The 69,857-nt window shown below is 42.3% G+C and overlaps 2 protein-coding genes across 6 annotated transcripts in view; both read left to right on the plus strand.

Moving 5' to 3' along the window:
- The window catches only part of LOC125041857, a 15,719-nt gene extending 7,711 nt beyond the window's left edge, over positions 1–8,008 (plus strand). For all 4 annotated transcript variants that reach the window (XM_047637218.1, XM_047637221.1, XM_047637219.1 and 1 more), the window contains exons 4-6: positions 373–441; positions 3,692–3,941; positions 6,750–8,008. In XM_047637218.1, the coding sequence (XP_047493174.1) occupies positions 373–441; positions 3,692–3,941; positions 6,750–7,645 (1,215 nt within the window). In that variant the 3' untranslated portion in view covers positions 7,646–8,008. The remainder of the gene's footprint in view (positions 1–372; positions 442–3,691; positions 3,942–6,749) is intronic.
- Positions 8,009–17,498: 9,490 nt separating this feature from the next.
- On the plus strand, positions 17,499–52,638 carry LOC125041960 (cyclin-dependent kinase inhibitor 3-like). 2 transcript variants are annotated; one of them, XM_047637397.1, is made up of 6 exons: positions 17,499–17,593; positions 28,197–28,272; positions 42,608–42,708; positions 43,172–43,394; positions 46,676–46,811; positions 51,185–52,638. In XM_047637397.1, exons 2-6 carry the CDS (start codon positions 28,205–28,207, stop codon positions 51,263–51,265), a joined length of 609 nt encoding a protein of 202 aa, XP_047493353.1. In that variant the 5' UTR covers positions 17,499–17,593; positions 28,197–28,204; the 3' UTR covers positions 51,266–52,638. The 2 variants fall into 2 exon arrangements, with proteins under 2 accessions (XP_047493353.1, XP_047493354.1); XM_047637398.1 differs by lacking the exon at positions 46,676–46,811.
- The last annotated feature ends 17,219 nt before the right edge of the window (positions 52,639–69,857 follow it).

A 69,857-nucleotide genomic window follows, 5' to 3' on the forward strand; every position in this document is an offset into this window, starting at 1 on the left:
AATTGTTTAAGGTTTGACCTGTTCAGATTAAGGTTTTAAGTTTTAATTTGTGTTCCACTGTTTGTATTCTGTTTTTGGTGAACTGTGAATCTATGTTGGGGAACTGGGGAACTGTGAATCTGTTTCCTGCTTGGAATAGGAAAGGATTTCTAGGATTTGGAGGGGGGGGGGGGAGATAACTAGTTGCACCTTCACTGATATGCTTTTAAATCACATGCATCCCCTATGTGATACACAATTTCATTATTTTCTAAAGAACATTTTTTGCAGTTTGCAGAGATCTTTTGTGTACAAGATGTTAGAGTTGGGATGAAAATGATAGCTTTACTGAGTATTAGTTCATTGATTTAAAACAAAAAAATCAATTTCAAGGGATCCAGTGCAACAGAATCTTCTGTACTAAAACTACAAGAGAAAGCTGCTCCAGTTCCTGTACCTCAGGTAAAAATTTTGTTGTTGTTGTTGTTACTTTCAAGGGGTATGCTGTTGATCTCCAGCTACATTAACTTCATTTTCACTCTTAAAAAAAAAAAAAAATCAGATTTTACTCATATATCATTTTTTGTAATGTTTTTGCAATGACCTTTGCATTATATATATATATATATATATATATATATATATATTAATAATATTAATTTTTTCTCACATTTCTGTGCATTCCTGTTGAGTATTTTATTCATAGAAATTGTAGTAAACTGTCCATTCTTTCCAACGAGACCTCTTTCAAGGAATTTGGGCTGATAACAACTGTTATTTTGATTTATAGTATTGAAAACAACTTTTTGAGAAATGAGGTCCTTTACCCTGACTTAACCCATTTGCCCCATGTGGCAATAATATATGCCATGCCCACTGTAATACACATTTATTTATTGTATTTACACATAGATGGCTCTACATGTTCTTAATCACCAAATAGCCAGTTATTAGAAACTACCTATCTCACCTGTTTACCCTTTTCTTTCACTTTAAGAAAGGGTCTTTTGTATCATTTCATTGTCTAAAATATTTTAATGACAAATTAATAATCATAACATCAATAACAATAATAACAGTATCGATAGCAATGGTATTAATTTTCCTGCCAATTCAAGAAATGGGGAAATCGGATCGGTAATTAGGGCCTACTGATAGACTCCTTGCCGGCTGAGCACATGTGGAGCCATCTGTATGTAACAAAATTCATCAAAAACTACAGGGGATAGATCATAAATCCGGGGTGAATGGGTTAAAAGTCAAGATCAAAACTTTATCAAAACTCTAAATTTATATTATAATATAAGCCAAATATGTAAGCATGTTTTCTGTTGCATTCTAAGTACTAATTAGGCATTTGTTCCCACCTTATAAAGGTAAGCCTACCATTCACTCGAGGGTGAGGGTATCAGAGACTTTAAATGTCTACTAAATAAAGTTGTGAGTAAACTACTCTTTTTGAACCCAGCACAGTGTTCTAAAATGGTCTGATGGGTAGGGAAATTCATGTGAAATTCCTTGTAACAATTGGTGGGGAGTGGCGAGGAATGGCATGGAGATGCAGGCAATTGCTCTCTTGTGAGAGGTGGCTCTTGGCAAGTAGTGGGAGCTTCCTCCACCCTCTCTTCTCTCTCCTTCACTTTTCTGGGAAGTCCTGATTGTGGTAGCCCTTCTTACATTCTTCAGTCTGTGTAGGTATAGTTTTCTATTTCAACCCATGTTGAAAAAGAAATTGTAAAAAAACCTTGTACAGGTAATTAAACTCAGAAAAACAATGCATGATTCATCAATTTCTGAGCCTTATGTGGCACTGAGTATATGCTACTCTGTTGGCAAAGGTATCTGTTGCCCTCGTCCCCTACCAGACATATGAGAATATAATATAAAACCGTATTTAGTGTATACTTCATGAAAATATATGCTAGGTAAATACTAATCCTCAATGGCAGTATTTCATAGTGTATAATGTTAACAGAAAAAAAGTCACTGCTCTGTGTGTTGCATGGTTTATAATTTAATTATACTTCTTTACTTTAAAATACAAACCCTCCAGTATGTCTTTCCCCCCAACTATAAAAGAGGCATTATTTTTCAAGTTTCATGTACGTAAATTTTGGTTGTCAGCCATTGAAGAATGTGCATATTTCACTGTTATATCAATGAATGATAACGGGGATACCTTGCCAATGAATATATAAACAAAACACATACCGAATGTATAGGTATATATTTTTAATCATATAAAGGATTTCTGTTTAATAAAAAGAATAGTGAAATATTTGTAAATATTATATATCATTTGTGCATCATTGCACAAACTTGTAACAAATTTACATTGCCAATTAAAAAGTAATGGTTCTTACTAAGGGAGTCTCATGGAGACAATACACTGGATATTTATATGAATAAATGCTCTAAAATTAAAATACTTGCAACACTTGTGGAACCTATTTGATGGCTGGGTACACATCAGCTGACAGCAATTTACAATTTTTTTCATATGCCTTGAAGGCATATTTACATTTTCATTTCTTTTCTTTTTTCTATTCATGATCTATTATAAATGGAACTCATTTAGCAGGTAGATATATAGAAACAGTGGCACCATTTTAGCATTCTGTTGCTTCAGTAACTCATTAAAATACATTACCAGTGTTGTAGAAAGCAGAGTGAAAGTAAAAATAGAAATATCTACACACATTACTAACCGGGAAAAACACTTTTATCACTCCTCAGTGCACTATCTCGAGACGATAGTTTATTGCACATTCTCTGAAATTAGTCTATTACCGATTGACCAGTTTTAATGGGACTTACATCATTTTAACCCAATCAATACGTATGGCAAGAATACGTGTCATGCCCACTGTAATACAAGTTTATTTATTGTATTACACATAGATGGTTCTACCAGTGCTTAGTCACCAAGGAGTTCGTTATTAGTCCTACCTATCTTACCTGTTTACCCTTTTCCTCGACTTTTGGAAAGGTTCTTTTGCATTATTTTATTGTCTTAAATGTTACTAAGATTTTAATTTAAATTTAATAATCATAACATCAATAACAATAACAGTATTAATTTCAATTGTATTAAAAGAAAAACAAATTTTCCTGTCAATTCAAAGACTAGGGAAATCAGGATTGGTAATTAGGGACTGATACACTCCTTTCCAGATGAGCACATGTGGAGCAATCTGTATGTAACAAAATTCACAAAAAATTACTGGGGACAGAACAGAAAACTGTGGTGGTTGGGTTAAAGAGCAAACACATTGAATTTTTTCAAATGATTAAGAATTTTCATGATATATAGAAAAATAGTCTTGACTAAATATATTAAAATTTAATCTCACTACTAAAAAGAAATCTTAACATCCATTCCATTGCAAAGTTTCCAGACTACATATGGTTTCTCTGGTAATGTTTTCATGGACCATAGTCATTTGGTTACATCTGTTTTATGTATTTTTGTTTTTCTGCAAACTTGTTTTTTTTGCGTGTGTTTTTCTGTAAATCATTGAGTTATGAATCTGAGATGTAGCAAGTGATATATTTGTAAAAGTAGAGATATGTCATGTATTGGTTTTATCCAGTAAATAAAGAAGTCAGCTATTTCCACAAACAGCCCCCTTAAACTTTGGGTTAATTTATCTTCCTTTTTGTATAGTAGAAGTAAGTTCTATTCCAATGATGATATTTTATTATATTTCAGGAAGTGGTGTGTTCGCAAAATTCTGCAAATGATTTTACCAGTGGCCCATGGCAGCAGATGTTAAATGACTTAGAATTAGACCAGAATAATCCCAAGTGCCCACTTGAAGTCTTCAACATTAAATGGGTTCTTCGAAGAGCAAGCTTGAGGGGCCAGGCTGCAGTGAGAAAAGTGCCCTTTTTAGCAGTTATGCTACGGAATCTAGATGTGACTCATGTTGATGCCCAAGCTTTGCTGAAAGACAAAACAGGTAGGTTCTTCATATTTTAATCTTCCAGTGTTATTTTTGTTGTTATTGTTGCTGTTATTAATATTATTATTATTATCATCATTATTGTTATTGTTATCATTATTATTATTATTATTATTGTTATTATCAGCATCATCATCATCAGCATCAGCATCACAATTTTACCTCACTTAAAACTATTCTCGCTTCCACATGTCTCCGTCCTTCTACTACCTCCACCTCTACAAACATCTTAAATACTCATTGTAGCCCAGCCAAATGGAACTGATTTTTCGTGAACCCCCCACCGCTCCTTACTCTGACAACACTCTCCTCTTCCAGTGTTACCTCCAAAACCAAGTAGGCAAAGTTTCCTTCTTTCAGCCACCCCAATCATTCCCGTCTTCTCACAGTTACATCCGAAACCCAAGCTAAAGCATTATCAACCCTGATAGACTTCACCAGAAAATCCATTCATGCCTAACCTCATCCTTGTGCCAGAACTGTCTCCATCTCCCTAACAAACTGCCCTGTCTGTGACAAAAATTGGTCAGATTTTGAAGAAGGCCTACACAATTGCCTCAGGGACTATGATGCAGTATCAAAATAATGCTATACCATTCCCCCCAGAGGCCACTGTAAAATTCCTACCAACATTGCTAAGATAACTTTCTGTTACATGACCTCCCAATAAATGTTTTTATTTGCAGAGAAGCCCTCCCAGTACAACCATATCAACCTCCCCCCTCCAGTATCAGTATTGTTGGTGTCTAGAGCATCCTGCCAAGCACTGCCATTCCACAGGGCAATGTCCTCTATGAGCCTAACCTGGTCATTATCAATCAAACTGCTCTGCACAGTCACACACATGTCAAATTAAATGCATTTTATAGGGGCTGCCCCACCTACAAGTTTTAGTCTGAGGTGGCAACTTGGCCTCACTCTGCATAAAACCAGACAGGAAGCATTTCAATGAGATTTTTATCATACTCCCTACACCAATAATGTAAATTTTCCCCTCCTTCTCTTTCTCTTACCACACACTCACCTCCACCTACCTCTGCCTCAGCTGCTCATATACCAGTCTCCTCCCCCCCCCCTCATAAGAAAACCTTTATATCTCAAAAATCTGCAACCAACTCCATTGCAGAAAATATATTTAAAACCATCTGCTCAAGTCCCAAATTGACACAGAAACCCCTCATCCACCCCCCCAATTTCACAACTCCCACCCCCTCCACACTCAGAGTGTTCTGCTCTGACACGTATTGTTATCACTCTTAGATTAACTTCATAATAGTTGTCCTACATTGGAATATTCATAGTTTCTGTTCTAACAGACCTGACCTTTGTCATATCCTTTCTTCCTATAACCCATCCATTATCTGCCCCCAAGAAACTTTTCTTATATCCTCCTATACCAATTCCCATACCATTTTGTCTCTTCCTCACACACTCCCTTTATGTCTTGCCTATATTTATCCACCTTATGTTATACCTCCCATTCAAACCAGTCCCTTGTACATATATTTGCATCTTTCTTCACAGCTGGATCACAGTCTACTACAAACACACACAAACACACACACACAGACGCACGCACGCACGCACGCACGCACGCACGCACGCACACACAAAACACACAAAACACACAACACACCACAACGCAACGCACGCACACAGCACAACGCACGCACACAATGCAACGCACGCACACAACACAAGGCACGCACACAACACAACACAACACACGCACACAACTCAACACATGCACACAACACAACAGACGCACACAACGCAACGCACGCACACAACACAACGCACACACACTACACAACGCACGCACACAACACAATGCACGCACACAACGCACGCACACAACACAACGCACGCACACAACGCAACAAAACACAACGCAACGCAACGCACGCACACAACACAACGCACGCACACAACACACGCACATAACACAACGCACGCACACAACACAAGGCACGCACACAACACAACGCACGCACTCAACACAACAGACGCACACAACGCAACGCACGCACACAACACAACGCACGTACACAACACAACAGACACCAAACGCAACGCACGCACACAGCACGCACACAATGCAACGCACGCACACAATGCAACGCACGCACACAATGCAACGCACGCACACAACACAACGCGCACACACAACACAACGCGCACACACAACACAACGCGCACACACAACACAACACAACGCACGCACGCACGCACACAACACAACGCACGCACACAACACAACGCACGCACACAACACAACACAAGTACACAACACAACGCACGCACACAACACAACACAACACAAGCACACAACACAACACACCCACAGAACACAACACAATACACACAGATCTTGATTTATTTTTATGAATTTTAAAACTACAATTATTTTGCTCTAGGGTATTTATTGTAGATGTCTTTAACATTTGTGAGTTTAAACAATACACTAGCAATTAACCTGATTTTCCAAATGCAAGAACTAATGTTACATGTCCATGTATCATATATTTATGTTTCTAGAAACATTTTAATTGTAACTCCTGTTTGATAGTATATTAAAAGAATTAATCATGACCTTTTTTATTTGCCAGTTTTAGTAGCATGCAAAATGTTTTACTGAACTTTATGGAACAGTTTAGTGGAAGAAGTATTGCAGAAAATGTACTGGTTCATACTAATTTGTCAGTTTGTTAACCTTACCAAAACTTAGGACATAATAAAATGTGTATTTGTTGTACATGCATTATCTGTAAAAGTGAAGTGAAATTTTTAACCTGTATTTTCCAGGTGAAATGAATGCCACAATTGCAAGTTCAGTGATGGAGGAGTATGGAGCTGTGCTACAAACCGGGTCTGTTCTGCTTCTGCGTGGGGTGACTGTTCTGTCTCCTGTTGGTGTAAGAACCACTTCAAGAGAACACCTACGGAAGCACTATCTCAATATTACCCTCAATACTGTTGTTACCATCTATACTCCAGATGATTCTGGAAATGTTGTCAGAACACTGATTAGTGAAGTAGACAAGAATGAGTTATATAATGAAGCAGCTGCTCCCAAAACTGCAGCCTGTTCAAGAGCAATTGTGGAGGAGGAAGAGGATGAAATAATGGATATGTCATTGAATAATAATCAATCCCTTTTTTCCATGAATGATTCTTTTGCTAGAAATTTGCTCCACCCCAATCAAGTGTCCTTAAATCAAAAACAGTTGCCAAATTATAGGTCTCCAAAAGTAGGTGGCAACAGCTCAGTTCAGAATTACAGTCCAAGAGTGCAGAGCAAGAATAATTTAACACTTACTGCCAGTGCAAATGGTCCGAAGTTGCAGTCTGGAGTCAGTTCGGTCCTGCCTGGCATTACAAATTCTCCCCAATCAAGGGGATTTCAATTCAGTCAGCCAAGAGTATCAGCTCCAATCATGAGCAGAAATTATACTGCTAGATCTGAAAGACCACAGCTAAGAGCACAACAACCTCAAAACACTAGTTCATCACAGAGCAAACCATTCTTTTCCTTTCGGCCAACAGGACAGCAGGATGCAACCACAGCATCTGGCAGAACAAGCAGTGGTCCCTGTGATTTTTTTCTTAATAGCAATATGCAGATACAGGAAACTGAAGAAAAGGAAGTTAGAGATCTGCTCAACAGTGTTGATGCTGAATCATTGTTTGGAGATTTTTGATCATATAGTATAAGGAGTTACTTGGTACTAGTATCTATTTTTTTGTCTAATTGTAAATTTTATATGTATTTTTTTTTTTTTTTTTTTTTTTTTTTTTTGTGAGTGTGTGCGTGTGTGCGTGTGTGCATCAGGAAATTATATAAAGGTACCTATTATGAATATGATGTTATTGCCAATTTTCTTGATATCTGATAAACAGGTAAACATTGGGTTAAATATTTTTGTATTTTTTATATTGAATATATGGATTACTGTGAGAAATTATATTTCATATGAATAATGTATATAGTTATTAGTATCTTTGACTATTGTAAGGTGTATGTGACAGCAAAATAGAAATATATAGAATGATTCCAAAGGGGATTCTGGAAGTTATTATCACAAATTGTGTCTTTATAGGAGAAGAGATTAATCAGGTTATAGAAGTTCAAGGTGAATGGTAAAATAGTATAACCAAAATTATATAATTAATGAAAAAAACAACAACAGTATACTAAATTATTGTGTATTTGTAGCATTATTTGCTCTGGTTATATTATATATATATATATATATATATACATTGATATATATTGATATATATATATATATTGATATATATATATATATATATTGATATATATATATTGATATATATATATATATATATATATATATATATATTGATATATATATATATTGATATATATATATATATATATATTGATATATATTGATTTATATATCAGTATATATATATGTATGTTTAAACATATATACATATATACATATATATTAATTTGTTATTATATAAAATATATAATTATATATATTTATATATAATATATATATGTGTATATATAATGTATATAATGTATATAATGTATATAATGTATATAATGTATATATATATATATATATATATATATATATGATATGTATATATATATAATATAGTATATATTTATTTATTTATTAATTATTATATAAAATATAAAATTATATACATTTATACCTACCCAATCCCTAGCCCGTTATTGTCATGGAGGGGCTTAGGAGGCGGAGACTGAGACCCAATGATGGGGACATACCCAACCTTGGGACTTCCTAAGATGTGAGAGCTGCGCTGAAAGGATGAAAGGCTGACTTTGTGCCAGTTCTGAACGGCCTGAGGGTGCCATGGGCATGGTATTCCCCTGCTTTATACCTAGCCCTTAGCTGGACTGTTTTTTCTCCCCAACATACTCCAGGCTTACCATGGCTAATAATGAAGATGTAATTCCCCTTTTAAGGGCAATAAGGCTTGCCCCTTCATCAAATAGCCCCAATAATTTAAACGCTGCCGATTCCCCGACCCCAGGCTCTCCTTTGACCACAGCTCCGAACACTACAACAACTACCCCCTCCTCAATGCCTACTAGTACAGTATCCACCCTAATCAACACTCAACCCCCAGGAGACATTTCTACTCTCCCAACATGCTCAACTTCAACACCTCTACCCCCACAACCTTCATCAACTACCCCATCCTCCCTTATTACTACCTTACAGCCTTATTGCCCACCTCCCCATAACGCTACCCCCCTCAACACTACTCCCTCCTCCACATGCCCCCGCCCTTCTACTACCCCCACCTCTACAAGAATCTTAAATACTCTATTTAGCCCAGCCAAATGGGACTAATTTTTCGTGATCCCTCCCACAGCTCCTTACTCTGACAACACCCTCCTCTTCCAGCAATGTCTCAAAAAACAAGTAGGCAAAGTCTCTTTCCGTAGCCGACCCGACCGCTTCCGTCTCGTCACAGTAACATCTGAAAACCAAGCTATAGCATTAGCAAATCTAACTGATCTATATGGCAATCCCATCCCTACAGAACCCCATCCAACCCTCAATACTTGCACCGAAACTGTTTCTATCTCCCCAGCAAATTGCCTAATCTATGACAAAGATTGGTCAGATTGTGGAGAAGACTTACTCGCCTGTCTCACGGACTATGAAGCGACATCAGTACAATGCTGCTCCATTCCTCCCAGAGGGCCCCCCCAATCCCTTGCCTGTTGTTGTCATGGGGGGGCTTAGGAGGAGGAGACTGGGACCCAATGCTGGGGAACTCCTCAACCTTGGGACTCAGCCTTCGACTCAACAAATTTTGCATGGTCTTTTTTTTTCCCCTACTTTTTCCTTTCTGTCCCTTCACCAACCCCTTCTACTATCCACTTCCTAAGGTGTGAGAGCTGTGCTGAAAGGATGAAAGGCTGACTTTGTGCCAGTCCTGAACGGCCTGAGGGAGCCATGGGCACGGTATTCCCCTGCTTTAGTTGTCTAGCCCTTACCCCTCGAGGGACCCTGAGGAGTGGACTGTTTCTCTCCCCAACATACTCCAGGCTTACCATGGCCAACAATGAAGATTTTATACCATTATTAGATAGCACATTTATTTTGCTTTTAACCATTAACCATACCATTATTAAAGGCAATGAGGCTTGCCTCTTCATCAAATAGCTCCACCAATTCAAACTCGCCCGATTCCCTGACCCCAGGCTCTCCTTTGACCACGGCTCTGAACACTACAACTAATACCCCCTCCTCAATGCCTACTAGTACAGTATCCACCCTAATCAACACCCCAGGAGACATTTCTACTCTCCCAACATGCTCAACTTCAACAACTATACCCCCACAACCTTCTTTATCAACTACCCCATCCTCCCTTATTACTACCTTACAACATTATTGTCCACCTCCCCATAACACTACTCCCTCTTCCACATGCCCCAACTACCCCATCCTCCCTTATTACTACCGTACAACCTTATTGTCCACCTCCCCATAACACTACCTCCCTCAACACTACTCCCTCTTCCACATGCCCCCGTCCTTCTACTACCCCAATCTCTACAAAATTCTTAAATAATCTATAGCCCAGCCAAATGGGACCGATTTTTCGTGATCCCTCCCACAACTTCTCACGCTTTCTGCTTTGACAACCTGTTTTCATTCCTCAAATGCATATACATCCTTCACTTGCTCTAACCCCTATACATTACCTTACCCGACCTAAACCCATTTACTCGTCAATTCCTTTGCCCAACTTTGACAACTAATCACTAACTCAACCACCCTTCACCACCATTTACTATAGTGCTACATGACCTTAGATGTCTAGCACATTTATTTGATTTTAACCATTAACCATTAACCTCCCAGAGGTCATCGTAAGAAACCCACTAACATTGCCAAAATTACTTTCCGTAGACATGACCTTCCCTTTAATGTTTACATAGGTGGGGAATCCCTACCTGTCCGACCATACCAACCTCCTCCTCGTCAGTGTCAAAATTGTTGGCGTTTAGGACACCCAGCCAAACACTGCCGTTTCACAGCCAGATGCCCACTATGTGCCTAACCTGGCAATACTCGATCAAACTGCTCTGCATAATCACGCACATGTGCCAACTGTGGTGGCCCCCATAATGTATTTTATAGAGGCTGCCCCACCTACAAATTTGAGTCTGAGGTAGCAACTCTCAGATTCAGACTTGGACTCACTCTACGTGAAGCCAGACAGGAAGCACGTCGACAAGGTTTTTCTCTTACTCCCTACTCCAGTATGTCGCTCACTCTGCCAATCCCCCTACCTCCCAAGCTCCTATACCCTCTCCATCTAACTTCCCCTCTTCTACCTCTTACCTTCCCCAGTCAAATTCTTTTGCCATCCTAAACCCAGACACTCCAATCTCTACTACAGCCCCAACACTTCCCCACTTCCTCCCCGCACTACCCGCAACAGACAAAATAAACGTTCCACCCCCTCTTCCCCTACCCCACAATCACCTCCACCTTCCTTTGCCCCTACTTTTCAGACATCAGTCTTCTCTCCCCCTCCCCCCCACAAGAAAACCTTTATCTCACAAAACTCCCCAACCAACTCCACTACAACTCTTGAAGATATTCAATACTACATAATCGAATCCCAAACTGACACTCATCCACCTTCAAATTCTACAACTCCCGCTCCCTCCACACTCAAAGTGACTGCCGATATCCATCCTCCTCCTACTCATATTCCCCCTACACCCTATCCTACCCCATCCCAACAAAACCCATCCCCCCCGACCCCAGCCCAGCCTACATTAACCCTCCCACCATCCCCTCTATCCCCCGCCTCCACCCTCCCATTCCTTATCCCACCCTCAAGCTTCTTCCCCTTCAAATTCTCCAACACGCACTGCAATCTTTACCACGAAATCAACGAAAGTATAACTATCCTTCATTGGAATATTCGCGGTTTCCACTCTCACAGACCCGACCTTCGTCATATCCTTTCTTCTTATAACCCATCCATTATATGCCTTCAAGATACTTTTCTTACACATCCTCCAATACCAATCCCCTATTACCATTTTGTCTCTTCCCCACACTCCCTCTATGTCTCGTCCATACTTATCAACCAGAAAACACCTGATGTCATACCCCCCTTTCAAACCACTGTCCCTTGCACAGTTATTCGTATCTTTTGTTCGCCGCTGGATCACAGTGATTTCAGTCTACTTTCAGTCTACCCCCTTCCCACCCTATTGACTTACTTGCTTTTGAAAATCTAATTTCCCAACTTCAACCACCTTTCCTCATAGTAGGTGATTTTAACTGCCGCCACACTCTTTGGGGTGATTCTATCTCCAACTCCCGTGGCCGAGCTCTAGAGCGCTTCCTGACCTTGTTATTCTAAATTCAGATCGCCCCACACACTTTGATACACGCACGCAGTCTTTTTCATGCATTGACCTCTCTCTATGCTCCCCTTCTCTTCATTTAGATTTCCACTGGTCAGTTCTAGACCATTTTCCCAAGAGTGTCCACTTTCCAGTTCTCCTTTCTCCTACTTACTATGTACCACTTCCTAACTCCCCACGCTGGTGATTTGATAGAGCCGACTGGCGTACTTTCACTTCACTCTCTGCTCCCCCCAAATCCCTTGCCCGTTGTTGTCGTGGGGGGGCTTAGGAGGCGGAGACTGGGACCCAATGCTGGGGAACTCCCCAACCTTGGGACTCAGCCCTCGACTCAACAAATTTTGTATGGCCTTTTTTCCCCCTCCTACTTTTTCCTTTCTGTCCCTTCACCAACCCCTTCTACTATCCACTTCCTAAGGTGTGAGAGCCGTGCTGAAAGGATGAAAGGCTGACTTTGTGCCAGTCCTGAACGGCCTGAGGGAGCCATGGGCACGGTATTCCCCTGCTTTATGTCTAGCCCTTACCTCTCAAGCGACCCTGAGGGGTGGACCGTTTCTCTCCCCAACATACTCCAGGCTTATCATGGCCAACAATGAATAACCATTAACCATACCATTATTAGAGGCAATGAGGCTTGCCTCTTCATCAAATAGCTCCACCAATTCAAACTCGCCCGATTCCCTGACCCCAGGCTCTCCTTTGACCACGGCTCTGAACACTACAACTAATACCCCCTCCTCAATGCCGACTAGTACAGTATCCACCCTAATCAACACCCCAGGAGACATTTCTACTCCCAACATGTTCAACTTCAACAACTATACCCCCACAACCTTCTTCATCAACTACCCCATCCTCCCTTATACTACCTTACAACCTTATTGTCCACCTCCCCATAACACTACTTCCCTCAACACTACTCCCTCTTCCACATGTCCCCGTCCTTCTACTACCCCCATCTCTACAAAATTCTTAAATAATCTTTTTGCTCTAACCCCTATACATTACCTTACCCAACCTTAACCCATTTACTCGTCAATTCCTTTGCCCAACTTTGACAACTAATCACTAACTCAACCACCCTTCACTACCATTTACTATAGTGCTACATGACCTTAGATGTCTAGCACATTTATTTTGCTTTTAACCATTAACCATTGACCATTCACTCTGCTATTCACATCCCTCCATCCTCCCTCTCATCCATTTCAGAAATGATACAATGTTTCACAACTACAGTTCTAAGAGCTGCCCATACAGCTATTCCTCGAACCTCAAGACCTTATACCTCCAAATATGCCCCATGGTGGAATTCTGATTGCACTAAAGCACTTCGCTTAAAAGGTGCAGCCTGGAACAGTTACCGCTACAAACGAGGTACCCCAAATCAACTATCAGCTCTTATCTCCTTTAAAAGAGCATCTGCCTGTCTTCGTCGTACAATCCGGAACAGTAAAACAAATAGCTGGCAAAACTATGTTTCCTCAATTACATCCTCTACATCTATCTCAAATGTTTGGCGCCGGATCCATAAACTATCAGGCAAACATCCCCCCCATCCAACCCCCGTCCTCCATATTCGAGATACCCTCATCTCTGATCCTCTCCAAGTTGCTAATGAACTGGGTGACCATTTCAGCTAGGTCAGTAGTGGTTCTCACCTTTCTCCACACTTCTCTTCTATTAAGACCATCAGGGAACGTTCGCCCCATTATCTTCACCCTATCCTCTGCTGAATCCTATAATGCTCCCTTTTCTTCTCTGAACTCAGTGCTGCCCTAAAATCGGGCCGCAACTCTCATGAAGGCCCTGACGGTTTATTTATTTTATTGACAATGGACCAAACCTCTGATATTTTGGTATTGATGTTAATTGTAGAGACAAAGCTCCGCCTGGAGTCTCTTTTTGCTTGTCATATTACTCTACGAGCCCTAGCTCTTGCTTGTTTGTAGTTGCAAACGTTCTCGTTATTGATTTTATTTTTGGAAAGCCTGTAGGCCTTATTGCGTCGGCACAGCGCCCTGAGGCAATCTTGTGTCCACCATGGAACTCTATGCTTAACGCTATCTGTCGAAGTTTTAGGAATGGATAGCAATGCTGCTTCTAAAATCGAATTCTGAATATTGTTTACTTTATCATCTATGATTTCTCCATCAAGTTTGAGCTTGACGCTTCTTGTGAAAGCGACCCAGTCTACTCTTTTTATGTTAAATTTGGGTGCTGCAGGCGTTCTCACTGTGTCGCATTAATATTCAATAAAAATAGGAAGATGGTCGCTTCCCAACGAGTCGTCATTGGTGTGCCACAGGCACTTGGCTGCTATTGATGAAGAGACCAGTGATATATCAATAAAGCTTAAATTACTGGCATTATTGTCCACCCACGTCGGACTACCATCGTTCAGATGGACCAGATCAGACTCATGAATCAAGGTGCAACCCGGACTGTGATTCGGTATCAGTCTCCTTAGGATGTTTATGCTGGGTCGATGCAGCCGTTTGATCGACCAATTTAGTCTATTGATAAACTTTAATGTTTAGTTCTTTAACGGTTTGTTGAGTTCAGCAATTTCTTTATCCTTAGCTGCAAGCTGTTGACTAACATTACTTGCACTAGGGGAGATGTTAGTTACTGCTGCAACATAATAGAAGTATCGGGTGTGTGTCAAACTTTCCACTTTCCTTTTAGCTTCAGTATAACTTAATTTCAACTTCATTTTTCTTATTTACTCCTGCGTTCAGCTAAAGGTAAAGGTCTACTTCACCTGCTGGAAGAGGCTCCCCGCAACCCGTCCATGAGAGGTCTCCCGAAGGTACACAAGGCAGGCAAATCGATGAGAACGATCACCTCTGGTATTGGCAGCACTCCCCATCGTTTGGCTAAGTATTTGGCTAAACCCCTCTCCGGCGCTATGGGAGTCATCAGTGATTCCCACCTGAAGAACTCTGGGAACCTCATCAGACGTCTTTAGAGTTCCGGGTGTTAAAATAAAAAGCTTGCCAGTTTTGATGTAAAATCCCTCTTCACCATAATGTACCCACAGACGGAGCAGTCCAAGCAGTCGAGAGGGTCACCAGCTCCATGGCAGATACAGAACTTCCACTGCCGAGACATCACTTCGTTAGCCTGGTGAAGTTATGCGTGGACTTCGGCTACTTTGAATTTGCTGGGGAAGAATACCAGCAGATAAGTGGTCTTGTCATGCCCCCCCCCCCCCCCCCCCTGAGTGCAGTCATGGCCTGCCTGTTCATGGAGACGCTGGAGAGGGATAATTACAAGGATATAATCGACAGGCATTCAACTTGACTTCGATACGTAGATGATGTCCTCGTCATTGTCCCCAGAAGGTCGTGCTTACAACATATACTGACGCGACTTAACTCCGTCCACGAGAAAATCCAGTTCACCGTGGAGGAGGAAAAGGACAGGAAGCCTACCAATAAAGATGATTATATCCATTACTACTCCGCCCACAGCAACAAAACAAAATCTGGCGTTGTAATCGGCTTCTTCCTCTGAGCACTGAGGATCTGCAGCCCGTATTTCCTGAGGATGAGGTTGCCTATATAATTAATTCCTTTATGAATCATAAATAACCCAGAGGCTTCCTACTAAACCTCAGAAAGTAGGCGGAGAGTATACTCACGAAACCAAACCCTGCACCTTCTTCTAATGATTTTCTCGTATTACCGCCGTGTAACATTTCCCAGACGATCAGCCTCCGGGCTAGTACAGTGGGAACATGCCGGCCTCTCAACCGAGGGGTCGGCGGTTCGCGCCCCGCCCAGGCGCGAGAAGTTGCAATTGTCGCCTGGAGTTTACTGCTGTGGCAGGGCACCACGGCGGGTAAGGACAAAAGCCGAGTCAGCACCAGCTGAAACACGTTAGCGAGTCGACGTTAGTCGACACAGGCCGGGCTCCTCACATTCCCATAGCCGGGGCGAAGCTCAGCTTCGCATATCGGACTTATCCTTATCCAGACGATCAGCAGATACTTTGGCAATAATGTGAGAATCGCCAGCACATCCGGGAAAAAAAGATACAAGACATTTCGAGCAGCTCGAAAGCAACCCTAACAGTGCTGTATATCGCATACCCTGCAGCAGTTACGATACAGCATACTATGGTGAAACAGGACGTGGTTTCACACCAGGATCAGCGAACATCGAGCTGACATCCGTCACCATAGGACTTCCAACACCATAGTGTAACATATAGATGAAGCTGGACATCTACCCAATTGGAAGGTAGAATAGTCCATGGAGGACTAAACAAGCAGAAAAGGATGCTGACATCGCGATGGAGAATAACATTAACGCAGCGTTGGGTAGATTCAAACTATCCAAGGTCACGGCAGCAATTATACGGACAACGAATGGGAGGTCACAGTCGTCAGGTGGTGCGTCAGCTCATGTCTGATATATATATATATATATATATATATATATATATATATATATATATTACTCTGTATTTCCCTTGATGTATGTATTTCTGACAAAGATAAAATCGAAACCGGTCAAATACATCTCTTGTATTGTGAAGATATTCATTCTCATTCATACTTTTTCTACATTTGTCAACATGAATGCGGTTCATATATAAATATATATATGTACATATGTTATATACATATGTATCTATATATCATATATATATATATTTACAAATATTACACACACACACATATATATGTATATACATATAATATATATTTATATATATATATATATTATATGTATATATAATATATATGTATATATGTATATATTATATTATATATATGATATATATGTATATATATAATATATACACATATATATCATACTATATATTTTCATAAACATACAAATATACATATATATACACATCTATATATCTATCTATATATATTATATGTATATACATATATATATATATATATATATATATATATATATATATATATATATATATATATATATATTAGAGAGAGAGAGAGAGAGAGAGAGAGAGAGAGAGAGAGAGAGAGAGAGAGAGAGAGAGAGAGAGAGAGAGAGAGAGAGAGAGAGAGAGAGAGAGAGAGAGAGAGAGAGAGAAATATCGCTGTGCCATCGATGGCTTTCCTGCACCACTTTTGTACCTCCGATAAACTAATGCAAACAAACACTCAGATTCTCCTCGGATTTGCAGAGATTGTTGACACTTGGGTCATTAGTCTCTTTTTTTTTCTTAACTTATTTTTGCAGTAACTGTAAGTATTATTATGGTTATTTAAGTGCTACCTGGGAGTACTTACGTAGAATAGACTTATTAGAAACAGAATATATATACATATATATCTATATCTATATCTATATCTATATCTTTATATACACACACACACACACACACACACACACACACACACATATATACAGACACAGACACAGACACAGACACAGACACACACACACACACACACACACACACACACACACACACACACACACACACACACACACACACACACACACACACACACACACACACACACACACACACACACACACACACATATCCATATATATTTATATATGTATATCTATATCTCTTTATATATATAAAGAGATATATATATATATTTATATATATAAATATATATATAAATATATAAATATATATATATATATATGTATATGTATCTCTCTGCCTTTGTCTCTGTCTCTCTCTCTCTATATATGGTGTGTATAAATATGGTGTGAGTATATATATGCTATATTTATATATGTAGTGTGTGTATACATATGGTGTGTATATATATGTATTTATATCTATATATCTATATATATATATAAGATATGTATAATATATATTATATAATATATATTATATAATATATATTATATTATATATACTATATAATATATATATGATATATATGTATATGTATATATATAATATATATATACACACACACACATATATATATATATATATATATATATATATATATGTATATATATATATATATATATGTTTAATATCCCAGGATACTCTTCTTATTGTGCTTCAAGTTTCTCATATTATGTCTGTTAATTGTCGTCTTACAAGGAAATTCATTGGCAAAGCTTTTTATTTCTCAACATATTCTTTTTAAATTAAATGGTCTTTAATTAGATTTATGGTAATTTAATTTATATTTCTTTGTCTAAGAAACTATATTGATTTCATGGTATAGTTCAAATTTCACATAGCCATATGAAACAATTAAACATTGCCTCTAATGGACAGAATGACAAAATTTAAGTTTACATTCATGGCATTTCCTTGGGAATCGATACTTTGGCATACTTCTAAATAATGATGCATTAAGATATATATACTTTATATATATATCTTAAGATGGTGCAAACCTAAAGACACAGTCCTAAACAGAGGGAAAAACTACACTCATAGATACTTAAAAGAATATTGGCAGAAATTAAGAAACTATTTTGCATCAATTGCCATGCGACTGTGTCCATTATGATGATGCAGGTGTCCTGGGATGGAGCTCCCAATAGGGAAAAACAGCAATTGAGTGGGGATGAGGAAGGATTTTGATTTATATGAATTTCATATGATATCTAGTGGGTATGTAGTGTATAGTGTATGGTAATGTGACTTTCATGATTTGTAGTATATATCTTAGATAATTTTCATCAGTGACACTCCTAATGCACACTGAATGAAAATGTTACAATAACTTACAATAATCCATTCAACCTTCATTCTTTATTGGAAAACAGCCCGCTAATCTATTTTTGTTTAAAATGATAAGCATATGTTTAAAAGCCATTCAGTTTGTCTGTAGACAATAACCAATCAGAATTACCCTAAGCAAGTATAATTTTATATTGTTTCTTGTTTAGGGCTTCATAAATTTTAGGTTTATGAGTAAAGAACGAACCACTCCAAACTCTTTCCTGATGGAATATATTTGGATGATGTATGTTGTCCATTTTGTTGTGGTGTTTGATAGGTCCAGAGGAAACTGTGACTGCTGTGCACAAAATGCATTAGGGGGCGGGGGGGAGGGGGGATTGTAACAAAATTACGTGAATATTTTAAGTGAGAAGTCAGATATGTTTTTACACTTTGGCTCTCTGCTCATCCAAAACCCCAGTTGTCTATGGATCTCCAAATTTGTTGTGTGTGATTGCCTATTAGGAAAGCAAAGTCTTAAACAGAAAATAAACATCAAATTCACTCTAAGCATTAAACTATATGAGAAATTCTGAATCTCGATAGTGAAAGTCATGTTGTCTTTAATGATTTAATAAAAAACAAACCATTGGAATTTTTAAGACATAGTTGTTCTAACATTTTAGGCATATTTCTCATTTTAGACATCAATTATATACTCTGCATGTTTGAGGTTTCTGTTAGATATAAACATAATTAGGGCTTTATGTCATTTATAATCTTTTATCCACTATATTAGTCTTGTTAATATTCTTTCAAAATGTTTGCCAGGTCAGGGAATTCTAAGAATAAATTTATGCAAATTTACTTTCACAAATTTTTTGCAAAGTTTAAATATTGGGTTTATTACTACTTCAGCTTAGTGGGCCATTTATGAACACCCAAAAGTGAGTTCAGTTTTGTTAGTATTGATTCTGAGAAGTCATATTGTGCATTTTATAAAGTTCGCAGGTAATTCGTCTGGCCTTTAGGTTTTGGTATCCTATGTACTGTATTTTTTATTGCAGATTTTAATTATGTTTCTTTCATCTTTATTGAAGGTTTTGTAGTATCTGTCTTCCTGATTCTGTCGGCAGTTTTCTAGCTTCTTTTTGATAATGTTTTCTTGAATCTCTCTGTCAGTAGCTTTAGCATTTTGATGTTTGTTATTGGAAGCATTTTTTTACTATGGGACATTCTATTATTCATATATATATATATATATAGATATATATATATTTGTGTATATACATATTTATATATATATTATATATTTATATATGTATATATATTATATATTATATATGTATATATATTATATATTTATATATGTATATGTATATTCATATAAGTAGATATATGTATATGTATATTTATATTCATACTATACATATATATATATATATATATATATATATATTTATATATATATATATATATATTTTTTTTTTATTATGTGTGCATATATGTATATATATGCATATATAAATATATGCATATATATATTATCTATTATATCTATCTATATATATATATATATATATATATATATATATATTATATGTACATATATTATAATATATATATATTATATATTATAGATAGATAGATATTATATATATAAACTGCTCAAAACAATTAGGGGAACACTTGTATTTCATTTCAGAACTCAATTCGAATGTACAAATGTTACAATTTTGTACTGAAACTAAATTCCCAATGTACCCTGAACAACAGAGCGTCAAACTGGTCAAGAAGAACAAAAGTTAACCCTTGGAGGACCGAATTACGAAATGATGTTGAAAAACAAAGTGACTGTAGAGAGAAATGACAATGGAAGAAATTATGAATTTGCAGCACAGCACATTGCACAGCCACTTTGGCAGTGGGTATGCCCTCCACGAGCCTGTATGCACTCTCGACAACGTCGTGGCATGCTCCTGATGAGGCGGCGGATGGTGTCCTGGGGATCTCCTGCCAGACCTGAATCAGTACATTGGTAAGCTCCTGGACAGTCTCTGGTGCGGCGGGACGCTTCCAAATACGCCGTTGCATAATGTCCTAGAGGTGCTCAATGGGGTTCAGGTCCGGAGAACGTGAGGGCCAGTCCACAGCATTGATGCCCTCTTCCTCCAAAAACTGGCGGCTCACTCTGGCCACATGAGGTCGGGCACTGTCATGTACCAGAAGAAATCTGGGGCCCACTGCACCGGCGTAAGGTCGAACAATGGGTCTGAGGATTTCATCTCTATACGTAACAGCTGTCAGGGTACCTTGATTAAGCACATGAAGGTCTATGCGACCCTCCAGAGATATGCCTCCTCATACCATAACCGACTCACCACCGAATGAGTCATGCTGAACGATGTTGGATGCCGCATATCGCTCTCCACGTCGTCTCCAGACTCGGTCACGTCTATCACATGCACTTAAAATGAACCTGCTTTCATCCGTGAACAATGCTGGGCGCCAGTGGCGAACTTGCCAATTCTGGTGTCCATGCTGAAGGCCAGTCGGGCTGCACGGTGCTGGGCGGTGAGAATCGGCCCAACCAACGGCCGCTTGGCCCTCATGCCATCCTCGTGGAGTCTGTTTCTGGTCAGAAATGCGTACTCCAATGGCCCGCTGAGTCTCCGCATCACAGATATACGGATAAATCTGTCCTGTTGTTGGGTGGTGGCCCTTATTCGGCCTTGTCCAGGCCTCCTGGAGTACTGGCCGGTCTCTCCAAAGCGACTCCACGCACGGGAGACGACACTGGGAGACGCATTATGCTTGCAATAGAGTCAAAATGATCAGAAAATCCTCAACCAAGAAGGAAATAATATTCGCCAGGAGCACAAAATCGGCGTGGCTACCACTAGCTAACTCACTCCAGATTTGGGGGTTGACTCGCTTTTGACAATCCTGTCTAGACCTTGTTTATTGCAAATGGGTCAAAGGCAGTGAAATTGATTCACAGGTCGCTAAGGTTGCAAACTAGCTGGGTGGAAAACTCCAATGCGCAAATATATGTCTGTGATGTCCCAAAAATAAAGTGTTCCCCTAATTGTTTTGAGTAGTGTATTATATATATTATATATATTATATATATTATATATATTATATGTAATATATATATTATATATATTATATATATTGTATATATTATATATATCATATATATTATATATATTATATATATTATATATATTATATATATTATATATACATATATATATTATATATATTATATATATTATATATATTATATATATTATATATACATATTGTATATATTATATATATCATATATATTATATACATTATATATATTATATATATTATATATTATATATATGTTATATATTATATATATTATATATATATGTTATATATGTTACATATATTATATATATATTATATATATTATATATATTGTACATATTATATATTATATATATTATATATATTACATATATTATATATTATATATATTTTATGTTATATATTATATATAATGTATAAATATTATATATAATGTATAAATATTATATATATATTATGTATATGTCATATATATTATACATATCATATATATTATATATAAATTGTATATATTATATATATTATATATATTATATATGTTATGTATATTATATATATGATATATTATATATATATTATATATATATTATATATATATTATATAATATATATATCATAAATATTACATATATATTATATATATTATATATATAAAATATATATGTATTATATATATTATATATATTATATATATTATGTATATCATATATATATATATTTATACTATAAATATTATATATATATTATATATATAATATATATCATATATATATCATATATATATGTTATATATATATCATATATATCATATGTATATTATATATATCATATATATCATATATATCATATGTATATTATATATATCATATATATCATATATATTATATATTATATGTATATATATTACAGACACACACACACACACACACACACACACACACACACACACACACACACACACACACACACACACACACACACACACACACACACACACACACGCGCGCGCGCGCGCGCGCGCACGCGCATATGCACACGCTGGGGGCGAACCTATGGCACGGGGCTTGCATACGGCCTTGACTGCCATCTGATAGCCTGGCTCTATTCCCACTGACCAGTTGAGGGGCATGGTCATCCTTCTCTGGAAGGGGAAAGGGGATCAATTGGACTGTAGCAACTACCGTGGCATCATACTGCTCAGTATACCAGGCAAGGTTTTCGCTCTTAAGGTACCAGAGACCGGAGCAGTCTGGATTCACTCTTGGCAAGCCTACAATAGACCGTATCCTAGCATTGTGGAATGTTGTCATGAGATCGGTCGTGAGCTGCTCGCAACCTTCATCAACTTCAAGAAGGCGTTTGACTCGGTGTATCGAGAATCGCTATGGGAGGTCCTGAGACTTAAGGCTAATATCAAGCCTATATACTGGTACTGTAAAGTGGGAGCCTGTCGAACTTCTTCCCCCAAACATGCAAGCAGGAGTGAGGCAAGTCTGTGTCCTTGCACCAACACTCCAACACCTACTATCTACTACTAGCTACTATCCAAAGTCAACGTGCCGACTTATAGCGCGGGAGTTCGGTACATCAAGCCGAATCACCGCCTCGGAGCGCTTTGGCGGGCCGCTGCGACGTACAGCCGCACGTCACATTTCGAGCGGTTTGTTATGACGTCCAGAGACGTGACCCGTCGTGAAGGGGATATATATATTCATATACATATTTATGTGTATATATACACACATACACACATATGTGTATATATACATTAATATATATATATATTTATATGTGTATATTTTAGTCTATATATATTTACATATTTATATATGTATATATATACATATACATATTCATATATATGTATATATACGTATACATATTCATATATATATGTATATATATACATATACATATTCATATATATATGTATATATATACATATACATATTCATATATACATGTATATATACATATACATATTCATATATGTATGTATATATACATATACATATTTATATATGGCTATATATACATATACATGTCCAAGGCAAAGGGCAAAAAGTGTTAAGCTGGCGTGGGACAACCACTCTCAGTATCCTAGACCTCGAGTGGTACAGGACATCGTCGCTCATCTCGAATTCATCCAATGGAGGTAACAGTTTGGATTTGGCCAAGGTTCCTCCTTAAGATCCCCAATCACCTCAGCCGAAGATGTATTTTTCAATTACTTTTAACATAGTATTGCAAGATCAATCTTGTTCAAAGACACAGATTCGACTTCTGCTGAAGATGCACTTGACTCCATATCGGGAGCTTTATGGCAGGAACACAGATGGTAGTGGATGCAGTAGTCATACGTTTGCGGTTTGAGGCCCCATCTAGACATGCGGGGCATTTGGTGCATCGCTGGAATGGGATGTTTTTACTACATGACTAGTCGTAATCTCTTTGGGGAAGTACTGAATGGGTGTGTGCCCACGGTTATGGCTGGATGCTGTTAGTGATGTGGTGAGGCTCTCCAGTCGACAATGAACTGGGCAGACCCTGTGTTGCTTCTACTTGGCTGATGTGTGCTCTGGATCCCGAAGCTTAAGTGTTTGGGAGCTGTGTAAGCAAACCATGAGTTGTGTAGGTTGTGGGTTGTGGCTACTACACCTTTTTTTATGTTTATCACAATCATTTTTTTTTTCAGACATCCTTAGCTATATTATGATACCAGATAGAGGATTTAAAACTTATTGAAAACTTCAAACATTAAAATAAACATTGAAATTATAGAGATCAGAGAATAACATAGTTGCAGAATTTCTTGAGAACATATTGAATGGCACGGCGAATTACACGCCAGAGGAAGCGACTGTAGCGGCACTGAAGTCAGAGGATCTGACCGCCCTTGCAAGTCCGCTTGTGCAACTGGTGGGTGCGGGATGTGCACCCGAACGACCAGTTGGCGTGGGATGCCCGCCCAAGGGTATCGGTCCACCGGAGGAGCTGCCTGCCGTGGACGCGCCGGAGGAGCTGCCTGCCGAGGTCATGCCGGATGAGCTACCTGCCGTGGACATGCCGGAGGAGCTGCCTGTCGAGGACATGCCGGAGGAGCTGCCTGCCGAAGACGCACCGGAGGACCTGTCTGCTAGGGACGCGCCGGAGGAACAGCTGGTGGGTGCAGGATGTGCGCCCGAACGACCAGCTAGCTTGGGATACCCGCCCAAGGATCCGGTGGGCATCGGTTTGCCCGAGAAGCTGCCTGCCGAGGACGAGCCGGAGGAGCTGCCTGCCGAGGACATGCCGGAGGAGCTACCTGCCGAGGACATGCCGGAGGAGCTGCCTACCGAGGACATGCCGGAGGAGCTGCCTGCCGAAGACGCGCCGGAGGACCTGTCTGCTAGGGACGCGCCGGAGGAACAGCTGGTGGGTGCAGGATGTGCATCCGAACGACCAGCTAGCTTGGGATACCCGCCCAAGGATCTGGTTGGTACCGGTCTGCCTGAGAAGCTGCCTGCCGAGGACGTACCAGAGGAGCTGCCTGCAGAAGACGCACCGGAGGATGCGCACCCGAACGACCAGTTGGCGTGGAGGAGCTACCTGTCCAGGACGTGCCAGAGGAGCATCTGTGCAAAGGCACCCTGGAGGAGCTGCCCCCCGAGGACGCACCGGAGGTGCTGCCTGCCGAGGACTCGTCGGAGGAGCTGCCGTCCGAGGATACCGTGGAGGAGCTGCCGTCCGAGGAGAAGCCGGAGGAGCTGCCGGGAGTAGAGGGAAAGCTGGAGGAGCGATGGTGCAGCCAGTCTGATAGAAGGCAGAATCGCGATCGCCGGAAGAGTGTGGCTGACGGAAGGGCAGGCCCTGGGGACACATCACATCACCGCTAGATTGAGGACCTCGGAGCCTCGGTGTAGACATCTCGCAGTTGTGGTTCTCGCAAAATAATCTTCATTTCTTGGAAGATTATTTTGAAGAGAGAAGGGAGATATGTCACAACTGCGAGATTGCTCTGGACCGTCGGCGGTGTTTACCTCACTCTGGGCGGCGGGCTTAGGCCTCTCGTGATTGGCTTGTTCACCGTGGTGGGGAACGAGGGTATCGGCCTAAACATCGGCGGGACACATAAAAGGAGCACCAGTCCAAAATTCAGCAGTTCCTTCCGCCATGTGACCTCGCCTGCTCCGCTGGATCCTCCTGTTTGTTTGTATTATATCCTCTGTTTATAGTGTAATTATTGCCCTTTAGCATTAAAATCTTATGTATGTTTCCTCTGGTGTGTTTCCGTTGACCTGACCGCTCTGATTCCTTAAAACGTACCCTGACACGTTTGTACCTTTTGATAATAATGCCAGTGAAAAGGACAATATGAAATATAATGAAGATATTTATAATTATGTTGTTTCATTGTTTCTATCATAACTGCATAAACGGTCTCTATGATAACAAATAATAATGTCAAGAGAGTACAGTTAAAATATATTAAAGTCAATAACAATGTTAATGAAATAATGACACAATTTCAAATACAAGTAATATTATTATTAATAATTATAGTAATAATAGTAATAATGATACTGCTGCTACTTCTACCAATAATATCAGTAACAGCTACATTATCAATAATACCAATAATGTTGATGAATATCAATAGTTATTTACGGATTGGTCAAACTGCCCAGTGTAGTGGCTCTCGTGATGTATTTTGTAGGAGCTGCCATGCAATTTTGGGTCTGAGGCAGCGGTCTTCAGATTTAAGCTTTACCCATCGCATCAGGCAATATAAACGTGCCACCCATTTACTGCATCCTTTTATACATGTACCTCCTCCTCTCCCCCTCATAAGAAAACCTTCGTTCTCAGACCTCCCCAACCAACCTTTCAGAAACACTTGATGACCATCTAATCATAAATAATTTTGTTTTACCGTGATAGTAGTTCAATTCATATTGTTACTGCTATTATAGAAGGTAGATGCACATAATTATTATAAATTAAGATCGTTAAATTGAAGTGCAGCCTTAAGGTTTTACGGAAAAAAGACTGCTGTGTAGTTACTGGAAAGTAAAGTAAAAGACGCAAGCTGCATAATAGTTTTTGCTTTGCATGCCATGACACAGTTGAGTTGTATAATACACTAATTATACACTTTTTTATCAATAGGTATTTACCTTTATTAGCCCGCAAGATGAAAATTGGCACCCCTGCCCCAGACCATTACGACTCTGACATAGAATATTCAAAAGGAACGTTAATATCCAAGAAAATTGGCGGAGAATAGAAAAGAAAAAAACAAGAAAATTTAGCCAGGGATAACGCCACATACGCGCATGTAGTGCCCCTCTGTACGAGCGAGTAGAACACCGCGGTTGAACTGCTCTCAACTGAAGTGAATTTCTTTGTAAAGAGACGAGGCAGTCTGCACGTGCGGAAGGAACGTTTGGGAAGCGGGAGGCAGTCTGAACACGTTTTGAGATAGCTCTTTTGGAAATATAATATATACTTAAAACAAATGTTTGCTGGTATCAAACAGGAAACTAAGCTATTTTCCGCGTAATTCCTTTAAGATATATTGTTTCTTTAGAAACCATTGTCCTTTTTTTTACCTTATTCCTATAAAAAAAAAACTATCCATACGGATAAACCTGCAAGTATATGGAGTCATACTGTGCAGGAACGTGTAATTTCTAATATGCCAATTTCATACAAAACTGAGCATTTATTTGAAGGAAATGACAATAAAAAAAACATGATTTTAGGAAATTTATGCGATGTGGTAAAATAACCATCCAGAAATTGATGTCGTGGACATTCTTGGAGACCAAAAACTCAAAATTCCCCTACTTAACTATTTGAAGGGGCGGTGGTTCCTTTAATTTTCTCCCGCTTATTTCTATTCTGTATAATGGCAGAAACTCAGGTTTATAGATTTTTTGTTGTTGTTATTGATGTATCATTGCCTATTTTAACATTTTGTCACAAAGCAAAGCAAACGGATATACAGATTGTATATCCGTTTTCACTTTAATACCCAGTCTTTAGCACTTTTCCATATTCTTAGTCAAAACTTATCTTTCCAGGTTATAAAATGTTTGACTCATCAGACTCTGAAGAAGAGACGAATGTGGTTCCCGTACAGACATTAAAAATTGACTGGTATGTAACTTTTCCCCTAAATATAATGCTTAAACAGTAATAAAGTGCCTGCCAGAATATATTTCAGTTTTATATGGTATATATATCATGTTTATATATGTATTCATAACTAATCCACACACGCACACGCACTCGCACACACACTCGCACTCGCACACGCACTCACACTCGCACTCGCAATCGCACTCGCACTCGCACTCGCACTCGCACTCGCACACGCACACGCACACGCACACGCACACGCACACGCACACGCACACGCACACGCACACACACACATACACACACACACACACACACACACACACACACACACACACACACACACACACACACACACACAGAACACAAACACTCACAGAACCACGCATGCACACGCACGCACGCACGCCCCCCCCCCCCCCCCCCACACACGCACGCACCTACTCATACGCACACGAATTTACACACTTCACAAAATTCACAGACACAGAAGCGCGCGCGCACTCATATAATACACAGACAACCGCACGTACACACACACACGGACTAATAAGCAGACGAATACACACACACTCGCACTCAAAACACACAGACACACACACAAGCGCGCGCGCGCACGCACTGACACTGTTTATTCAACACACACGCACACATATAATACACAGACGCACGCACACACACACACACACACACACACACACACACACACACACACACACACACACACACACACACACACACACACACACACACACACGTGCGCGCACACACGCACGCACGCACGCACGCACTCATAAGCACACAAATGCACACACACTCAAAACACACGGACACACAGAAGCGCGCGCGCGCACATATCACACACACACACACACACACACACACACACACACACACTATACTGTGTACAGAAGCATGTATACGCGTGGCTTCCACGTGGCCGGGCTGCCACGCCCACCGCGGCTCACCCACGCGGTCCCAGGTGGCGCCCCCACGCCACTCACCAGTACTTAAGGCCCAGGATGACCCAGGTCAGAGAGAGTACCTGCCCCGCGTCTGTCCGATCAAGTCCGCCCCCCCCCCTGGGCTGACCGCACACCCAGCATTAATCCTTACCAAGACTTGTTCGTGTGTTCTGTATCTGTTTTCACGATACCTGTGCTTACGCACACTTCTCAATTTAGAGCCTTTACGACCATGTCTTGAGAACCTGTTATGAGTACATATTTGGGCCTTTTTCCTTTCTTTTATCTTCCCTCTAAATGTGTTAAGCCGTATGTGCAGTTACACTCACGCTAGTTTTGTTAGGTTGACAGCAAATGGTACGCTCTTCATTCTTATGACCTCAGATCACTGTGATGAATATCGTTCATTTATTAAGTATTTATTAAATTTTTCTCGTGATTAGAAAGCTATATTGTTTCAATTGCAACGAATTTAGCGCGTTCATGATTTTTACTGTTTTCATGAACATCATATCATTATTTGTTTTCTCACTGACCATTTCCCGTCTTGACCTGACCTCCGAGTGAAAGTCATTAGTCACATCCGCTTGGGACAGCTGTGTGATCTGACCCCACTTTCACTCTGAGTGATTGACACGGTGAAATGAATGTGAGAACTGCTAATATTTCCTAAATTATAGGGATATCGCATAGCAACCGTTACATGTTCATTGGTGACACGTTCTACCGGCGCTAGAACGGAGCTTATTATAGCGCCAGGGATCTTCCCTATATCATAGCGTCAGAGTACCTATCCTGGGGTTGCGTTTAGGCCTAATAGACCCGCGCTCCGACGTAATGATAATTATTCATACGCTCGGTAACTTTTTGAGCCGGTGTGACCCTCAATGACCTCCGTAAATTATAGGGCTAGGGTTTAAGCTAGAATTGAGATTCACTTATTAATCACATCCTGCTCAACCCCTTGACGTCGCTGGCATGTTTGTGATTAATCCCATCGAGTTGTGATTCATGATAAATAGCCTTAGGGCATTGCATGAGCACCCATCACAGACTCGCAGCTAGAGTGGGTTATTAATATTTTCCCAGATCATTTCGCTGGGAAAATTGAAGTCTGCATGCCAGTTGGACTGATTTTTACCTCGGGAGATTTGCTGACCCCGAGAAGATTCGCTTGGGAATGTTTATCACGTCACCATTCATTAGTGCGTCACTCTGTCGCATATCATTAAATGTTGAATTCAATGTGGTAGTTGAACAAATTTTGTATTACTTCTTTAGCTAGTTTATTGCATTTATGTAAAATGAACGTTAATTTCCATGTTTGGCATCCATGTCAGGTCTGTGTGAGGTCACTTTCACTCTCATTAACTGTCACACACACACACACACACACACACACACACACACACACACACACACACACACACACACACACACACACACACACACACACACACACACACACGCACACGCTCACGCACTCCCGCGATTTTGTCAGTCGTGATGTGTGAATTATTATTTACATATATTTCCTTTCTGTGTTACGACAATGGTTCAAGTAAACCTTTGCGGGTTGCCATTTGTCGATTTTCTTACCTTATCTATCAGAGACGGTTGACAGTTCAAGCTAGGTCCATGCGGATCGCTGGTACCGTCTCTCTCTCCTATTTTCTTCTTTAACTTTGTGAAATAAAACATAAAAGGAGAAATAAAAGACGAAAATAACGAAAAGTCAACCATAAAACTGCAAATTATATAAATAATCGGCTAGTGGCGCTTAACACCCCCTCTTCTCTGTTGTCTCTCTTTTCTCTTAGTATCTTGGCCCTTATATGTAAAATCTGGTTCACGATATCTGTCATGGCACCGAAGGAGGCCCTGCTGCAGAAACGGTCACCTTCGGACGCTGTGGAAAACGTCACCAGAAACCAAGAAAGATTAGGATAATTATGCCCGTAGATCCAGTGAAGGACCAGGAACTCGCCGGAGCAGGTACCAGTCGCCCCATGATGCTGACCTGCCTGGACGCCGCAGATCCACTCAACCTCAAGGAGCTCGTCACCCGAAGAGGACGCTTCCTGCCGGACGCCCATGGTCCTGACGAGGAATACAAGGACGTCGGTACGAGCACGCAGCCGAGGAGGACCTGGATGAGATCTGTGGGAACGTGCTTTGGGCGAGTAAGCCGCCGAGTTAGGCCTGGTCGAGGACTACGAGGACGAGTCCGAAGTCAAGGAGGACCTGTGCGAAACCTTCGAGGACGTGTGGATGTCGAGGACGGACGGATTTACCAGGGACCAAGACGAAGTGGCGACAGGGACGAGCAGCCACGAAGATGCACACGCGAGAACGAAGTGATTACAAGTCAAGAACCAGCCAGGCTGGGTAACCCTTGAGGCAAATATAAGGTGCCTCGAGGGCAAGGCGTTAGTAGGTGGCCGAGCAATATACAGTGTACAGAAGCACGTATACGCGTGGCTTCCACGTGGCCGGGCTGCCACGCTGGCATGCCCACCGCGGCTCACCCACGCGGTCCCAGGTGGCGCCCCCACGCCACTCACCAGTACTTAAGGCCCAGGATGACCCAGGTCAGAGAGAGTCACTACAGAGAGTTCCTGCCTAGAGCCTGCGGGGTCAAGGCCGAGCTCACTCACTCACTCACTCACTCACTCACTCACTCACTCACTCACTCACTCACTCACTCACTCACTCACTCACTCACTCACACACACACACACGCACGTACGCACACACGCACGCACGCACACACGCACGCACGCACGCACGCACGCACGCACGCACGCACGCACGCACACACACACACACACACACACACACACACACACACACACACACACACACACACGCACACACGCACACACGCACACACACACACACACACACACACGCACACACGCACACACGCACACACAGTACACGCACGCACGCATATACATACTTCACCAACAGCAATCACTCCCCAACGAGATAAACCACCAGACATGTAAGAGATGAACCGCATGGGGCGTTATCTACTACATAACTGGTCTATATTTCCTTGTGGAGTGATAGAGTGCGTGTGAGTGTACACTGTTAAGGCTGGTTACTGTTGATGAAGTGGATATCTACATGGTAGCTGGAGAAGCTCCCCAGTTAGTGAAGAACTGTGCAGTTCTGTGTTGCTGCTGCTTGGCTGAGTGCTTTGGAGTATGATCCATTGATCTCGGTTCAGTTCAGTTCAGATTTGCGAAAGCCAACTTCGTCCCAGTCTTACATATATGTGGCACTTGTGTTAACTATTTATAGCTGTCTCAACAGCCGGATTGCCAGCAGGCGCTTCAGCCGGCTGTGGTGGGTGGTCCCTATCCCAGAAATTGAATATGCTCACTCCTCTGCAGATAGCATAGAAGTGTAGCCTAGTCTGATTCTGTGAAGAATAACGTATGCATCTCTGTTAATTGTTTCGGAGAGTGCCAGTGGCTCAAAGCCTGTGGTATCTGAGAACTATCTGGCCTAGGGGTAGGTTCTCGCTTCCTCTGTGTAGCTGCAGAAGAGTGGCCTTAAGATTTTTCGACTTGGGTTAATGATCATGGGATTTGGAGGCATACCCCTGCCAATTTCAACTAATCTGTCAACAAACTCATCTCCTCTGATGCCCATCAGAGGAGATGATTGTTCTACCCTTTGTAATAATCCTCTGTGCTATGGTAAGCAGAGTGGTCAGGGGGTAGATGTCGTTGGGCATGCTGTGCGGTAGACTGTCAATGGCTCCCCTGGATCTGTATGTATAACCATGTGTCCTTCCCTCAGGGACACATGGGTTGGGCTCCCATGATCTACTTGGAGCGACGAGGCATTCTGGATATTGTGCTTTGCTTTTTGTTGCAAAGCTGGCACTTGCAGTGTAGCTTACAGGATCGACTGATCCATCCATGAAGTAGGTTCTTCTACCTGGAGAAGTGATGGCTACAATGAGCCTCATGGCTTCTGCCTTCAGTCCAGGCATGATTCTTTCTCCTTGACAAACTTATAACAGACAACTCGAGGTCAAGGTCTGTGCCCATGGCGGGGGGTCAATATAGTTAGGGTGGGGGGAGTCCATACCCTTGACAAGTTGTTGCTCTTTGAGCTGATAGTGTATAAATACCTTGGCTGTATCTGACAGTGGCGCAATTTACATGCAAAGAGCATGTAAATTAGTTCTAAGTGTTTGAGTATTTTTTATCTGATGTTTGTGTTCGGGGATGCATGGATGACCTCGGAAAGCAACTGTGCTGCCTTTAGATCAATTAGGTCCAAGCGAAGAAGTTTAGCCTCCATGTAGAGTTTTAGGACTATTGTCTACCTTGGGACATCCATAATAATCCTGGCAGTTTCATATTGGAGTGTCTCCAATTTTTCTCTGAGTCTTGGCTTGGTAGCAATCAGGGGGACAGAAGCTTAGTCCACGTTGAGACTGACAGCATGTACATAGAATGATTTTTGTAGTTTGTGTCCTGCTCCTATGTGTCTTTCGCTCATTACTCTCATGACAGAATCTTGCATTAGTTTGATCAACCATTTGCTGGATCTCCTTTTGGAAGGAGAAGTTCTGGTCAACCCATACCCTGAGGTACTGGAAGACCTGAACCCACTCTTGGTCCATTCCCTGGACATGCATTCTTGTACCATGAACATTAAGTCTCAGAGCCATGGCCTTTAATTAGACTACAGAGCTCCTTAGTCGTGTCCTACAACACTTCTCAAGCACATGATCCAGACAGCGCTGGGCTCTTCTTAGGCAGTGTTGACTAGTGGAGATTATTCCCTTCTGGGTCAGGGTCACTTGAACAGCAAGAGGACTTGCCGTGATAGTGCGACAGTGCTTGGGGTAGAGTGGAAGTTTCCCAGGATATGTTGATGAGTAACAGGAATGCAAGCTCACCTTCCAGCCCTTGGTGGGAAATGATGGGGTAGATCCCATCAGAGCCTGGGCCTGAACCAGAACTGTTTTTGCATGTTCTTAGTTTCCTCTGGGTGAAGAACTCCCTGTCACTCATGAGAGCAAGTCTGCCTGCTTGTCGGCATTCTTGGTTTGCCGTCAGTCCTGCTGACAGACTGGTGCTGGTGCTACTTGTTCCTGCAAAAATCTTGAACACCAGCCTGTCTGCCTCTGAGGGTAGTTTTTTTAGTTTAGTTTTTGATTCCATTTATTGCAATGGATATTCTTGGTGTGACATACTGTCTGTTTCATTTTGCTTCTAAACTATCCCCTGTGTGGAAGGAATGGCCGGGGTTACCATCCACTGGCGGCGAGGGAATCGAATGCAGGTCAGCAAGATTGCTAGACGAGAACGCTACCGCTGCACCACACAGCACACATAGTGGTATGTGCACCTAGGGGCTTAGCTGGTGGTGGCTCTCCTAACCCATTGTGGCAGCTTTGGAATGGTCTGTGAGGCTTCCTGATTAATGGCATTGATAATTCTGGCCTCAAACATGTTCATGTCTACACTTTGTGAGGGTTCATTGTTTCTAAGGCAGCAGGCCAAGGCTTGCCAGTTGGCTTGTCTGTTTTCCATCAAGGATTATGCTGTGGCATTGGGGCTGGACCAGCATCCAAGAGGGTGGTAACTTTGCAATCTCGGGGAATGACTCAAGGACTGGTTCAGACCCATTGCCAAAGGGGAAAGGTGGGAGAGGGTTGATCCAGCCTGCAAGATAAAAGTTGGAGGATAGATGACAAGGAAGCAGAAAGGTGGATAAAGGTCAGCAAGGGTTCGCAGACTTTTCACCCATTGCAATGGTGGTGCCGACGGTTAACATCGAGACTGCGAAGGTTAAAATATGAGTGTGATCACTATCAGAATATATATTCCCTGCCTGTGTCGATCAGAATTTTCTCTCTGTCGGCGGCAGGAGGAGATATGCTCTGGTGCTTACATCATGTTTTGATTAACTTCACTGGTCATGACACCTCCTCCCTGGCTCATGCGTTGGCACTCCTTGCAACGGGATTAATCGGAGCATTGGTGCTGAGATCCACACGAAGAGATGATGCCAGTGTCTCTCTCTCTCTCTCTCAGTGATAGTGGTTAAATAGCTCGACTATTTCTATAGAAGAGAACAACACAGTAAAGGGAACACACGACATGGGACAGCCTCCAGCCCTAGTTCTACATAAATCAATGGGTCACACCGACTCAAATAAAAGTTGCTTATCGAATGAATAACCTTTTTTACCTGTACCTACTATTGTAACGTTGGAGCGTAGGTGATTTAGGTGATTTACGCAACTCTTCATTATATCAGGCATCCCTGTGCAGTATGATATGGGGAAGATTCTAGCGCTACATTCAAATAATAGATTATGCAAAAATCGCGTTATAAGCTCCGTTCCAACGCCGATAGAACACGTCACCAATGAGCAATGTAACAAAGTTAGGCATAGTGTAAACGATTACGACAACCAGTTAACGGGAACAACGAGCTGTCTCTTAAGCCATCTGACGTCCGACCGGAAGTAAGGGAAAATGAGGTCAGGTCGAGACCAGAAACGCGCTAGTAGAAATGCTATGATATTCGTGTAGAATTATGAACGCGTTAAATTCGTTGAAACAATATAAATCCCTAAAAACGAGAGAAATTAATTATCTGATGAACGATATTCTTGTTTGTTGACAAATACCGTGGTCATACAGTAATGTGATCTAAGGTCAGAAAATGTGACCTGAGGTTAGAAGAAAAGAGTGAAAACGCTTAACACTTTTCCCCAACAAAACCAACGCAAGAGCGACTGCACATACGGCTTAACACATTTATGGGAGATGAAGGGAGGAAAAAGAAATGAAGAGGCCCAAAATGTGTACTCAAATGGTTTTGAAGACATGGTCGTATCGTGGAAGCGTTGGTCGAGCGGATTTCGGAGACTGCTTCCATCCTGCTACCAGATGTAAGAGTTTGTAGGTGGACACCAATGGTAGTTACTGTACGTACGACTTACAACACATATAAGTGACCACACACTATGTGTTGGGACAAGCGCTGAGCGCGGTGTCGCGTGTCCATCCAGCCAGCTCTGGGAGCGAACTGAAGGGTCAGACGAGGTCAGATGTAATCGTCATCTAGTTCCTCACTGAGGCAGTGGTTCTTAACTGACTGAAAGACTCGTGGTCTTCTGTTCTAATGGCTTACACAAATTGTGTTTATGCAAACACATACACACACACACACACACACACACACACACACACACACACACACACACACACACACACACACACACACACATACACACATACACGCACACGCACACGCACACGTGCACGCACACGCACGCGCACGCACACGCACGCGCACGCGCACGCACACGCACGCGCACGCGCACGCGCACGCACCCACACACACACACACACACACACACACACACACACACACACACACACACACACACACACACACACAGTATCAACACGTGAATCGGTTAAAAATGGTCCACTAAAGTCATTATAATTCATTTATAATTTTTTTTAATACTTAATGCACACTACCCTCTTCACTTCCTTATGTGTATGTGGCAGTGATAGCACCAGGGTTAGAAGGCTTTCTGTGGACATCTTTGCTCACAAGTCTGTAAGTGCTGCATCGAGATTGTGAATGGAGATGGTGCCTTTGCTTTGTAAATCATGTTTGATTATACAACACTAATTTTCTATAGGATCAATATCTGTGGTGCTCCTTGGCTACCGTTGATTACTTAACTTCACATATAGAGAGCTAATTTGTTACAGTTCTTGCCTTATAGACGGATGTACAATCTGGTTGATAAACAAATGCTCCTGCTTAATCAAAAGACTTCGAGAAGTAATACTTTAAGAGTATAAAATAGATATTTTAATTTACCCACATATTTGCTATTAATACAATTAACCCATTGCCCTCCTAGAGAAAGCGTCCCATATCATTAACTTGCCGGGTGTTTTGGCAGTTCCACAAGTGGGGGGCACTTCCCTTAAGGCAGTATAGATCCCCTCTGTCACGAGTGACCAATGATCCACTGCTCCTTACCCTAATTGAGTTATTGCACGGTAAAGTCGATCCTACGCTTCTGTCCATGGGTGAGAATAGGATTCCTCCATATAACCACCATAGCTCAAATCGTGAAAGCTTTGACTCCGAAGAGAGCCGTCTCTAAACAGCCTTCTCTTTACTTTCAAAAGGTGGGCTATGATGCGAGAATTTTTCTCCACTTCCTACTTGACAAGAGTTAGCCTCTCAGGGTAAGGGACGGCACCTAGCGACCCACCGATGAACTGACCACCAACTAACGGGTTAATTCTGCACTATCCTGATGGCAACTATTATAAAGATGGTATCACGTGAAAATTCTTATTTCAAGGCGTAGGACTGAAACATTAAATGAAAACTTAGGTGGATATCAGAAAAAAGACAAAAAAAAGAAAGAAAAAAAGACGGGACTCGCACAAAAAACGCAAGAAATCACAATATAAAATGGACAGACGATCAACAATATACCCTATTTTTTTCACCCTCAAATGGGTGTCTTACATTTAGCGAAAATTAGGATGGGTAAATATACTGTTCCTTTTCTAAACTTTAATTAGAAGGCCCCTGCATTTCAGTCCCAAAGCACATAAAGTACACTTATATAACTGAATTATTATGGTTATTTCCTCTTCATAGTAAGGTTCACATCTATATGATGGACTTCAAAACGTTCGCGGAAAAAGGACAGTATGGAAAAACGGTTTCAGTTCTGATGTTTATTTTTCAACATATGCTCCTTTAAGTTTAATGCACTTCAGCAAACGCTGATACCAGCGATGCGATATTACCTACATTTAAGGGTTCATGTTTAAACACGTTATAACACGGTACAAGAATGTTCAGGTGTATTGAAATCAAAATCCTCCCATATGATTTTTAATTATGGACTTTTTCATGAACTTTTTGAAGCCCCCTTGTATATGAATTTGTGGGCACGATCATCTAACACACCCGCTACTTCTTCCATGAGAAACTACTGTCTTGCACTGGTCACTAGCACTTGATCTTTCTGTAGGCCTTAATGTAGCCACACTATCACCCTTATGTCAACACATCTTCAGTTCCACGTCCCTGACACAACACTGTAACCACAAGCTTTCTGTCTGCTCCAGTCCTCTTGGTCTGCTCACTCTCGTCCCAGGAGCGTCTGCTGGATCCTCTGCTCTGTGTTTACCAGAGCTATGACGGGGTCTCTAGCACTGCTCAAGCAGGCATATCAGCAGGGACTTTCCTTAGTGACCACATTATCACCCTCTCCTTTTCTTTTCTTTGTCACTCTTCCTCTTTCTCCAACTCTGTCTAGGCTACACTAATTCTTCCTTCAGCCTCGCTGGGGTCATCCCACCCAACCCTTACACCTTCATTTCAACCAACTGCACCAAAATACGAGCTCAAAAGCTCAGGCCAAAGCTGCCACGAGTTCAGCCCCTCGTCTCCCCTCTTTTTTTCCCTTTGTCCTCCCATAGTGTTCTTGTTATTTGGGATTACGCTATGTGAATGGTTCATGCGTGTAGCACTGCATTCTTGTCAAATTTGGATTATGTGAATGGTTTGTGCATGTAGTATTGCCTCCCTCCTTAGATGGAACAGTCTCTGTTCCTTCCATCGGAACCATCACAGTCTCACGAGGGTTAGGTTCCTCTTCCTTCACACTTTCTTTCAGCAAGTAATACTTAATCGTAGTTGAATTGTCAGGGTCTTGCACTTTCCCTTTGCTCTTGATTAGCCACTTTTGTCGCTCCTTCCACCAGCCCAATAACACCTCTCAATCCTAATTTCCTTCTTTAGCCACTTTTCTCCAGCATTTATGTCCTGTAGTGTTTCTTGCTCTGTCTCTGCCAGCTATGACCAATTTGGCAGAGCATTCTTCTCTATCTCTCTCAGCATGCATGCATCCTCAAATAGGGCTTGTGTGTCCTTTTATAATTGTGCAACTTTCCCAGTATGAACATCTCTTAGTCCCTTAACCAAACACTCCTATACTTGGCCCCACCATCTGCGAGAATGAGTGCCTATATAACATGGCTCTGCCCTACGTAACTCCTCCAAGTCTTTCTCTAACACATATTCCTTGAACCTTGTGGGGGGTTTGTGGGCTTGAGGCTGTCTTGGTGACACTGTAGTAATGGGCACTTCGAATTTGGGTAATCTTTTCCTCAATGCAGGGGCTTTATGGGGAGTTGTGGAGTGGATTAGGTCTCGTTCGCGACTGATGATCTTTCTCTCCACTTGCTGCCTTCACCTGCACGCTCTTATTATTTAGTGTATCTGGTTCTTCCGTCATCCAACTTGGTGGCCCATAAACTTTATCCTCTTCCACCTGTAGTGTTACTTTCTCCATGAGGCTCTCTTCTATCATGCCCCCATGTGTACTCTCCAGGTCCATGATATTTGATCAACCAAACAGAATGCATCAGCTTGCTCTTGCTCTCCCCCCTTGGTGGATCTGTATGTTCACCTCATTCAGGTCCTTCCCAGTCACTCTGTAACTTGGGTGAGAGCCCTTTTTTCTTTCTTGAGTTATGCAGCCAAACCCTGTCTCCTAACTGGAAGGATTCATCCCTTAGCTTTCGCTTTGTGTTCCCACAGCCATTTTTGTCTCACTAGGTTGGGACACTAACTCCACTTCTTCACACTCACCCAGCAGCATACCAGCTTTCAGGATCATTACTAGCACCATTACCTTACTGTCTGCTCCTGACACTAAACTCCTTCCCACAGTTACTCCTACAGGAGTGTAAACACTCAAATGGTTCAACCAAGCCATAATTTCCCACCAATTTCTGAGTTAGCATACAGGTTACACCTACCTCTTGACCTGGTTCAACTCTTACATCCTGTGAAAAAGCATGTATACCTAGGGGAACAAAAGGAATCGCATCTGGTAGCTGTAGGTCACCAGTACATCACCACCGACCTTAGCCAGAAAGTCGAGCCCAAGTAGGCACTAGTCTGTTTTATCTACTATCACGGGGAAATATATTTTGTACCCTCCTATTTTTATAGTCACTTTCACTGGATCTCACAATGGACTGAGCTCCCCTGTAGGGCCACATAAGGGATTAGGGTGCTTTGGTAATTCCTTGAAGATTCCCTTCCTCACAAATGCCCTCTCAGTACCAGGGTCCACAACCATTTCACACTGCTTTCCATCAATACTCCCTAGCACTATTACCATCATCTTTTCTTTCTTTACTCGTAGTCTTCCCCTAATGGCTTGTACAGTAGTGTCTTCAATGAGGGCACGGATTTTTCCTCATCCTCTTTGCTGCTTTCCTCTCTTGCTTCCTGCCGTAGCTAAGCTGTAACTTTTGTGGAGGCTTGTTGGATGCTTAACCTGCGACCTCTGGGGTAACTGACCTGCCATACCTTGGGGGTGATTGTCGATCTTGCTGGCGAGAACCCCCTACACCTCCCAGCTCCTTTCAGTTTCCTGTAGGACTTCAACTGCTAAATGACCCTCCTTGCCGCACCTATAGCAACATCGTCGGGGACACTGGCCAGCAGAGTTCCCCTTCTCCTAAACACACTGAAGTGGTACTGGTCTGATGGGCTCTGACTGACCATTCCCTTTGAGGCAAAAAACCCTCTACACTTTTCTCTTGTATGCTGCCCCCTGCTGGTCCATGCCTCCCACTCCAGTGGGAGGCATGCCTCGGAGAGAGTCCTTGGGCATTCCTGTTGCACATACGCATGATCCAGTACATCAATAAAAGCTTGAAGAGCTAGAACAACCAGCCACACTTCTGGCATCCCGAGGTGTACCCTCCTCACCAACCTTTCCACATTATTGGATAATTTTTGAAGTGACTCTCCTTCCTTCCCGCACCGGCATTTCAGCTGAGCATGATACTACTCTTTCCTGGGAGCTTTAGTAAGCAGTCTTCAGCTCACTAAAGCTCCTGCACTGTTCCGGTGGAAGGCCTTCTTGCACCTCTCTTGCTTTATCATGCAGGATTGCTGGAACCTGCATTGCATGCTGGTCATCATCCCATCCACTCCCATCAGCTACCATTTTGAACTGTGTCATATACTGTGTGAAAGAATCACTGCCATTGAATGTTGGCAGTTTCAAACAAACAAAATCTTGAGGGGCATGCTTCTAGGGCGAAAGATGGTTGGTCCAGCTGGTGTTGAAAATGCTAGAAGTAGCAGGAACAGTGAGCAGTTAGCCTACTCAGCTGCTCCATCATCTTCCGGCACATCTCTTGCTGAGCTGACATCTGACTCTTGACCACCTCTCCTGTTCTTGCTGGTGTCTTGTCAGTGCTTCGACTTGCTGCTATAGACTGCCTCTGGTTGCATCCACTGTAGTGAATGACCCATCCTACTGCACCTGCATCTGCTCACTGACTGCAGTCTCTCTGTCCTCTACTCTGGCCTGTGGCTCTGTGTCACTCATCTTCATCTAATCTACATGCTATCCACACAATCCCACTCCTGACACCAGTGAGACACTGGGCGGATAATGTGGAAAGAATGGATGAATTTAGTGTTCCTCTTCTAAATTTTAATTTGAGGAACCTCTATAAATTACATACTGGCACCTTCATTTCAGGTCCAAAACACAAAGTACACAAACATAATGGAACTAATGTAGCCACACTATCACTCGTGTCAACACACACTCAGTTCTGCATCCCTGACACAACACTGTAACCACAAACATTTTGTTTCCTCCAGTCCTCTTGGTCTGCTTACTTTTGTCCCAGGAGCGTCTGCTGGATCCTCTGCTCTGCATTTTGCAGGTCACTGCTATGGCGGGAACGTCAGCAGCACTGCTCAAGCAAACACATCAGCAAGGACTTTCCTTGATGACCATATTATCCCCTTCACTCTTCCTCTTTCTCGACCTCCGTTTAGGCTACACTAATTCTTCCTTCAGTCCTGCTGGGTCATCCCACCCAACCCTTCCACCTGCATTCCAACTAACTGTGCCAAAATAGCTCAGGCCGAAGCTGCCACGTTCAGCCCCCAGTCTCCCCTCGCTCTTCCTCTCATTTTTTCCCCTTTGTCCTCCCATAGCATTCTTGTCAATTGGGATTATGCTATGCGAGTGGTTCATGCGTGTAGGACTGCATTCTTGTCATATTCGAATTACACTATGAGAATGGGTCATGCATGTAGCAATAGATATATATATATTTATATATATATGTATATATACATATATGTATATGTATATATATATTTATTTCATATATTTATTTATTATTTAATTCTGTAGTTCCTGTTTTTTGTTTCTTATTAACTAATTAATTCATTATTTTGTTGTTTATATAGTGATTGATCCTCCCATTATATGTTTCTTTTGTTACAATTTGATTTCTCTTTTGAAGGTTAGATATGTCATTCATGGGTTGCCCTGAAAGTGTAGCCCTCAGTGGTCTGCCAGGATGCTGCTTCAGAAATATCTTCCAGAACCTTAGCACAGATCTTGGTACGTTTTAAAGATTTGAAGTTAGTTGAATTACGTATTTAAATGTGTCGCCAACATTATCTCAGTGTGCTGTGTGGTGCAGCGGTAGCGTTCTCGTCTAGCAATCTTGCTGACCTGCGTTCGAATCCCTCGCCGCCAGTGGATGGTAACCCCGGCCATTCCTTGCACACAGGGGATAGTTTAGAATCAAAATGAAACAGACAGTATGTCACACCAAGAATATCCATTGTTACAAATGGAATCAAAACTAAACTTAAACTATCCGTTTAGTTGTTTGTGACATGCTTTTTGCTTAGGGGCTTGTTTTCTATGCAGCTTTGCTTGGTTTAATTTGGAAACTGTGGTTAACTTTTGTAATGCTATATTATTATTATTTGTTGTACACATTCTTCCAAGACAACTCCCATTAGCAGTATACATGGATTTGAAGTCAGATGAATTTTAAACTTATATTTTCTTTCAGATAATATTGAAGAAAGAAGAATAACAGATATAGTAACATTAGTCACAAAGGGTGAGCTCAGGAAGTACCGTGTTCCTGACCTGATCAGTGAATATGAAATTAGAGGAATACGTGTCTACCATTACCCATTCCTTGATGGAACTGCCCCATCCATTGACATTGTTATGGCCATTATTGATTGTATCAGGCAAGTCCTCGAAGAGAAACGGAAGGTTTTAGTACAGTAAGTATTGAAATATATCTATATTATCAATATTGACATGATTTTATAATTCTTTTAGGTGGTACTGTCTAATTAAGCCTACACTAACAGGCAAATTTTTGGCCAAGCTAGGGGAGGACCAGAACTTGAGTGATTGTTTGGCAATCAGGATGTAAACTCTTGAAATATTGAGACATCACCTGTCCTTTACTATGAAGTGATACCCCCCCCACCCCTCACAGCAACAACAGGCACTGGATTGGGGGGGATATTTATTTAGTTTGTGATAGTAAAGGGAAAATGCAATCAATTCCTCTAATAGTATGTATGTACAGCCAACAATATTTCACCTGAAAGTAATACATTCTACATCCTAAACAAGAAAATTCTTAACAGAGTAGCACTGCTTTTTAAACTTACTGGCAATGGGTGATATCCAATCACAGCAATGGACAGGTGATATCTCAAAATGGCATGAGTTCTTATAACCCATCCATTATCTGTCACCAAGAGACTTTTCTTGTACATCCTCATATATATACAATTCCCAATTATCATTTTGTCTCTTCCTCACACTCCCTCTATGTCTTGTCAGTAGATATCCATCAGAAAACACCTTATGTTATTCCTTCTTTTTCAAAGTTCTGTCATCTGCACAGTTATTCATATCTTTGCCATTAGATCACAAATATTTAATTCTACTTCAACCCATTGACTTATTGCCTTTAAAACTTTACTTTCCCACCTCTAGCAACCTTTCCTCATAGTAGGTGATTTCAAATGCCACCAAACTCTTTGGGATGATTCCACCACCACCACCTGTGGCTGATCCTTAGAATGCTTCCTTACCACAGCCAAATTTATTTTTCTTAATTCAGATCTTCCCACACACACTGACATGCGCAGACAATCATTTTCATGCCTTGACCTCTCTCAATTTTAGACCACTTTCCAATTCTCGTTTCTCCTACTTCATATGCCCCACTTCCTAATCCCCCACGATGGTGCCTTGATAAAGCAGACTGGCATACTTTTATTACATTCTTTACTATTCCTTTCCCCCCATCCTCCTTCTCATCTATTCCATATATGCTACAATGTTTCACAGCTACAATCGAGTACATCCATTCCCAGAACCTCCCGAACTGTAAATTACTTTTTCAGCCAGTGAAATAGTCATTTACTCTCGCCTTTCTCCACACTTTTCTTCCATTAAGACCACCAGAGAACACACTCCCATCACACTCACCCTGTCCTCTGATGAGTCCTAAAATGCTCCTTTTTCTTTCTCTGAACTTTATGCTACCTTACAGTTATGCTGCAACACCCATAAGGCCCTGACGATATTCTTTATTGTATGCTCTGACATCTTCCGTCTTCCTCTCTATCCTTCCTGTTAACTATGTTCAACCACATTTGGATGACAGGAAATTTTCCCTCTCTCTCCAAACTCATTTTCCAGGTCAAAATTGCCTCTTCCAAATCATCTCATTTCGAAGCTGTCTTGCAAGGGATTGTGCTTAGCACTAGCATATTCCTTTTTGCTGTTAATAATTTTTTTTTCATATCTATAGCCAGGGGCCTGGTCATCACTATATGTAGCTGATTTAACCATTTTTGTCTCTGGCCCATTCATACCTTACCTTCTGCCGACTTCTCTAGTCCGTAATATCATCAGTAACTTCCTGGGCCACTAATCATGGCATTCACTTTTCTACCTCCAAATTCTTCTTCATCCTTTTCTCTCCCACACGTGTAGGTCCCCAACCTTTACTCTTCTTATATGTTGTTCTGGCAAGTTCCTTGGCGTTATTTATTTACTCCAAACTACGAGCGAGACCATATCTTTTCTATAAAAGAAAAAGCTTGCCACCACCTCTGAATCTTACAGATTCTCTTCAAAGCCCTCCTCCATCTTCATGTTACTCTGATCCTCTCCACTCTTGATTATGGATTCCATATATATTCTTTTGCCTCTTCCTCCTCTTGTTCATCCTGATTACAGCAAACCCCTGTGGTCTTCTCTTAGCCCTAGGTGCCTTATGCTGTGCCATTTCTCTCTTGATGAGGTGCCCTTGTCTCCAGTGCCTGCTTCGATTAACTTTCGCTCACCAGACTAACTATCCCTTGATCCCCCTTTTGTCCTTCTCACCCATTTTCTTGACTATGTCTCCACTCCTTCCAGTATCCATGTTTACACTAATGGCTCCAAATCCATCTCTAGTGTTGGTTTTGCATTAGTTTTCCCAACTTGTACATTCAAATATCCCCTCCCTCTGAGTGCAGTGTCCTTATTACAGAACTATATACATACCCTTTTCCTTTACTACACATACTTGCTCCCTTCCTCCTCTTTCACTATTTTTACTGACTTTCATAACTCACTATCTCTCATAAAATCTTTGCATTCGACCAACCCCCTTGTCTGTAAGATTCAGGACTGGTTGTTCTACCTGTCTATACGTTACAAATCAGTTTTGCTGGGTGCCCAGCCATATCGGAATCCCTGGCAATGAACTAGCAGATACTTTAGTATGCTCCACCACTATGTTCACACCACACCAACACTATGATGTGAGCCTGGTCGTAGGGGTTAAGACTTTCCTTTATGCCAGATGACAATCTTTCTGGTAAAATCTTCTCACCAATTAATTAGTTACTGTAACTCTATCAATCTCCTCCTGGTCAGCCTCATATCATCAGAACAGACAATGGGAGACAGCTCTTGCTCATTTAACTATTAGCTACACCCGCTTTATGCACTCCTATCTCCTGTCACATTCTGATCCGCTCCTATGATTCCAATCTGTTAAGCATCCTTATGGAATCCCTTTCTGCTTTGAGAACATGTTTTCCGTCCTCAGATGCATACATATCCTTTTCTTGATCTAATTCCTTCTTTGCTCTCTCTATCTTTACCTTTCCAATACCATTCTACAGCTGTATGACTGTTGACATATAGCACCTAATCATTAATTCACCCCCTTTGCTACTCTTTCTGATACTATGCCTTCTTATAGTGCTATATGCTTTTAATATTAAGCACATTTATTTTGCATTTTAATCAATAATAATTAACCATTAACCATAAAAAATCTATTGTTGCATAAAACCGAAAATGGAGAATGAAATGAACTATTGTCTTAGAAATAAAAAGAGGGTGAAAAGAATAGAAGGCTAGAAAACCGAAATTAATTTGAAATTATATGAAGTAGATTTTTTTAAATTAAATTTTGGACCTGCAAAAAATATAAAGGAAAATCTAAACCATTTTGTGACATCTCTTTTGCTTTTCTTCACAGTTGCATGGGTGGCTTGGGCAGAGCTTGTGTGGTAGCATCTTGCCTCCTACAATACTTTGATAATTCTGTGACACCAGACCAGACAATATTTTTGCTCAGGGACCTCAGGGGGGCATGTGCAGTGCAAACTGTTAAGGTGAGTTTCATACAGTTGCCCAGTAATGCCATATTCTTATTTGAAGTTTTTGTGTGCTGATTGCACTATCTGCTTTATTGTTGCATATGAGAATATCATACTGTGCAATAAAAGTGCTCCAAAATAATAAAGAAAAAAAATAATTAAAGGAAAGGTATCATGTACCTTAAATTTTGTTTTGTCAGACTACAGACCTGCTAACCTCATGTCTATACATATATATATATATATATATATATATATATATATATATATATATATATACGTACACACACACACACACACACACACACACACACACACACACACACACACACACACACACACACACACACACACACACACACACATACACACACACACACACACACACACACACACACACACACACACACACACACACACACACACACACACACACACACATATATTATGCATATATATATATGTATTGAATGTTTGTAGATATATTAAGGATTGATATATATGTATGTACACACACACACACACACACACACGCACACACGCACACACGCACACACGCACACACGCACAGGCACAGGCACAGGCACAGGCACAGGCACAGGCACAGGCACAGGCACAGGCACACGCACAGGCACACGCACACGCAAATGCACACGCACACGCACATGCACACATGTACACACGCACACACGCACACACGCACACACTCACACACGCACACACACACACACACACACACACACACACACACACACACACACACACACACACACACACACACACACACACACACACACACAGACACACACACACACACACACACACACACACACACACACACACACACACACACACACACACACACACACACACACACACACACAGATAAATATATGTGTGCAATAAAATAATGTTGTAACTAAGGTAAGTGGAGTAGTAGTGGATATTACAGAAAATCTGTAGAACTCAGACATTGGATAGTCACTGGAAAATTGACTTCAGTTCACTTCCTTGCTGCCTCTGAGAAAGTGTCAGGAAAGAAAGAAGCAGCCAGCATTGTGAGGCATCATGAACAGAGCTTGACTGCCTAGAAAACATTTGACAAAATGAAGGAACTCTTCTTTGATGAGTGAAATGGGGAACCCTTTTTATGAAGATTCATCTGATCTGCTGATGCTTGACACAAAGGTACCAATTGCTGCAGTAATTGTTAGTACTCATCAGACAAGAGGCAAGGCTTAGTTAAAAACATTCATGGAAGATCTTTGGATGCAGATGAGAATCCATATTTTCTAGTCAAGGAGAATCACACTACATTCTTCAAGTGTCATCCATTGCCCATCATTTCAAAGGAAAAGGTATCGTCACTGAAGGAAGATTGTCAGCTCTTTTTAAGGGTTGTGAATTCATATCAAAGTATAGAATGCGCCTTGAAAAATTCTTCCAACTTGAAAATCAGGCTGCTCCAGAACGACAACAGAAGTCATAGTCATTGATGGCTCAGCAATGATTAATGTACTGTCTCCATGTACCTCAAAGATATTTGATGACTATGTTAGAGAAAAGGTCTGTACTAAGTCTTACTGAACCACCTGTGGGAGGGTTGATGTTGTGTTTGACCTCTCTACCAGAATAGTCTTATGTCTGAGACATGCTACAAGAAAGATGAACAAGATAGAGGTGTTCCTGTTATCTGCAGACTGAATTAAAGATATGGATAATGCTGATAGTATCATTGTGACAAAGAATGAGGATGCTGTCTGTAACAAAACAAGGGACCTTTCACGAGTCTCTCCATGTCAACAAGAGGAGGCAAACACAAGATATCATATGTACACCAAAGAGGCCTATCTGGAAATGTACAAAACAGTGATCAAGGCCAATGACACAGCTGTGGTTGTCAGAGCTGTTTCTGCCTTTTCTTCACTAGAGGAACTTGGTCTTTTGAAACTGTGGGTCATTTATAGCTGAAGACCCAATGCCAAATAGATTGCAATCCATGATATAGTGTCTGCCATGGGACCTGCAAAATCAAAAGCATTGTTGTTCTTTTGTGCCTTCACCGAGTGTAATGTCATCTTTTTGTTCTTGAAAGGTTTGTTTGGGCTGAAACAACTGACCCTCAGCCAGACATCAATCTCTTTCTGAATATGGATTGATCAAAATTGGGCCAATATTCTCAAGTTTTACAGGCAGAAGTCATCTTGAAATATGGCTGCCATCTTGAGGTAGTTACCTATAGAGAATATTCCTGTCATTTTTTATGCTTGTATCACCATTTGAAGTGTTTTTCGATTATCTGCTCTACTGTGTGTGTGTGTGTGTGTGTGTGTGTGTGTGTGTGTGTGTGTGTGTGTGTGTGTGTGTGTGTGTGTGTGTGTGTGTGTGGTGTGTGTGTGTGTGTGTGTGTGTGTGTGTGTGTGTGTGTGTGTGTGTGTGTGTGTGTGTGTGTGTGTGTGTGTGTGTGTGTGTGTGTGTGTGTGTGTGTTTGCTTGTTTGTGTGTGTCTGTGTGTACATATATGTGTATATAAATGTATGTATATATATGTATGTATATACATGTATGTATATCTATATAGATAAATGTATATATATATTTATATATACACACACAGACATATATACATACATACATGTGTATATATATATATATATATATATATATATATATATATATATATATATATTTATATATACACACGCAGACATATATACATACCATACATACATGTATATATATTTATATACACACACACAGACATATATACATACATACATGTATATATATTTACATAAACACATACACAGACACAGACACACACACAGACACATATACATACATACATGTATATATATTTACATAAACACATACACAGACACAGACACACACACAGACACAGACACAGACACAGACACACACACAGACACACACACAGACACACACACACACACACACACACACACACACACACACACACACACACACACACACACACACACACACACACACACACACACACACACACACACACACACACACACACACACACACACACACACACACACACACACACACACACACACACACACACACACACACACACACACACATGGAGCTAGTGAGATCCTTGTTGCACACTCCTTTTAGTGGATTGTGTGAGATGGTTAGTTTGGTACGGGCCTCTGGTTTTATACCTGGAGTTGCCTTGGGTTCGAGTCCTGGTCAGGGAGAGTTGGTATTTATTGATATCAGTGCCGCATTGCATTATTCCATTTTTCATAGATATACCTCAGTACATCTGAATTAGGATTTGAATTGCTAAATCAATTTCCACTGAGTGCCCATATCCATGGGGAGAGCCCATGGGGAGTGTATGTAAAACTTTGCTATCATTACTCTAGTATTAATAGTTAATATATATGGAGCTAGTTAGATCCTAGTGGGTCATGTGGCATGTTTGGTTTAATACTGGTCCTCAGCATCATACCTGCAGTGACTGAGGCCCAATCAGGGAGGGTTGTTATTTAATGATATCAATGCGGCATTGCATTATTCCATCTTTCTTAAATATACCTCACTACATCAGACTTAAGATTTAAATTGCTAAATCAGTTTCCACTGAGTGCCAATACCGAGTATGAGAAGATAGGTAATGTCTATGGAGCTAGTGAGATCCTAGTTGCTCTCTACTTTTAATGGGTCATCTGGCATGGTTGGTTTAGTACTGGCCCTCTGGTTTCATACCTGGAGTGACTTGGGTTCAAGTCCTGGTCAGGGAGGGTTGTTATTTATATGTTTGTGTGTGTATGTATTATATATATATATATATATATATATATATATATATATATATATAATATGTATGTATGTATGTATGTATGTATGTATGTATGTATGTATGTATGTATGTATGTATGTATGTATGTATCTGGATTAATAGATCATCCATTTCAGTTAATTATTCATATGAAAGAGGAACTTGTGAAGTGTTTAAAACCTTACGGTTTTGTTATATTTCTTATTTTGGCTGTTTTCCTTTATTATTTACACATTACTATGTTTGTGCTTATGTTCATATATATGTATATATAGACATGGGACAACAATAACATTGTTATTCTATGATTATGCCATCTTGTGAACCAAGTGAAAACTGCCTGACACATGACATGCGCAACCTTAGTCTGAAATCACTGTGTCATGTGTCACTTGCCACTAGCCACGAGTAATTTTCCACGTGCGACGTGCCACTTTGGTGTGAAAGCTGCTTGGCACAAGCACGAAGGCTAACACTCACACTCACACTCACGCTAACACACATAGGCCCTCACATGTGTAAACATACATTCAGAAAAAAATACTGACCTTAGTTTAAATATTTTTCAGCAATATAATTTCATTCAAGATTTTCGAAGCCTTTGTGAGAAGTGGATGGACGAGGACATCGACAGGTCTGTGTCTCGCTGACAGTTTGGAAGCAAAGGCTTGGCACCAGGAGATTTGGGGTCGTAGAAAAGTCGTCATGATGTTTCACACCATGCTACAAGAAGGGTAAAGGGAGTGTGCAAAATAGCAGTGAGAATAACAAGAACAGCAACGACAACAGCAACGACATCAACAGTTGATTGAAATGTGGACTTAATTGACATTTTTATTGATCAGTACATTAGTATCTTTTCAGAGGACCCAACCATTATGGTTTGTGAATTTTAGAATGTATCATATCAAGAAAAGTAATGCTTTGATAATCTTCACTTCATATCTGCTCACTTGTTGAATGATATTTATTGTTGATGGATTTCAATTGTATCTTATTTTGAAATAATTTTAATTCAGCTGGGTAAGATGAATTGATTGACTTTTTAAATTTTCATCCATAGGGATTTGAACAAAAGTTACTCAATTTACTGCAGTACATTTAAACTCATATAGCTAAGATATATGTATAGCAGGAAATAGCACAACTGTGACAGCTTACTATTCACAAAATAGGGCAGATAAGTGTAGAAACTTTTACATATTGTATTGTGATGATAATAATCTGCATATCATGGTTAAAATGTTCTGTAATAAATTCACTTAAGCATTTTTAAAATAGCCTGTATATGCCAAAAATCAGCCCTCACATGTGTTTTAGTGATATTTTCAGATTTAAAAAAAATTAAAAAAGGCATATTCTTGTTAATCTAGTCCAAGTAAAGTTTATATATATTTTTTCCTCATCATTATAATTGTCATAGTTAACAAGAAAATATTTTCTTCTTTTTATCATTCTCAAGTTTCTAAAGGTTTCAGGTTTTTGTTGGATGTTTAATTTTTTTTTTATAATTTAATATTTTTTTATGTTTTTTTATGGATTATTTTTGGAATAGATAGTATGTTATGTAAATTAAAAAAAAGAGAAAGCATTTCTAATAATTAAATGTTGATACTTTATTTTCGTGGCATTGTATGTGTCTTTTGTTATATTTTCAGTGTTGGAATTTTAATTAATGATAAAACATTATTTGCATTTGAAACCCGTTCCTTAAGAAAGAAATATGAAAGCAAATGTACAAAGTGTAGAGATTAAGATTTCATTATTATATGAGAAAAAAATACCCCAGCACATGTAGTGAAAATCTGTTATTTTATTATACTGTTTTTCTCATAGAAGAATTTATGTTAACCTTTATTTATGTAAAGCTGAAGCAAAGTCAGCCCTCTGTGGTTTTTGGGATATTATTTGGATATATTTTAACTTTTTATCTTTTTATTTATTTATTTATTTTTTTTGTGGGTCCATGAAATATAGCCATATTTGAAGGGATTTCATGAATACCCCTGTTATTGTTATTTGTGATAGGTTTCTTATGAATAAAGAAATCCATAAAAAATCACACTCATTTACCATACTAGTTTAAAAAGTAAATTTTCTGTTGGTGTCAAAAAAACAATACAGACATTAGAAGCACAGTGATAAAGTAATAAACATAACTGTTTGATTAGCAAAATGATAAACAGGCACTATCCACATGACATAACCCGGTGCCTGAACTCTTAGGGTATGAAAGAATGAAAGAAAGCCTCTGCGTCAATCCTAAATGGCCTTTGGGAGCAATGGTATGGTATTTCCTTGGTTAATTTGTAGTGGACCACCTATGTACGTCCCCCGCCGTCCCCTATATATCCTTCAGTGCCTCCCCCCCCCCCCATATGAGATGAAGGACCGCGTCCATCCTCGCTCCATGGAGGAGGTTGCAGCCTCAGACGCCTCCTAGACCGCCCAAATTCCCTGAATTTACCTCCCAGGGGCGCGGTGAGGAAGCTGCAGCAACAGAAAATGGGAAGCCCACCTGGAGCGACTCATCTGCGCGGCCTCATTACCCTTTTGTTTGCTTTACTTTTGTTTTAATGTGTTTCAAGTTTTACATCGTGTTTAGACGAACCTTTGCCAGATAATAGAGAGACCACCAAAAAGAAAATGAATTTGAAAAGAAAATTTTAATCTTTATCGATTTTAATTATTATCATTCTATCTGAACTTTATTATATTTTATGTTTTACATTTTTACACTAAACATTTTTAGGAACTTACTTTACTATAATATCCACTTGTGAACGATGGTTCTTTTTTATTTTTAATATTTTATTTCATGAAACTTTTATTTATTTTATGAACAGAACTTTAAGAATATTTTAATTATGACAGTAAGAATTTATGCTGAATTATATACATCAAAAAAAAAAAAAAAAATCAAACAGTAATGAGAACCAAAACTCAGTTTCGTAGGCCGAGGTAACAATGAAAAGTCCCCAGGCCTTCAGGCAGACCGGTTCGGATTCTAGGGCAGTTCCAGTCCTGTCAGTGGTTGTGGTTCAAAGGATAAGGTGGTCTCGGCAATATAAAAGATAAGTAATACAATTGTATTATATATGAGAGAAGGTGGTTCTCATTTTATTTTATGCTTCGTGTTTTACTGTTTTTCTGTGTTTTATGTCTTATGTTTTTTGTGTTTTAGTGTTTGTTTTACTGTGCCGGTGTTTCATAAATGTTCTGTTTTATCTTTGGTTTTACAGAAAAAGAGATAATTTTATAGTACATTTTTGATACGTCCATTCATGTCTAATCATCCACACAGGTCATTACTCAAACTTAAAAATACACTCCTTCATCTCTCCCAACATTCTCCACTCCATCTTATGTGTCTAGCCCTCGCAGCGTTTGGACGTGCTTTGCCTCCAATCCGCCTCACCAAAGCATGTGACCTCGTGGTCCCACAACGTTAGTGAGAAATCTAACTACCAGCCCCGAGTCAAAAGGGGGCAAACCAGGGGGCTTCCCTGGTGCTTCCTTGTGCAGCTAGCACAATCCCTAGAGTGAAAAGGGTGTTATAAGAGGATTATATGGAACACATAGCCTTTGTGATTATTAACTGCTTTTACAGATGCATATATTCTTGTCCAGAGGAGGCATAGCTCAGTGGTAGAGCGCTGGCTTTGTAATTGCAAGGTCCTGGGCTAGTGCCCAGCCGCCCCTTTCAGTCGACTCAGCTGTGAATGAACCCTGGTATGCTGACGTCAGCATGTTGGGGTCAAAGTCGGGGTAGAAAAAAACTGGCCACCCTACCACATCATCCCGCAACTTAGTAAGCTTGTTCTCTACGAACATGACCCTTATGTCCACATGTATATGGGCCCAACTTTGCCTTTTGATATTCTTGTCCACCTTTAATGTACTTTCCGTCACCATATCATGCTTTTCATGATAAGGCGAAGGGATAAACTGGTGCATTACGAGACATTTAAAATAAGAATTTAGGGGCATAGTCGGTGTTTGAATTCAGTTTTATGGTAACAACAGACATTTAGCTGTTGATACAACAGGCCCATATAAATAAGTAGTCAGTCATCAGTTAAAGATGGTTATGCTCTGGTATGGGATAGTATCACAACTTTTGCACTGCATTATAATGGCTGTAGGACAGTGGTTCTTACTTTTTTTACTTCAACGTTTCCTCTAGGGATTTGTTCTTCCCTCCATCACCCCCTTTGCATCTATGAATAAAAATTTCTATCAGATTTCAAAGATCAAAAATATGTTCTCAGCTTGTTATTGACTATGAATTAGTCATATTATTAACCTTCTCATTATTTGAACATGCTTTCGTTAAGAGATTAAAAAATGGAAATTATAAACTCCTCCTATGATGGTGTGCCCCTAGCAAACAGGCCCAGTGTTGGGGAGCTCCCTACTTTGGGTTTCAATCTTTTCGTCATATCCTTTCCCTTTCCTTCTCTTTTTCGGTCCCTTTTATTCAACTCCTTAAGTGTGAAAGCCTTGTTGTACGGCCTAAGGGAGCTATGGGCATGGTTAGTCGTCTATCCTTTAGTCCTCATGGGGAGAGGTGGACTGTTTCCCTTCCCATAAATGTCAGGCTAATCGTAGCCAATAATGAAGATTTCGTACCCTAATTAGAATTATTAGGATCATTGAGGCTTGTCCCTTTATCAGTTAGCCTCCCTGAATGTATCTTAACTGGTTTTCTGACCAATGACTCTCCTTAGATCATGGCTCTGAACACTGATACTGACACTTAGTGTCAACTTGACCTATCTCAAAGCATCCATCCAAGTCATAACTCAATATTCAAAAGAGATCCCTTCCTCTCTCCCATCATCCCTCATCCCATCTACATTATCAGCCTCCTCTTATTTCTACTCTTCATCCTTATTGTCCTCCTCTCCACTGTATTGCCTCAATCAACTGAACTCCCTCATTCTCCTGTCTTCGACCCTCTACTTTTTTCCATACATACAAACCTCTTGAGTTCTCTTTTTAGCCCAAATGGGATCGATTTTTTGTGATTCTCCTTACAGTCCCTTACCCCAACAATACTCTTCTCTTCCAATGAGGTGTCCAAAAACAAGTGGGCAAAGTTTTCTTCTGCAACCATCCCGATCATGCATGCCTTATCACAGTTATATATGATTCCCACTATCAACCCTTGTTGATCCCTCTGGCAAACCTATTTCTGTCCAACCTCTTTTTTCCCTTAATACTTGTAACTGTTTCCATCTCCCCAGCTGATTGTTCTATCTGTGACGAAGATTGGTCAGACTGTGAAAATAACGTATTTTCCTGGCTCACTGATGATAATGTAATATCAGTACGGTTATACTTTTCCCCCCAGAGGCTGCCATAAGTCCTACTCCAATATTGCCAAGTTTACCTTCCATAGCTATAATTTCCCCCATGAGCTCTATATTGGCAGAGAGTCCTGCCATCTGACCGTATCCTCCATAACAATTGGCGTTTTGGCCATGTACTGTCGCTCCACAACCTGCTGCCCTCTATCTGCCCAACCAGGTAAACGACAGTACTGCTCTGCACTATGTGCGTGTGCTATTTGGCCCCAAATGTATTTTATAGGAAGTACCCTGCCTACAAGTCTGAGTCTGAGGTAGCAGTTGTCAGATTCAAACTTGGCCTCACTCCATGCAATACAAGACATGAAACAAGGTTTTCCTCTTCCACCCTGTTCGAGTGCTGTCCTTCGCCCCATTCTTCTCCCTTCTTTCTAAATATTCTCTAGATCTTCCTGCTACCCCTCACCTTTCCACCTCTCCCGGTCAAAAAAAAAAAAAAAAAAAAAAAAAAAAAATCTGAATCCAGATACTCCAATCTCTACCACTTCCATGGAGCCTATCTCTTCTCCTCGCCAACTGCAATGACATTGTAAATGTTCCACCCGATCGTTTCTTACTACATCCTTTTTTTTACACCTACTTCTGCTCCTCAGATGTCTATTTCCTCGGCCCCTCCATAAAAGAAAAGCTCAATTTCTTTCCCACCTTCCCACTTATCTTGTCTCCAGAAACTCTGGAGGACATTCAGGAGAGCACTCCTCTCCCTCATCCACCTTCCAGTCTCTCTACCCCCCTTCCCTATATAACTCCATTTCAAGCCACTATTCTTTGCCACTGGTTCAAAGTTGTTTCAGTTTACTTCTCCTCCCTTCCCAGTGACTTTCAAGCCTTTGAAACCCTACTTATCCAACTCCAACAACCTTTCCTCATAATTGGTGACTTCAACTGTTGCCAAAATCTTTGGGGAGATTCCACCATTACTTCCCATGGCCGTTCCTTGGAATGCATTTTCTCCAACATTGACATTGCCCTTAATTCAGATCTCCTCACCCACTTTGACATATATACTAAATTCTCATCATGTCTTTGCTCCCTTGCCCTCGATTTAGATTTTCAGTGGTCAGTTCTGGACCACTTTCCAATTATCTTTTCTTCTACTTCATATATCCAACTCTCCAATAATTGCTCTGACAGAGCTGACTGGCATACTTTTACCTCTCTCTTCTCCTCCTCTTCCTCTATCATCCTTTTTCTTCACTTCAGACATGCTTCTATATTTCAATCACTGTCCAGAGTGCTAGCTCTACAACCATTCCTTACCTTACACTTCCAAAAGTGTTCCATGGTGGAACTAATTGCACTAAAGCACTTTGGTTGAAGCGTGCGGCTTGGAACAGTTGTTGCTACAAGTAAGATACTGGCAGTCAATTACCAGCCCCATCTCATTTCAAAAGAGCAGAATTTTGAGTGCGGCTACAAGATTTGTTGATGATGTGTGACCGCGCCTTAAGATATTATTTGTGTTGTTCTGATTTCTGCAGAAATGTATTCAACATTAGAAAATAAGAACTAATACTCTTTTATTAAGTTGCCAAAGATACTTTTTATATTTTATATTACAAAAATGTGTAAATCAATATTCATCTGTAAATTGTTTATAGGTAGAAATCAGAGGATGTAAGTCAGATGTAATTCAAGGTGTTTCAACCAATTCCAGCCTAGCAGTTGCTGGTGTAAAGGCGGGCATATTAGTATTTGTCTAAAATGCTACCGTGCATCAAATTTGGACGTCAAAAATCGCATTTGGTTTTACAAGGAAAAAAATTCTAAAAGGGACACCGCGTAAGTGCTTGGAGACAAATTTCCATATGACTATGGATAAGGATTGCACGCGCGCGTGCACGTGTGTGTGTGTGTGTGTCTGTGTGTGTGTGTGTGTGTGTGTGTGTGCGCGTGTGTGCGTGTGCGTGTGCGTGCGTGTTTATGAGTATGCATATACACTATGAATATCGGTGATTTGATATGTATAACCAGTCTCTCTTCATGATGTTTTGAGAAAATACGCCATAACAATGGATAGAGGATTTTATTTATTTTCAATACAGGAGAATGTCACAAACAAATTTGATGGAATAGTCTACATTCCTATACCGTTGGCTTATTTAACATTATATTTAGATCCTTTAACATTTTGATACGTACAGCAAAATACAGCCTTATTTTGTCTTCAGTAACAAAATAAGGTTTATGAGAGGCATTTGTTTCTATTTAGACCACTTGTCTGTAGAAAAACTTAAAACCTACTGTTGAGACTTCATTATGGAAGTAAATCCTGAAGACATCCCCGACGGACTCGTAATGCCTTATGCTTATGGTGTCCTGCAGGACAACCACATTGCTGTCATAGTAAGCGTCACCGGAAGGATTCAGGGCCACGTAACTAGGACGCCACACTCTAAAGACTCTGAAGTAGAGTTTTACTCGCTTTGATGGATCAGACGTCTGAAAAAAAAAGAAAAAGAGTAGATAAGAATAATTAGAACGAGAAAAGTTTGTTCAGAAGTCGTTAATCATTTTTAATTTGCCGTTCCTTACGCCATCTTTTATAGAACAAATAGCACATATTGAAACACCATGTCCTAAGAATGAGATATAGGTAAAAGGTAAAGAAAAAAGGTCAAACTGTCCTATAAGGAAGCAATACTTACAGAATTTGACATTTCACATTCATGTATTTTCCTGTGCGCACGTGTTTATGAATATTGTGTGCTTTCTTCCCACATGACAGTTCAAAGTGCACAGCAGAAATCAATGAATTGTACCAAAAGTTGACTCAAGGTTGGCCCTCTGTAGTTTTTTATGACCACTATCCTAATGTACCTTCTTATCTGTCCTGATACATGGATTGTTGCCTCATTTCTGGCCGGGTTCGAATCTGTCATGGTGCCTAAATCTGCCGGCCATTTATTTGCCACATGCAACAAGACCATCAAATGTTGCAACTGCGAGGGGCAGCATGTCGCTATCAGCGGATCTTGCCCTAAACGCAAGGACATAATAAAGACTAAAAGACAAGCACAAAAACAGAACAACAACCCAACCTACGTCTCAACACTCCGACCCTTACAAACATCCACACCCACCACAAAACGCCCTAACACGATTCCCTCGGGAAACACCATGCCTCTTGCACCTCAATTAACCCAAAACAACACCTTCATACATAACAACATCCCCAAAATACAGACCATATTACACGTAGCTTTAATAGCTGCCAAATGCAAAGCTAAGAAATTCACAAACATACTCCCTACACTACTACAAAAAAACACCGAGGCTAGAGTGGCGACCACCACATCGACCTCAGCCCTGAGGAAGAAGAGGGGGCTACCGCGCTGCCTGTTCCCCCTGGGGACGCAGTTCCCGTCCTCCCGTCAGGGGAAACCTGGGGAGACATGATAGCGTCGGGAATTGGTCCGCCGATTCCCGGGAATTCCATGTCTCCCTCTCCAAGGAGTCCCTCCCGGACCCCGAAGAGACCCAGTCTGGGGCTCGTCTTCGGCCGCATTTCCGTGAGCAGCAAACGCCACGAAAAGTAGGTCACCGTCATCTCGACCTACTCTGAGTGGCATGCTGACAATCGTTCAAGCGAATGTAAGATCGTTTTATAACGCAAAACAAATCTTTTACGACTTCCTAGATCGGGAAAGTCCTGACGTCGTTCTTTTAAACTCTACCTCTATCACTAATTCCTACCCATTCCAGCCACAGGATTCGCCAAGGAGGAACCCTCCACTCTTTTCTCCCAGCGTTGAATTAGCCTTACGAGGCTAATTCAGAGCGACGTGAGGACTATACTGGAAAAGGCTTTCGACGGGGCGCAGCGGGTGGCGCCAAGCTGAACAATCCAAAGAAGCTTACCGTGATCCTTCGATCTCGGAATTTTTTGCCGGGTGAATTAAAGAAATATCCTGGACCCACCCCGCTTCGGCGCCCACCCCTCGTTGCTGCCGCGATGCAATTTGCTTGCTTGCAATTATTCTTTCTTTTACGGAATTTTCGGCATTAGAATAACTCTCTGTGCACCTTCTGGTGAACTGGACCCTATCTTCGGGCTCGTGCTCGGACGTGGGCAGACCTTTACCTCCCGCAGGGGAGGGTGTGTCTGGGGGGCCTTAGCGTGCCTGCCTTACGGTGTGCAGAGAGTTGCCATTCTTTTTGCTAGAGACTGGTATGGCAGACCATCTGATGACTGCCACTCTAGTTTTTCATTTAGGAATGAATAGGCAGGTAGGAGCTCCTCCCTTTCTCAGGCCCTCAGCCTGGTTCTGTCGAAATAGCTGCTGCTAGACAGAACACCGCCTTCCCGTCCCGCCACTGGAACCGCCTCGAAAGTTAGCTTCTCTCCCTCGCTGTGGTGAATCAGCCTTCGGGTAGCTGTTTCTGAGGGCTGAAGAAATTTCCTTTAAAAGGTGCAGGACTCCTCTTCCCTCACTGAGGTGAAACAACCTTTGGGTGGGTGTTTCAGAGGGAAGAGGGATTCACTTTGAAAAGGCACAGGTCCTCTCCTCCCTCACTGTGGTGAAACAACCTTTGGGTGGTCGTTTCAGAGGGATGAGAGGAACCTCTTGGAAGAAGTGCAAGAGCTCCCTCCCTCACTGAGGTGAAGCAACCTTTGGGTGGCTGCTTCAGAGGGATGAGCAAAAGGGTTCCAAACACTGATATCTTGTAGGTGGAAGGGCATCCCCTCTGGTCTCTCGCCAGGGGTTTACACCTACCCACGCGTTTGCCGTGCATGGCATCCTTGTGCATTGTGGTGACGGTAGTCCTGGAGGTTCAGCGATCCCGTGAATGAGTACGCCCTGCGGCTAGCAACACGCCTCTTTGGTCCTCTATTCCAGTAAGACAGGCGGCCTGATCCTGGCCCGGTGGCACTCCGTGAACGCCGTTACAATGGCTATTGGCTGCGTATATCCTCTCATCACTCCTGTTGCTGTTAGACACGGGTTCTAATACTCGGCTTCACCTTGTTGGACTCTGTGGTGGTTGGGGGCGTGAGAGGATGAAGGACTTACCATTATATGGATAAATTAAACAAACACCCCCCACAGACTGAACTTAAAATTGACGAACCTCGCAAGGCCCAGACGACGGCAGTCACCACGAAGCCAAATGTGCCTTCTGGTGGCAAAAGAAAACCGCATGCACAGGATGACACTATCACACCTGCTGTCAAGGTGGACAAGACCGAATCCAATGGGTTTGTCCACCGAATCGTCAAACAGATTGACTCTCGTGCTGGCCCCTCCAGGCCAACAGCCAAGCCAGGGAGGCCCCTGAACTCTCAGACGACCTCCCCGATTGAGAGGGGAAAGCAGGCTGAACCAGCCGAATCAGCTGCTGCCCCCACAAGCAAGCCCGAAAGCCGAAAAGGCGGGCCGAAACGTCCGAGGCCGGAGACTCTGATGGAGAGTCTGGACCCCCTAAACATTTCCCCCCATTTAGAGTGCCAACTAAATCCAAAGACTTCGACAATGCCTACCAATTGGTCAGGGCATTGGAGTTGCAACGGAAAATCCGGACATGCCGGAGAAGCTGCCTGCCGAGGACATGCCGGAAGAGCTGCCTGCCGAGGACGCGCCGGAGGAGCTGTCTGCCAGGAACGAGCCGGAGGAACAGCTGGTGGGTGCAGGATGTGCGCCCGAACGACCAGCTAGCTTGGGATACCCGCCCAAGGATCCGGTGGGCATCGGTTTGCCCGAGAAGCTGCCTGCCGAGGACGCGCCGGAGGAGCTGCCTGCCGAGGACATGCCGAAGGAGCTGCCTGCCGAGGACATGCCGGAGGAGCTGCCTGCCGAGGACATGCCGGAGGAGCTGCCTGCCGAGGACATGCCGGAGGAGCTGCCTGCCGAGGACATGCCGGAGGAGCTGCCTGCCGAGGACATGCCGGAGGAGCTGCCTGCCGAGGACGTACCGGAGGAGCTGCCTGCCGAGGACATGCCGGAGGAGCTGCCTGTCGAGGACGTACCGGAGGAGCTGCCTGTCGAGGACGTACCGGAGGAGCTGCCTGCCGAGGACGCGCCGGAGGAGCTGCCTGCCGAGGACATGCCGGAGGAGCTGCCTGCCGAGGACATGCCGGAGGAGCTGCCTGCCGAGGACATGCCGGAGGAGCTGCCTGCCGAGGACATGCCGGAGGAGCTGCCTGCCGAGGACGTACCGGAGGAGCTGCCTGCCGAGGACGCGCCGGAGGAGCTGCCTGCCGAGGACATTCCGGAGGAGCTGCCTGCCGAGGACATGCCGGAGGAGCTACCTGCTGAGGACATGCCGGAGGAGCTACCTGCTGAGGACATGCCGGAGGAGCTGCCTGCCGAGGACATTCCGGAGGAGCTGCCTTCCGAGGACGTCTGCCAGAGATGCGCCGGAGGAACAGCTGGTGGGTGCAGGATTTGCGCCCGAACGACCGGCTTGGTTGGGATACCCGCCCAAGGATCTGGTGGGTACCGGTCTGCCGGAGGACCTACCTTCCGAGGACGCTCCGGAGGAACCGCCTGCAGAATGAATAGGCAGGTAGGCGCACCCGAACGTCCAGTTGGCGTGGAGGAGCTACCTGTCCAGGACGTGCCAGAGGAGCATCTGTGCAAAGGCACCCTGGAGGAGATGCCCCCCGAAGACCCACCGGAGGAGCTGCCTGCCGAGGACTCGTCGGAGGAGCTGCCGTCCGAGGATACCCTGGAGGAGCTGCCGTCCGAGGATACCCTGAGGGAACTGCGTGCCAAGGACGCATCGGAGGAGCTGCCGTCCGAGGACTCGCCGGAGGAGCTGCCGTCCAAGGACTCGCCGGAGGAGCTGCCGTCCAAGGATTTGCCGGAGGAGCTGCCGTCCGAGGATACCCGGGAGGAGCTGCCGTCCGAGGAGAAGCCGGAGGAGTTGCCCGCCAAGGAGACACCGGAGGAGCTGCCGGGAGTAGAGGGAAAGGTGGAGGAGCGATGGTGCAGCCAGTCTGACAGACGGCAGAATCGCGACCGCCGGAAGAGTGTAGCTGACGGAAGGGCAGGACCTGGGGCCACATCACCGCTGGATTGAGGACCTCGGAGCCTCGGTGTAGACATCTCGCAGTTGTGGCTCTCGGAAAATAATCTTCATTTCTTGGAAGATTATTTTGAAGAGAGAAAGGAGATATGTCACAACTGCGAGATTGCTCTAGACCGTCGGCGGTGTTTACCTCACTCTGGGCGGCGGGCTTAGGCCTCTCGCGATTGGCTCGCTCACCGTATTGGGGAACGAGGGTATCGGCCTAAACATCGGCGGGACACATAAAAGGAGCACCGGTCAAAAATTCAGTATTTGCCGGGCCATATTTAGAAGGCCCGGGCGAAGCTAGAACTTCGCAAACCATAAAGAAGAAGAAGAAAGAAAATTCAGTAACCTCCGGGCAAGTACAGTGGTAACGTGTCGGCCTCTCATCCGAGGGGTCGGCGGTTCGCGCCCCGCCCAGTTGCAATTGTCGCCTGGAGGTTACTGCTGTGACTGGGCACCACGGCGGGTAAGACTAAGACGAGTCAGCACCAGCTGACACACGTTAGCAAGTCGGCATTAGTCGACACAGGCTGGGCTCCCCTCATTGGCATAGCACGGGCGAAGCTCAGCTTTGCATATCAGGACTTATCCTTAAAATTCAGTAGTTGTCCCGTGACTTTGACGTGTGTGTTTCCTTCCGCCATGTGACCTCGCCTGCTCCGCTGGATCCTCACCCGTTTGTTTGTACATATCCTGTTTGTATTGTGTAAATAGTGCCCTTTAGCATTAAAACCTTGTGTATGTTTCCTCTAGTGTGTTTCCGTTGACCTGACCGCTCTGATTCCTTAAAATGAACCCTGGCAATGGTGCTACTTGGCTTCTCAGTCTCGTACAATGTGGAGCTGATTGCATCACACCCACAGGTCGTGGAGGCTTCCCGAATGTCGAAGGGGAAGACTCCAACTAGACAAATCCTGGTGACCATGAAAGGTGCCCCAACCACTACCCTTGATCTGGGTAACTGGGGAACCTACAACCTTCAAACATATGTGCCTGAACCACTTCAGTGTTTCAAGTGCAAGAAATACGGTCACCACCAGGCTAACTGTACAGCTAAGCCTAAATGTGGTGTCTGTAGCAAGGCACACGACACAGAGGTATGCCTTAAGGCATACAAAGAAGAAAAGAGGGATGCAACAGCCAAATATCCCAACTGTACCAAGAGGCATCACGCCTGGAGCCTGGCTTGCTCTGTCAGGAAAGAGGCGGCCCTCAGGCACCCATGTCTGGGGAAGGAACAAAAGCGAAAAGGCCTCCCGACCTCCGAATAGGAAGGAAGCCGCCCCCCAGCCGACACCGGATATTTCCAACAAAAAGGAGTTCCCGATAATGCCAAAGGTACAGAAAAAGAACCAAAGGAAAAAAGGTTCTAAGAGCACCATTAAAACCTCCCCAACATATGATCATCTCTTTGACGAGGAAGATATGACTCTCCTGTTGACTGCTGTAGTCTCAGCAGTAGCAACAGCCCTGGGGAGGTCGAGTGAAGAGGCCGAGATGGCAGTCTCAGTCGCCATGACGCCAATGATCCAGACTGTCGCAGCCCTGACGGGAAAGAGCTGGAAAGAGCAAGGCCAGCCCCATACTCACCCCAGGCCATGCCTTCACAGGCAGAGCCAAAACAGGCTGAATCTGTGCAGCCAGAGCCTGAGCACGCTGACCTTGCCGTGGCAAGGCCAGCAAAGAAAAAAACCTGAGAGAAAAGCCAAACTAAATAAAGTCAAAGCTACCAAAGGCTTTCCACCCCCCCAGTGGAACCAAGGATAGCCTGACAGCAGACGAGGAGCCCTCAACGAGAGAGGACTTCGCAATGGAGTTGTCAGACTCCGACTGTCTCTGATGTAACTATCACTGAGTAACATCATGACACACCACCTAAGCATCTTACAGTGGAACATCAATGGTTTTTCCACAAGGAACGCCATTCTCCAAGCAGTAGTGCGATCAAGGATAATTGACTTTGTCATGCTCCAGGAGTCATTAACAGTGGACAGTGTTCGCTTCTCAGGGTATTATGTCTTCACATTGCCACAAACACCTGGCAAGAGAGGCTTGATCACCCTTGTCAGAGCAACAATTCCCTGCTCTGCAATAGCCGATGCATCGCACTGTGGAGACGATGTTGAATCTCTTGCCGTCGAGATTCACCGAGTGATCATAGGGGGAGACTTCAATGCACACCACCCCATCCTGGCTCCCTGTAGGGCACCGGATGTGGCTGGCTGTCACATAGCCAATGTGCTTGAGACATTCCCTGAGATCGCTCTCCTCAATACCCAAGAGCCAACGCATGTCAGAGGAAGGGGCCTTGCCACTGCGACTCTGGTGGAGAGGATTAGCTGATGTGTCGATGAGACCGTCACAAGTGATTATTACGGCACTGTAACTACCCTCATGGATGCTGGCCCAGCCCAAATCCTACGACCGAATCCAAGATGGAAAACAGATAAGGCCAACTGGCAGGCATTTCAGAACGCCCTTGGCCCACTGTCTGAGATGCAATGAACCCCCACAAAGCGAAAATGTGGAACTGCTTGAAGCCAGACTTCTAAATGCCATTAATGAAGCAGCCTCACTGACCATACCAAAAAATTCGGCCTGGGTCCAGAAGTCACAAAGACGCCTGGACGAGATCAGGGAGGTCTACCACAGAGTGAACATGTGCTGAAAACTATTCCGAAGGCAAAGAACCCCAAACAACTTAGCCCTCCTAAGGGAGGCTGTCAGGGATGCCAAGGAAACTGCCAACAGAGTCAGGCAGGAAAAGTGGCTGGAATGGTGTGAGTCCAGTCGCTCAGCCTCGAGGTGCACAGATCATGACCCCCAAGTGGAGGCAAACAGACTGGTGCACGAGTTCTTTATGAGAACAAGCAGCAACAGTCAAGGGCAAGACAAGAACGCCTACAACCAGACAGACTTGCTCAGATCAGAGAAATGGCAGCCGAACCCAATAACTCAGATGTTATCTTTTCTCTGAGGGAACTAAGAAAACCCTATAAATCCAGTTCCAACACAGCCCCAGGCTCTGATGGGATCTCGTACCCCATTATCTCCCACTTAGGACTAGCAGCTTGCACTCTTGCAACTCATCAACAAGTCCTGGGAAACTTCTACTCTACCCCAGAGTTGGAAGAGGGCTACCATAGTCCCATCCCAAAATCAAAGGAGCCAGGGAAGTACCGCCCCATCTCTCTCCTCAGCTGTCTGGCCAAGACAGCCGAGAGGATGGTACTAAACCGGCTCCAATGGAAAATGGAACCCCCGCACAAACACCACCACGGATTCACAAGGGGCATTAGCACAATGCACAGCATAGTCACGCTCTTAAGCACAATCAGCACGGGCCCTGCTGTGGTAGTATTCCTTGACCTGGAGAAGGCTTTTGAACTGGCAAGTCCTCTTGCCATTCAGGAAAGCCTGATCCAGAAGGGAATTGGCTTGGATAGGTGACTACTTCAGGAACAGGACTGCCAAAGTCAAACTCCTGGGTCACCTATCACAGCACATGCCACTAGTAAATGGAACGCCACAGGGCGGGGTTCTCAGTCCAGCCCTATTCAACACTTCATGTCCTGCATGCTCAACATAAACCTCCCAGTGGGGTGCAAGATCATCTCGTATGCAGACGATCTCGGTATCACTTCCACTGGACCTTACAGCCAGAATAAAGCCCAGCGTTGTCTGGACCTAGTGTCCGAGGAGTGTTGTAGGACAGGACTAAAGATCTCTGCAACCCAAATCCAAAGCCATGGCTCTGAGACAGAGTTCAAGGCACGTCTGAAAATCCAGGGAAGGATTTGGAATGGGTCCAGGACTTCCTATACCTTGGGGTAAGGAAAGACCGGACCCTCTCCTTCCAGAAGAAGGTCCAGTACCTAGTCAACCCCACCAAAGCAAGACTTTCTGTCATGAGAGTAATGATTGGGAGACGCATAGGAGCTAGACACAAAGTACTAAGATCATTCTATGTACATGCTGTCTGGCCTGTTGTGGACTATGCCTCAGTCGCTCTAATTGCCACCAAGAAAAGTACACAGACAAATTGGAGACAGTCCAAAAATGAAGCTGCCAGGATCATTCTGGGTGCCCCAAGGTGGACGAAGGTCCTTAACCTCTTGATGGAGGCAAATCTTCTCCCCCTGGACTCACGAATCAATCTAATGCAAAACACAATTCCTGTCAAAGGTCATCCAGGCTCCCAGGAACACAAGCCTAAGACAAAAATTAGTCAGATGCGTAGAACAAGACAACGTGTTTTTATTTGTAGGCCAGAGTGCTTATAATTAAAACACGAAGAACTGTGGCAATTGGCGGTTTTACTTCGAGGTGCCGGCCGAGCATATAAGGGTTGACGTCCGTTCGGCAGGGTTTAAACCCCGACCGGCCCTAACATATAAAGACTGCCAGTTGCTCAGTGTGTCTCCTTTTTTTTTTTTTTTTTTTTTTTTTTTTTATACCACTTTCCACCCTTTCACGATCCTGTCAATTAGTATCTGCTAGCCTTCTCTCCCTCAACCATCACCATCACCCTTACGCTATGTGATTATCAGTCACATCAAATTATTATACTCTGGGGAGCCCATCTCCTGTGAGGTGGTTCTCCAGAAAACTTTACCATAACAGTCAAGCACTGCTTCAAAGTACATAACGGCTATAAAATTGTTGCCAAGCCTGAACAACTGACCCCCTTCCTCTCCTCATCTGGCCAAAGAAACTTGCCGCTCAGGGTTTCAAACCCCTTCCTTCCCCTGAGACAAAGGCTAAATGCACGGTCGTGGCGAAAAAAATCGACAAGACAATCCTGCCACCATCGTGCCAGTCTATTCAGGTGGAAGTCTCAGCCAAAAATGACGTCACTGTGGTGGATATTTACAAACCACCCGAGTCTTGGATTGTCAAGATCCGATGGTCTTCACCTGAAGAGGCACAAAAACTCATATATTGTGGAATCATGATATTTAACAAATCTGTTCCCATCTATAATGTACAGCCTGAGTGCTTTATTCAGATTGACCAGTACCTGAAATGCTACAGGTAAAACCACAAAAAACAAAAAAACAAAAAAAAAAAACACATGCACACACGTTGTGGCGAAGTTGGGCACTTCTTCGCTACATGCAACAAGCCCATCAAGAATGCTGGCGCAGCCCAAATGCCACAACCAAATCCAAGATGGAAAACAGACAAGGCCAACTGGCAGGCGTTTCAGAACACCTTGGCCCACTGTCTTAGGTCTAATGAACCCCCACAGAGTAAAGATATGGAAGTGCTTGAAGCAGGAATTATCAATGTCATAAATCAAGAAGCCTCACAGACCATACCTAAAACTCGGCCTTGGTCCAGGAGTTGAAAAAACTTCTGGTACTTTAATGACGAGATTAAGGAGGTTAACCACAGAGTGAACATGTGCAGAAAACAATGCCGAAAGCAAAGAACCCTTGACAACCTAGCCCTCCTAAGGGAAGTTGTCAGGGATGCCAAGGAAACTGCCAAAAAAGTCAGGCAGGAAAAGTGACTAGAGTGGTGTGAGTCCTTTGACCACCAAAGCACCCTTACAGAGCTGTGACAACGGGTCAGGCGAGCTACCAGTCGCTCAACATCGAGGTGCACACACCTCGACACTCAATCAGAGGCAAACAGACTGGTGCACCAATTCTCTGTGAGAACAAGCAGCAACAGTCTGCCAGCTGAACTGAGGGCAAACCAAGAACACCTACAACCAAGCACACTTCATATCAAAGAAAGGGCAGCTTAACCCGATGACTCAAATGTTATCTTTTCTCTGAAGGAACTAAGAGAAACCTACAAAAACAGTTCTCACTCAGCCCTGGGATCATTTCCCATCTAGGCCTAGCAGGTGAGCTTGCAGTCTTGCAACTCACTAACAAGTCCTGGGAAACTTCTACTCAACCCCAGAGCGGAAAGTGGGCTACCATATTTCCCATCCAAAAACCAAAGGATCCAGGGAAGTACTACCCCATCTCTCTCCTCAGCTGTCTGGCCAAGACGGCCGAGCGGATGGTACTAAACCGGCTGCAATGGAAAATGGGACCCCCACATGAACACCTCCATGGGTTCATCATGGGCATGTGCACAGGACACAGCATGGCCACGCTCTTAAGCACAATTAGCATTATCACATCTGTGGTAGTATTTCTAGACCTGGAGAAGGCTTTTGAATCAGCAAGTCCTCTTGCCATTCAGGAGACCTTGATCTAGATGGGAATCAGAGGAGAGCTCTTGGCTTGGATAAGTGACTATTTCAGGAACAGAACAGCCAAAGTCAAATTCCAAGGTCACCTATCACAGCACATACCACTAGAAAATGGAATGCCACAGGGTGGGATCCTCAGTTCAGCCCTATTCCTGTAAGATCATCTCATATGCAGACAAACTTGCAACCATCTCCACTGTACCACACTGCCTAAGTAGAGCCCAGTACTGTCTGGACCTTATATTTAAAGAGTGTTGTAGGACAGGACTAAAGATTACTGCAGCCAACTCAAAAGCCATGGCTCTGAGACACAATGTTCAAGGCACAAGTCTGAGAATCCAGGGAATGGACTTAGAGTGGGTCCAGGACTTCCAATACCTTGGGGTAAGGATTGACCGGACCCTCTCCTTTCAAAAGGAGGTCCAGTACCTGGTTGACTGAACCAATACAGGACTGTCATGAGAGCAATGACTGGGAGACACATAGGAGCCAGACATAAAGTACTAAAATGATCCTCTGTACATGCGGTCTAGCCCATTGTGGACTATGCTTCTTGCCTGATTGTCACAAAGACAAAATTATGAGAAAAATTGGAGTGTAAAATGAAGCTGCCAAGATCAAGGTGGACAAAGGTCCTCA

This window comes from Penaeus chinensis, chromosome 31 (genome assembly GCF_019202785.1).
Source record: "Penaeus chinensis breed Huanghai No. 1 chromosome 31, ASM1920278v2, whole genome shotgun sequence".
Lineage (NCBI taxonomy): Eukaryota > Metazoa > Arthropoda > Malacostraca > Decapoda > Penaeidae > Penaeus > Penaeus chinensis.

What these genes read in the sequence shown, in the direction of transcription:
- LOC125041960 (XM_047637397.1), top strand. Translation starts at nt 28,205, where the DNA reads ATGTTTGACTCATCAGACTCTGAAGAAGAGACGAATGTGGTTCCCGTA. An exon ending in CAGACATTAAAAATTGACTG is followed by an intron (nt 28,273 to 42,607) that starts GTATGTAACTTT and finishes TCTCTTTTGAAG; the next exon opens with GTTAGATATGTCATTCATGG. An exon ending in GAACCTTAGCACAGATCTTG is followed by an intron (nt 42,709 to 43,171) that starts GTACGTTTTAAA and finishes ATTTTCTTTCAG; the next exon opens with ATAATATTGAAGAAAGAAGA.